Here is a 60948-nt window from a genome sequence, read left to right on the forward strand (position 1 = left end):
TACCTGAAAGCACTCAAATGTATTTTATGAGAAAAATACCTCCAGGATTTAATGAGCCAAATAAATAATGTAATTTCTACAAGGAGGGTGGGTCAGAATCATGCTTTCCTCAACACTTTGCTGTTCACCTCTGCTAGTACAAAACAGCTTTCGAAATGCTTTGACTAAAGCATTGCTAGCGACACCCATCTTGTCCCTGAACTAGGCTGGGGAAAAACAGCAGTCAGGAAAGAACCCAGTGATCTCTGGGTGCCACTGTCCTTGAGAGATGTCAAAAGTCATTTCAGTGTTGAAGGTCTCCAAGCTTCCCAAATGCATCCAGGGAGATGGGAGCTGATTATGAACATCTAGTCCAAAAGTGCACCTGTACACATTTACTTTGCAGGGTGGTGAATCCTATTGGAATAGGAAGAGGATTAATGCAAGGTTCTGGAGAGTTTCCTATCCCTGCCTTATGTCATATCTGCAAGGTCAGAAAATGCACAGACTTATCTAAAGAAGTAAAACTGTGGGAAGGGAGGAATAAGGCTGCACCAACTTTGCATACTGACATTTTCTCCATTATTAAAATTCCAAAGACCTATTTTACATTACTGATCTCAGGATTTCTGGAAACCTGCTGTGACTACATTACATCCATCGTGCCCACTGGTGTGGAAACAGAAAAAGCATTGAGTGAAGAGAGTGTATGGCCCATACCGTTTGTTATCCCAAACACTGATATTATTTATACCTTTCATTCTGAACTTCCCTTTAAGCTTTACAAACACTTCCACGATATATAAAAGCAGTAAACAGGAGGATCAAGGGCTTCAGCATGCAAATGCAGCCACCTGAAACTAAGCAATGATTTAATCAAACCGCAACAGCACACAACAGATGAATCACTGGGTTCTCCAGGGCACATTTTCAAAGGCAGGTGCAATGGGCAGGGCTTGAGAAAAAGATATCTGTTAACTGAAGGGCTAAGCCTATTTAGGCAGAAGCTGATGCAAAACGCAAGGGACTGGTTAACAGGGAGGTTGAGAGGAAATGCTTTGGCAAGAAGCCCAGAACCCCAGCAAAAGGGAACACCTGCAACAAGTCACATGTGGTTTATGGTACCAACACCTACATTTGCACATACAAACTGAAAAATTATTTACATTTTATCATGTTTAATATCTGCAGTGTCCCCAGATAAAGGCAGTTCTCACCTCTCAGATAGAGAGGAAGATAAGTTTTTCAGTCATCTCTACCACTCCTAGATACCAAGGTAACAGCACATTTTTTTAGAGGTCATTAGTGGAAAAGAAGATGCTAAAAACATTCCCTGCAAGAAAGCCATTGAGATGAAACAAAGAAAGTAGAGATGAAAAACTTAATAGGGTGTCCTACAAGAGCAGAGATGGCAAAGCAAGTAAGACAGCAGACCAGATCAGAGAGATAAGCAAGCCTAAAACTCTGATGGGCATCTGAAGCAAGAATGAGACATTTATAGTGATCTGATTGTAAGGATAAGTAAGTGGGAGGAATTTTCAAACAAGGCATGATATAGCCAGAAAGATAAGCTAAGGGGATTATTCCAGCAGTGTGACCTCAGATCTATCCAGAGAACAAGGGTAAGGCAGAGGTACTTGCAATTGTTGAGAAATAGCAGGCAGTTACGAGGTGCACAGACGTACAGTTCCTGTGTGCAAACATGTATGTGGAAATCATAGTTTCTGCTGGCAGGTAGAGCATGAATTCACCACCTGCTACAAAAACATGCCTCTCTTCAGCACCTCATGTGCATTTTATATGAGATAACCAGGTATCGCCTGTGAAAGCAACACTAATGAATCAGAGTCCAAAGGAATCAGAAGCAGTCTCTCTCCTTTGGCATTTTCCAGGGAATCAGCAACAACAGCTTGGGCAAGTACTTAAATATTTATGAAAAGAGAAGGAATCTAAAGGATGACTCATGGAATCTAAAATGATGGTTTATTGGCATAAATCACAGGTTCCACTTTGCTCCAGAAAACTTCAATTTTTCCATCTCTCATGGCACAAACACTACAAGTATTTGCATGTCCTCATCTGTGGTGTTGGTGCATATTTGTCCACTCAATCCTCTCATCACTCTCAAGAAGATACCAGATTTATCTCACCGGTCTTCACCTGACAGGCAACTTTCCTCAAGGACAGACCTAATATGTAAAAACTAGGCTTAGAAAGCTGAACCACTACAATCACTGTGTGAAACAGTGCCCGAGGAAACTGACCTGCAAGATTTAGAGATGGGGAAAAGAAAAAATACACGGGATTGTCTCCTGCTCAACATGCTGTTGCCCCTCTGGTTTATAATGCCTGAAATAATCCAGGTACTTCAACTCCAAGTCATCCACGCAGGATGTCATCTCTGAAAATGAACTTTAAAAACGTCACAATTAAGTTGGAGGTATTTTTGCTATAGCAAACCAGAAACCTTACATTACATGGGCTAAAGTAGTTACTACTCCACTCATTTTCCCTGAGGCAGGCTGGACAATTGCACCAAGTGCTCCACAGCAAGAAGCAATGTACCAGCTGCAGCTTTGCCAGTGCTGCCTGCGCTCCTCACAGCTGGGATCTGCATACTGCAGCTGCTCCCTCATGCTTACGAGGATGCTAAAAATACAGCATCTCCTGCTGAGGCCCAAGAGAGACCTCAAGTCTGATGCCCTGGAAAAACACATTTTCGACTCCAGTTCAGATGTGACTGCAAGTCCACTAGTTAGATCACTCTGCTCTAAAACCTGCCCTTGGCCACAGATGAGTAAGACAGATAAGAAGGCTAAGTGCAAACCAAGCAGTGCGTGAGCAGTGTATGTGCAATGCAGGCAGCCTCAAGAAACTATATCCTTGTGTAACAGACGAGGAAAGCTGATACCTTTTTCCTCTGAAGGCAGAATATAGATCTTCCCCAAACTGACTGTGGGTAAAAAAATCTTATCTTTCATTAAAGCGAAAGGATCCAAGTTATGATTGAAGAGGCTTACGCAGTGTCATTTGTAACACAGCTCAGCCAGTGGCATGTATTGTAAACCAGGAAGTAGCTTCTGAAAATGCAATTAAAAAATTGCACATGTCACATCATACACCATTTTGTAGAAGATAACACATCAGAGAATGCTCTCTCTGAAACAGCTTTTCACAGAGCATTTGTTTCACTGGACTTACGCTTTCCACTTGTCAACCGCATTCCCTTTAAAAATGAACTAATTTTAAATATTTGTAAGTGGATTTTTAAATATTATATTTTAAAGTATAAAAACCTATTCCAGTGAATAGAAAAGAATCCATTTCAAGTAACACAACAAGTGAGCTTGAAAATGCTGACATTTTTGTGAAACAGTTTTGAGCGATGGTGCTAAGAGTATCATATGCTCCGATAAAGTCAACGTCAACTTGTCATTATACCTTTAAAATGAGTCAACAAAGTTAAAAATTAGCTTTCTGCCAACTGAAAAGATAAAAGTTTAAAATGTTAAGAATTTCCCTACAAATTTTCTAGCTGTGTTAGTAGAGAAGTGTCATGCTGCAAAAGCCATGACAAAGCACTCAGTTTAGTCCAGCTCACAGGCTCAATGATGTGGACCTGATCTAGGTGTGGTCTTTTTCTGTTTGCTCCATGTGAGAATGGAGGGGTGTCACACCCATTTTCCCCAAATGCATCTATATATTTGGGATCAGTAAATGTGTACAACTTCCTCATCTTAATATCCTGCTGACTGTAACAACTCCAGCTTAAACGCAACCATCCTGTTTCTTAGCACTACTACACAAGTTTCATTCAGTTGAATTTAGCAGGATTACACTAAGATGAAAGTGACGTGAAAGAGTGAAAATTAGAGCTCTTAACTGTTTTAAATGCTAACTGCATCTTCCACTGGCAGCAAACTGGCAGTCCAAACTATTTGAAGCCAGATTCTTAGGCCACGACTGAGGCCAGTCTCCTCTTTACAATTTACTTCAAGGACTGACTGAGTACTTCAGAACTTGGCACAGCAAACGCAGCACGTGTAAAAGAGGCAGAGATTTCTCCAACAGATTCACTGACTTGTGGTTTAATTGTGGTTGAAACACAGCTTTTATTATCTTATTATGTCAAGCTCTGTGGGATTCAATTAAGACAGCTATTGTACTGCAGAAAATTTAAAACTGCATGCCAGTGCTGTCAAAGGGTCATAACATAATTACAGTTCTCTCCAGCACTGCAGCCACTCCTCACTCCAGTAAAACTCTAAACAAGCTCAATGAGAGATTTGCCAGGCAGCTAGCAAGTCGGTGTGGAACATGGCCTAATTGGTGCTCCCTTTCTCCAAAGGGCACGCTGACATCTAGTGGCAAAGACATTCCAAAAATACCACTTTGCTTTTTCAGAAGAGGAACTTACTTCCTAGGGAAGGAAACCTTCCCACCTTGGTGGTATGTTTCAGATTTTACTAAACAAACAAACAAATCAGCTGCAAAATATTGTACACTGTGTATCACATTCTAAAGACCTATGTACAGAGACACAAAGAAAAAACACACAAAGTAAAAAAATTTATTTCCTCTATCTATATTGCATTGAAATACTTAATATATGAGCAACTTTTATATCTTGTTCTGTAGCATATATTAAACATTAATTTCCTTTTTCTCATTAACTGTTAATGAGAGATTCAGCATCAGAGCTTCAGAGAACAAACCCATCAGATACCTTTTTCTGGACACAGTTTTCTCTAGATGATTGCTCTCAAACTGAAGCAGGAGTTACAGACCACGTGGTGACAGCAGTCGTTTGGAAAGAAATAGGAGGAGGTGGAGAAGATTAATCAGGGGTATATGAGAACGATGAAGTACAACCACAGTATAACAACCACCCAGCGATGTCACAAACTGACACATGTCTACCCCTGAAAAGTCACTTCTGTCCTTTTCCCCAGGCCCAGGCAGACATTCTCAGCCCCCCACCTACATAACAGCTTCAACTGTCTATTGAGGACCTGCTGAAAACTGATTTTTTGAGGCTGCATGTTTGCTGGTGCTGATGTGAGAGGAGATGGGAAACATGATGGGGAGAAGGAGCTCAGAGCTGGCATTGAGTTATCAGGATCCTTATGCCAAGTATGAAACTGTACCCTCAGTTTCCGATCTGCTCTGCATTAGTGTTAAGCAGCTCCGTTGTTCCCAGTCTGGCTGGAACCGAGTTAACTTCATAATGGTCCATATGCTGCCGTGTTTTGAATTTGTGACTAAAACACTGTTGATAACACATCAGTCTTTTGGCTGTTTCTGAACAGTGCTTGTACAGCATCACAGCTTTCTTTTTCTCATGCTGCCCTCCTCTAGTGAATAGGCTGGGGAGAGTGGGAGCAAGAAGATGGGAGCAGACATAGCCAGGACAGCTCACCCAAGCTGGCTGAAGGTTTATCCCATACCATGTAATATCATGCTTAGCAAAAGGCGGGGGTGGGAATGTCTCTCAAGGTAGCCATTGTAGCTGTTGCTCGGAGACTGGTCAGGCAGCAGTCTGCGTGTGGGAGGTGGTGAGTGAATGCCTTTGCATCACTTTGGATTTTTGCCTTCAGTGATTAAACATCTTTATCTCAACACAAGAGTTTTGTCACTTCTGCTCTTTGTATTCTCTCCCCTGTCCTGCTTGCAGGAGAGTGAGCTGTATAGGAACTTCGCTGCTGGCCGGGGCTAACCCATTACATCCATCCAATGAGCTCTTCATAGCAGATACCACAGACATATTTTAGAGCTGACGGTCCAGCTCTAGCCTTTTGCTCTGTTGATAATATAACAATGTACTGAAATGGCACATCCACAATAAGGAGGTCTTTAAATAGACCCAAAGGAAAAGTGAGGTAGAAATAAGCAGTGAAGAATTATAGTTGCTGGTGACAACCAAAATGGCTGACATTTCCTTGTGGAAAGGAGACTGTAGGAGGTACAGCACAGCCTGCTGTTCTCAGCCTGGAATAAGCAATGTAAAAAAGGAATCTGTTCCCAGAGGCAAACACAGAGGAGAGCTCTCTGTGAACACCAGTGGAGAGACTTGGGTTATATCTGTGGGAGCAGGAAGTGGGATCTCTTCCAACCATTGCCTGTAACTTCCCAGCTCAGAGTGACTCCCCTGTATCCAGGACAACACCCATAAATGCCTGCTAGTGAAATAGGTGAAATGGCTAAAAAATCCTGGAAACTCAGCTTAAGCCATCCACAGGTATACCATGGCCAGAAAAAAACCAGAAAGCTGGGGGCACATAGGCTTCCATCTGAAAGGACTAAGAGGGTAAAGATATCTGTTGCTGTGAAAACTGCCAACAGTAAAAGCTCTGTATCTGAAATAAAACTGACCTACATGAAAGTGATGAAGAGGAAGAAAATTTGTACTGAAGCAATACAAGTTGGCATCACAAAGCTGATGCCTCCATGCATTCAGACAGACTGCAATCAAAGCATTATCAGGAGCTGCCAAACTCATTCCTGAACAGTGTTGGGATGTCCCTGTTAAGAGACAGATGGCAGGAAGTGTGCACCAAGGGAGACAGCTCTTGAAGCTTCTGAGATGTCTCTGCCTTGCTTACCTGGTGAACTGCTCTCTGTAACCATTCAAGATGAAGTGCAAATAAAAGCAAGTAATCTTGTAATATTCCCTCTGAAGGTGTAGGATATTTTGTGACGTGTACAATCATTTGAAGTTACGGATACCACACCGCCCTAGACAAAGGACAGGATTCTCCAACATGACTGACTAGGACATGCAAGAGTAATAATTCTAAGAATAATGAAAACTTGTAAGATTTTTAGTCTTCAGAACATCAGTAAGCTGGGGAGAGGCTGGGATGGAGAGGTGGCAGTGGACTGTCCATTTGTGGCTTGAAAATCAAAAATCAACTAGAAAATCCATTACTGCCCTGCTCCTTAAATAATCTAGTTACTTTACATAGTTTCCATTATACAGAAACACAAGATATATGTTCTGAACACAGCTGCAGCCACCGTGAAAAAGGGTGCTTCAGGAAACACTCCTAGAAGGTTAAAATTCTATTTCCCCACAACTAGATGGTTCCGGATAAAGAAAATAATTCTTACCAGCACTCAACTGCTGCCTGAAACTCTTACTGACTGATCATCTTTCTCTCAGTTTTGTCATTTTTTTCTGAGAAAAATCTGAAAAAGACAAAGCAATACTAAGAAAATGTAAGTTCATACAATTGAAAACAAACGAGCCCCAGGTTTGTGAAAAGATTGACCTACTTTAACTAGAGATTCCATCACTCGGAGAAAGGATCCAATTCCATTTCAAATACGTCGCCTACCCAATATGGTAAGTGGAAAATTGCCTCCCTTCCCCCTCCCAGCATCCAGCTCTAACCCACACTGTACAGGAATGGCATAAGACTTACCAGAGTTTACAAAAATAATGCCTTATATAAACAACATATCAGAGATCTCAACCAACCAACTGAGCACAGTAGTGAATTACTTAGGATGCTTTGCTGGCATGTTTCAAACAAAACATTTACTTCTGAACTGTTTCTTTGTGACCAGGACTCCTTCAGAATAAAGGCTACTGGATTGAGAAACACCCCAGTCTTCAGTTAAGATGCATTAGCAAAAAAACCCATATAGCACAAGATCCACACTCACTTTTTGTTAACACTGCCCAACCCCAAGTGCAGGGCAGACACAGCATTCTGCAAAGATGAGAGCAGGTGTCATTCAGGAGTCCAGAGGCTAGCGTCTCTGATGGCTGAGGGGCAGGAGTAGGCAGTGAACGGTGCATGCCAGGCACCCAACAGCTGACAGTTACCCAGATGCCAAGGTTTCTAAGCTATCAAGGATTTTATGCCACAAGGGATATTTCCACTTGGCTCCTTAAACCATTTATCTGTCAGCTCCATATTGCAAGAGGAGTGCAAAGGTGATAAGCAGTGAGGATTTCTCCACTGATCACTGCTTGTGGTTTGTGTGCCTCTGTAAGAGGTTGACAGCACACTGATGGATGAGCCTCTGCAGAGCAATTCACAATAACCCAAAAAACCCCAAACCAGAACAACTCCTCAAAAACCCACAGGAAGATCCATCCTAGTATCCAAACACCTATAAAAGCCACCTGTTGACTGTCTTTGCAAGTGTGTGCAAATGTCCCTTCCTGAAATGAGCTTGATGATGCTGCCACTTTCCACACAATGGAGTCCATGAATTCTCAGCAACTCTCCTTTCACACCTCAGGATTGGTGCAGGCAAGAAACTGGTGTGCAATCCACCCCTCCCAGTGCAGGTATTCAAAACATCCTTATCTACTTGTCAACTTGCTAACTATTATGGAAAGATACTGACAGTTCAAATGCATAATTTTTCACGCATCTAAGAAGGTGTCCATGTGGTAGCATCAAACTGTGGGATCCTGTCCAATGACTACAATCTCTGGGAAGAGATGTCTCTCTTCTATCATAGGTGACTTTTCTGTATTTGGAATTTCACAAACTCCAGCAGTTTACACTCATAAAGGGCTCGCAGACTAAACAAAATGAATGTGACTGGACAGATGCTTATTAGAACATGGCCACAAGTGAAACAAAATCAAACTGAACCAGGTTGGCTTCATTTGCAGTCACATCAGATGCTGGACTGATTCTCTCATCTCCCATTTCTCTGTGAAATCTGTGAAAGAAAAGACACTATCAGATTTTTCCCCTCCTCACTTTTTTTTTTCAACCCATATCCTCAAGTTCTGAGATTACAAGTAAAACTGATCTGCTTTTTATCTTCATTAGAACTGTTTTCTGCTGCAAATGCTGATGTGCTGGAATCAAATGCTAGCCAATCAAAACCATGGGCTACATAGACTGCAGAGCAATAAGATCACTTGTACTCAACCAGGTCCTCCCACCAGCCTGTCTGAGGTGTGAATATTGCATGCCAGATAGGCAATTGTATAGCTTCTCTCCTCTCTCTTCTGCTGTCAGAAGTCTAGGAAATGAAGCCAAATGATCCCAAAACTGAAAAGCAAACCAAGTGGAAAGGAAGGTTAAACAGGCACTTTTACTGGTCTTCCCCTAAATGGGCCTAGAGTTATGGCCTGATTATTTTTCACAACAGAAGCACAGAAGTCCTCACATTTAAAGCTCAGCTTGAGGCTGCAGAAATGTTAGAAACGTTAGAAATGGGTTTCTCCAACAGAACTAAAAATATTCACTCCTGAAGGCAGGGGGAGCCAGTGAACAGCCTCACAGCTCCACTGTGGCAGCCACTTCCCAAAATGAAATCATACTTCTAAAAATCATTAATGAACTCACATATTTTGACAGAAGGATTGATTTATTTTATCATTCGTGTACTGCCTGCATAAGCAAACCACAGCAAACCTCTGCACTCTGTACAACAATTTGCTGAGCTGCTGACAGGATTCATGACTATGGTTGCTTTTATTTATCACTGTACAACATTAGTTGAGTCACAGGGTTATTGATCAGTTCTGCCTTTATTTATCTTTATCTTTTTCTAGTACTATTCAGAAAGTGGTAAGATTCTTTTCTTTGAAAGGGAGCCATCACTTGTGTACTCTACAGCATGCTGACAGCCAAATCAAAAAAGTCGGGGCAGTATGTCTGAGGCACAGAAACTGAAGGCAGAGATTTAAAAATCAGTATATATAAAAAAGTGAAACACGAATATCACATTTAAAGATACAAATATTAAAATGGGAATCTAACATGTCTGCAATGTGAAACTGTAGTTTTTCTGGATCATATATACTGCTAGCCCATTTACTTCAGTAGGGCAATGAAATCAGCCCAGATGTGGTTGTTGAGTTCCAGAACAGAGACCTAAACACAGCTCTTACAGCTGCCAGGGATACCTGCAGACATCCCAGTGTCCAGGGATACACATGCAACAAGTTTAGCAGGGGTATACCACCTTATGGCTGGGAAATATCCCTCAATGACATTTCCCTCTAGTTCTGCTGGAAATACCAGATTACTTTCATCTTGCTTCCACATCAGCTCTCAGATGAGTTATGAAAAAAAAGTCCTAGGCAATTCTATGAGACTCTACTTAAACAAGAGTGATTTGGGATGGCTATAGCTTTCTTTATAACTTTATCCCAAGTTCTTTTACGTAAGGAATTTAATAATTTTATTATAATAAGAAGAAAAGTTAAAAAAAGTTACAAAAATCTAAATTACTGATGGAAATTCCTTCTTTTGCATCTCCCCTGTACATTGAAATACAAACAAGCAAGCAAGAAAGTATGAGTTCTGGGTCACAAGATGCTTTGTACAGTCCCGAGGACACGACCAGAACTATTGGCTATATTCTGTTACAATGAACTGAGCTGCTAGTGAAGATCCGAGGGCACATTTCAACGGGCTGAAGCACTGTGTGAAAAGAGAGGATGAAATAATTCACGTACACACATACTGCTGCTTTACTAGTTACATTTCGTTTTGCTGGATTTTGTCACCGCCTTTTACACTTCTCCCGATTCCCAACAGGAGAGGGCGGCACTACAGCCTGGTTCAGCCTGACACCAGCTGCTGAAAAAGACTCCATAGAGATTTTTCTGCTGTTTATCAGAAAGGTTATTCCAGGACACTTCTCTTGCTCCGGGCAAAGACCCAGCAGTTAGAGGCCCTGTCTACTTGGTAGGTATCACCAGCTTCCCGAGTCACTCCAGCTATGGAAGGCCATGGATCCTGGCTCTGTCCCAGCCTGACCTATTCAGGGGAAAATTAATCCTGCTGCAGAAGGCCAAGGCTAAAATAAACCCACGCTTGCTGGAGAGTGGAGAGGTAACAGGGAAAAGGAACCTTTGTCAATGTGTGTTTCTCATCCCCTGCTATAACCAGCCTCCTCACACCCCCTTTACTACTGCCTAAGGCTAAGCACAGCCTCCCTTGCTGAGCAGTGCCCAGTAGGAGAAAGTGCAAGCTTCAGGGCTGTGTTCCCAAAAGCCATGTCAATGGGATCTCTGAAACTGAGGGTGTTTTAGAAGTGATGGGAAAAAAAAAAAAAAAAAAAAAAGAGGAAGATAAGAAGAAGAGTGTTATGCTTAAGAGTTTTTTGAATCTTGTTTTGCAGAAAGGAAGAGCAGAACAGGAGACATAAGTGTATAATAATGAGGTGCTGTGTACCAGGGATGCTGCTGTTTCACAACTTTTCAATCTTTTAGCTCTTCCTGCCTGTGGATTATTATCAGTGAATGAGAATGTACAACTTCAAAAATGCCTCAAAAAAATGAAGTGTGGCATTGATGGAAATGCATGGAAACCACTGAGACTCTTTTCAGTTACATAAAGATGTATCTATCATAGTGGAACTGTTACTTCTGACCTGAGTCACTGTTCTAGTTGTATGTACAGACATAGCTGGATGGAAGACTGAGAATGTCTCAGTTTCTTCCATTATTATAAATGAGAAGAAATTACATGGAGCAAAAGGACAATTCTTTCTACAGTGTTGACCTGTTAAGGCACTTTTACAGCATATATTAATTCATACCTACATATAGTACAACTGTACATATATATATGAATTTCAAGTAATATAGCAACATTTAAGAATGTATATTAATACAATATCTTTCTTTCTTTCTTATGACTTATAAGAAAAGATCTCTTTTCCCCTGGAATCAGAAACAATACAGATGAGGTTTTTCTCAAACTGAAGTAACAAGTCGCATAATTATTTCCTGACCTGTTTCCATCCCTGTCACTGCTTCCCTTTCCTACCCTCTATATCAGCTCAGCTGGGCAAATTTGAATCCAAAGGAATTTTTGGAACAGGGACCTGAACTGGATCTTTGCCAGAAGGAGTTCTGAGGCAGTAAAATACCCTATCAAAGGACACAACAGATTGGACACCACTTGCTATTTTAAATCAATCCTAGATTTCCTCTTCAATGATACCTATTCTCTAGAAGAACCTCCCTTGACCTGCTGGCCTCACTCTTCTTGATGCATCCCAGGACGCCATTGGCCTTCTTGGCCACGAGGGCACATTGCTGGCTCATATTTAGCTTATTATCAACCAGGACTCCCAGGTCTCTCTCTGCATAGCTGCTTGCCAGCAGGTCAGTCCCCAGCCCGTACTGGTGCATGGGGTTGTTCCTTCCCAGGTACAGGACTCTGCACTTGTCCTTGTTGAACCTCATGAGGTTCCTCTCTGCCCAACTCTCAAGCCGGTCTAGATCCCACTGAATGGCAGCACAGCCTTCTGGGGAATCAGCCAGTCCTCCCATTTTGGTGTCATCAGTGAACTTGCTGAAGGTACACTCTGTCCCCTCATCCAGGTCGTTGATGTTGAACAAGACTGGCCCCAGAACCAATCCCTGTGGAACTCCACTGGCCACAGGCCTCCAACTCAACTCCGCTCTATTAATCACCACTCTCTGGGCTCTGTCATTTAGCCAGCTCTTGATTCACCTCAACATCCACTCATCCAAGCCACACTCCTTGAGCTTTCTGATGAGGATGTTATGGGAGACAGTGTCAAAAGCCTTGCTGAAGTCAAGGTAGATGACATCCACTGCTCTCCTCTCATCTAGCCAGCCACTCATGCCATCATAGAAGGCTATCAGGTTGGTCAAACAGGATTTCCCCTTGGTGAATCCATACTGACTGCCTCTGATAATTATCTTTTCCTTCATATGTTTAGTGACTACATTCAGGATGAGTTGTTCCATCACTTTTCCAGGGATGGAGGTAAGGCTGACCGGCCTGTAGTTTTCCGGATCATCCTTCCTGCCCTTTTTGAAGACTGTATTGACATTGGCCTTTCTCCAGTCCTCAGGCATCTCACCTGCCCTCCATGATTGTTCGAAAACGATGGAGAGCAGCTTAGTAATCACATCAGCCAGCTCCCTCAGCACTCTAAGATGCATCCCATCAGGACCCATTGACTTATGAACGTTAAGATTGACCAACAAGTCTTTAACCTCTTCCTCTTCCACCCAGGGCAAGTCCTCTGCTGTCCTGGCCATCCTGTTATCCTTGCTGGACTGGGCTTCCCGAGGGCCATCCTTGGCTGTAAAGACTGAAGCAAAGAAGGCATTCAGTACTTCAGCCTTCTCTGCATCCTCAGTCATCAGGACACCTTCTGTGTTCAGCAGCGGGTGATCTTCCTTTTGCTGCTGGTCTTCACTTTGTATATTATTTCACTTTGTATATTACTTCATCCCTTTCCAGACCCTTCTCTATTGTCCTGATCGGGTTTTGCCCATGACTAACCATTGAGTGAGGGCACAGTTCAGTGTGGATAAATTAATTTTGTAATAACAATGAAGTAGTGTGTGTAACTTTATGCAGTTGTATAAAAAGTATAAAGTTACACTTATACCTGTGCAGAACGCTTCTGAATTGTAAAAATTCATGCCAGCTAACCTTTTCTGATTGACTGAGAGCATGAGAAACCACCACACATCAAACCAGACTGGAAACAGAACTTATTTTTACCCTCCTCCAACTCCTTGTCTTCACATTACAGACATGCTCTAATAAACATATCTTATGTTGACTCCCACTGCTATTTCCAGCACTAATACTTCCCTCTTCAAGGTGTTCCTTACACTTACTGTCCAGTCTTCCTGTTCTCCAGCTCAATGTAGGCTAAGCCAGACAGCACCAATATCCAGTTAAAAGTACCCTCACTACTATCTGCCCAAGACAAAAACCCCACGCTCTTTCATTCCTCTTGACCATCTTTGTCACTACCAACCGTATTATTTCTCCTCAACTGTCATTCTCATTTAGCTGCTTTGGGCTCTCCTACTCTCCTCCTGTCGACCACAAACACAAACCAACCTTACACAAAGAGAATTTACTACAACCATATAAATCCTTGCTGAAAATAACCTCTCGTATTTCTTCTTGACATCTTACCAGTACACTGTCTACCCATCACTGGGGGCCAAGATGGTCCCTCTTGTGTCTGCTGCCAGACTCCCGACTTTTGAGGAAATGCTTGTTTATTCAAGGCTTAAAAGTTTGCTTTAAATAATTCAGAAAGGAAAGCTTGCATTTAACCACTGGATTTGACAATGTTAAATGTCCTTTCCAACCTAAATGATTCTGTGATTTTCAGAACTGTTTTAATCATTTTTCCATGGAAGTATCAGTAACTATTCTGAATATAGAACACCAAACATCAATTAGCTGTATGAAAATGGAAAGTTCCTGTCACTTTCTTTTAGCAACATTTCCAGCTAATGGAAATGCTTCTTCTCAAGTTTGGTGATACTACTGGAATTAGAAATAAGTTCCTTATGGGATACATTCCAGCTCCTACAGTAAGTAGCATAAAAAGCCTCACTGTCATACATAAGTAAGATCCAAATCAGGCATTTGGAGCAAAAACCTCAAACAACTGAAGAATAACTCTCAGACTTGCAGACACACATCCTAGCCCAGCCCTGCTTTTGTTAAAACTGTTTAGAAGCTGAATAGCTCCTGGAAATAGACATCTGTGCTCAGGGAAGGGAGAGGAGAAGCAGAAAAAGTAGCTATTCACCTCCAGTGCATTGCTTGCTTTAAGTACCAGCAGCCATGGGTAAACAGTAGTACTGCTGCAGAAACACCTATTAAACCAAAGAGCCTCTGTGGGGTGGGATGATGATACATAGCAATAACTTCACAAACTACCTGTAATTCTTATGATACTTCATTAAAATGGTTTTTTTTTAAATGATTAAATGAGCTAAAAAAGTAATTTAAAAAAAAAAAAACAGGAATTAAAATGAGCTGAAACAAAGATGGTGGAAGAGGGACAGGGAAAAGACCTTTTCAGGCTAGACTCCCCCACCATAGTCTCACTCTAGGCACCACACTCCCCTCCCTCCCCACCAGCATCCCACCGCTGCTCTTCCACCTCTCACTCATCACACACCAATCAGTGGGGCACTAGCTGACACCTGAGTGCACACACTGAGAAGCAGTCTGGACAGACAGGCAACAACTGTGAGCACCACCGTCCCACAGGTCTGTACGAAACCAGCAGCAGAAGCTCTGAGACATTTAAAGAAGTATTTACTTTCCAGTGAGAAGCGGACACAGCAGACCTGGCAAGCAAAGAACAAGGAAGAAAAAGGAAAGGTCAAGGGTAACCACATTGAACAATACTCCCCTGAACTCAGAGACTAAATCTAGGGATCCCCTATGCTACCTGCTTGCACCTGCTTTTGGTCCCTGCTCAGGAACAAAGGTCTCTTAAGGGGAGCTCTCTTCCCCATTGTTAGAAGCCAAGGAAAGGCTCCATCTGCTCAGGATGGCCATGCTGCAAAGGGTGCTCCTGGAATTTAAAGCTGTCATCTGCTTCCCAGAGCTGAAGTTCATGAGAAGAGACCTCTGTCTCAACAGACTGAAGAGCAGCAGAGGGCAAGTGAGATGAGGGATCAAATTTACAGTCTCATTGACTTGTATTAATACTCGTGTTAGTGAAAAGAGATTTGCTGTCCCGAAAAGAATGCCTCTATGTGGAATGGCCAATCTTTTAGCATCTACATTAAGATTAATCCTATTTCCTTTACTGATGTTATATTTCCAAACCAAAGTATACCCCATTACCCTACACATTCTTCAGTATAAGATTGTTCTAGGAGCATATCTTAATGACTTTTTAAGATAAACACCTAGGTATGCATCTACAACTTGTCATATTGGCTTTCATGTAACTATTCTACGGAACAAAGTCACCCAATCGTGAATCATAAACTCTTGCTTTCTCATGAGAGTCAGGCAGAAAGAACAGAGAAACAGGGAAACTAGCGAAGGAGTCATGTAATCTTCATCTGAGACTCAAATGTTTCCCTAGGAAGTGGATACTGAATGAAGGCAGGGCTTCGCTACAGCCTTTATTCTTTCACATCAGCTGTGAGTCAAACAACTTACATGTGCCAGGGCATGTGATTCCCTTTGTCGTCCTCCTTCAGAGGAGACTGACTGTGACTCTTGTGAGGGTTTGACCTTGCAGGGTTAAAACTAGGATACAATGCAGGAAGGCAGCTGCCTCCTTTGGGAAAGGCAGGTCCTGGGGCATGCGGCGGTATTTAAAGGCCTCAACACCTGCAAGTTAACACAGTGTATCAAACAGAAACAGTTCTCTTTGTCCTTGACTCGGTGAGGTCTGGCCCATTTCTGGTTACCGGTGCTCATGAACACTGCAGCACCTTCCCGGCCCACTGTACATTCCCGCTGATCTTTGCTGCAGGGCAGGTCCACACACCAGGACACCTGCTGAACATCTCCATCTCTCTCACCCTTCATGGTGTGAAATCATGCCCGTGAAGTCACGGCTTCAAGCCCTCACGCTTCTTCGCGTTGACGTCCATCAAGACCGGTGGCCGCGGCCAGTATTCTCTGTGCAAGCCTTCGGCCCCTAGCCCGTAGGAAACGGTTAATGTCGCCCGCGGTACTGCTGCCAGCTTCCCTAGTCCCCTCCCGTGCCTCCCGGGAGCTATTAATACGGCAGGCACATGCTCTGACATCGCGTTCCCCGGCAGCCACCAGATAACTTTAATTTGCCCTTTAAACGTCCCGGGCCCAGCGTCCCTGGCGGGCCGGGCGCCGGGGAGCATGGCGGCGCTGCCCCGCGCCCCCCGGCGGGGGCGGGCTGCGGGGGCCCCGGCCAATGCCCGCGCCCCGGGGGGACGCCGCCTCCTATCGCGAGAGGCCGAGGGGTATAAGAGGGGCGCCGCGGGGCGCGGGGCCATTTGGCCGGCGGGGTGCGGGGGCGGCTGGGTGGGGAGGTGCGCGGCTCGTTGACTCTCTCCGGGCAGGGGGTGTCGGACCGGCTCCCAGCATGGGTGACCAAGCGCTCAGCTTCCTCAAGGACTTTTTGGCCGGTGGGATCGCCGCCGCCATCTCCAAGACGGCTGTCGCCCCCATCGAAAGAGTGAAGTTGCTGTTGCAGGTGAGGAGGTGCTGGGGGGCGGCGGCGGCGGCAGCCCGGCGGGGCCGCGCCGCAGGTGGGTACCGGGGCGGCGGCAGCCCGGCGGGGCCGCGCCACAGGTAGATGTCGGGGCGGCGGGAGCTCGGCGGGGCAGCAGTGCAGGTGGGTGCCGGGGCCTCGGCCGCCCGCCGGCGTGACTAAATATGGGAAGGAGCTCGGCCGGGTCCGGTTACGCGGGAGCTCTCCGGGCGCTTCAGCACCGCCTGAGGACAGCGGGAGCCGAGCCAGGCGCCGGGGCAGGCCCCGTCCCTGCCCTTCAACGGGTTGACGTGCCGTCGGGGTCACCCCTGCGGCGGCCCTCTCTCTACCCTCCCGTCCCTCCTCCTCTTCCTCCGTACAGGTCCAACATGCCAGCAAGCAGATCACGGCGGAGAAGCAGTACAAGGGCATCATGGACTGCATAGTCCGCATCCCCAAGGAGCAAGGCATTATCTCCTTCTGGAGAGGCAACCTAGCCAATGTCATCCGGTACTTCCCCACCCAGGCCCTCAACTTTGCCTTCAAGGACAAGTACAAGCAGATCTTCCTGGGGGGCGTGGACAGGCACAAGCAGTTTTGGCGCTACTTTGCGGGGAACCTGGCATCTGGAGGTGCTGCGGGAGCCACCTCCCTCTGCTTCGTCTACCCGCTGGATTTTGCCAGGACCCGGCTGGCAGCTGATGTGGGCAAAGGAGCTAGCGAGAGGGAGTTCACTGGGCTGGGCGACTGCATTGTCAAGATCTTCAGGTCTGATGGCTTGAAGGGCCTGTATCAAGGATTCAGTGTGTCTGTCCAGGGCATCATCATCTACAGAGCAGCCTATTTTGGGGTTTATGACACGGCCAAGGGTAAGAACTGCATGGGGAAGTGACTGCAAGGGAAGATCCATCCAGTAAAGACACTCTAGGGTACTCGGTGGTATGAGGACAAGCAGGGCTTTACTCAGCACCAGTTCAGGATGCTAGTGCTAGAATATGCCCAGCTGTTTATGAAATGCATTCCTCCCTCCCTCAACTTGCTCCCCTGAGCACAAGCCTTGGGTTTGTAGTTTTTTTCAGACGCTTTCCAGTTTCTTTCTCTGTCTCTTAACACACGTACGGATGGGCTTGGGTGGTAGGTCACAACTCACTATGTGTCATGACACAAACCTGGGAGGCCTCTACGGGAGGGATCTTTTGGTTGGGGAACATGAAGAGGGCTTACATCAAAATTGTTAGTTCTAGAAATGCATTTCACTCTTAGCACTTATTAATGGGAAAAATGGATCAAGGGAGAGGTTGAAGGATTGATTGAGTTTACTTGAGTGATCTCTGGGGTACCGGTGAGTGATTGTTCTTTCTGCAGCCATCTTTCCCACAGCCTTCTGTATTGACTGCTCATTTGTTCTTGATGACAGGTATGCTGCCTGATCCAAAGAACGTGCATATTGTAGTGAGCTGGATGATTGCCCAGACTGTCACGGCAGTAGCAGGGCTGGTTTCTTATCCTTTTGATACTGTGCGACGTAGGATGATGATGCAGTCTGGCCGAAAGGGAGGTAAGAATAAGTGCTCCTGTGGTTTTCTGGCAGCAGAAAGTATGTCTTCATCAAGATAAAGTGGGAGACGCTGGGTATTTTTTGCCTTATGGAAAACTAATGTACTTCTTATTGCAATCCTTAAAAAAAAAAAAGCTACAGGAAATACATTGCTGGTTGTCATATTCACTTAAGAGGCTGAGAGTTGATTTGTTTTGGTTTCCACGTGGAGAATTACTTTTCATGAATTGGTTTCTTACTTAAATTCCTGGCTATACTATGCCAAAACTTCTGTGTTTTAAATATATGAAAGATGAGAGAAACTTGGTGTCTATCTTCAAGCCTTCTGACCTTTATGTCTGTTTCCACAGCTGATATTATGTACAAGGGCACAATTGATTGCTGGAAGAAGATAGCTAAAGATGAAGGATCCAAAGCGTTCTTCAAAGGTGCCTGGTCAAATGTGTTGAGAGGCATGGGCGGAGCTTTTGTACTAGTACTTTATGATGAAATCAAGAAATATGTCTAAAATGTAACATCATCATGTAGTTCAATTGTTCTCAATCAACTTTTTAAAAGATATGGTATTGTGATGTAATGGACAACAAATTATTTCCTAGGGAAACAGTAAAATCTGAGTAACATATCTATTTGAGATGAGGATGCATTCATTAAAAATGTCTACTACATCACAGTTACATTTTGTATGACAATTCCTCCAATGTTTGTATTGGAACTTGTGTATATATTATACTTCAAATTTCAGATAATACATTTTCTGTAGAGACAAGACTTAGGTGGTCTATACCTAGTGTAAAATCAAATATTGTGAACTCTTAATAGTATGAGATCTTCAGAAATACCTATGGTATTAAGTGATGTCTCTACCTACCCATCAGTGTGATCACATGACAAGCTGAATTTCTTAAGTGTCCTAAGTGAAAAGCATGTCTGAAAAAGCACCAGGCTGAATTCCTAACTGCAGCCTCTTCGCTGACAAATTATACAATTGTATGGTTGAAACCATAATCTATGTTTTCAAACATAGTTTGTAGAATATGGAAATACCTCAAAAACTCCCTGTATTTTCACAAAGCAAAAAGTTGTCTGCTCTGATGTTCAATTGAACTAAAACTGAAACTATGAAATAAATTAATATATTAATGAACTTTTTCCTGTTGTTTTCAGTACAGTCAACACCTTACAAGTACCTGGCCTTCAAGGTGGTGTGCTAGTCAGTACACTACTAGTTTTTGTCTGGCACTGCCTTAAGCCTCTTGAAAGCTTGTTCAACAGAGCTTTCGGTAGGTGGAATGATTATTCACTAGCAAAACCAGGTGGATTCAGCTTGAGGGTACTGTGGCCAGCAGTCTTACAGAAACTACTCTATCAGCTTAGCTGCTTTTGTAATTATTTTACTTTACCCTTAACTTGGAATTTTGTCTTCATTTGCTAGTGAAGTCAGTGCTACTTATTTTACTTGAAAGAAAATCTAGAATGGAATTCTGCTACTGAGATTTTAAGAGTTAAACATTCAACCACATTATTAACAACTGGAGCTATTAATTACCAGCGAGATCAGAACACACTTCATACAGAGTTTTTCAACTTCAGATGCTGCATTGTTGTGGTCACATTAATGAGAAAGCCTGTTCTTCAGAGTGGGGAAAGTGAGTTGGGTCCATTTCACCTGGACACAACTGAATTTCCTTTCTGGAAGTTTAACCTAACATCCAGCTCTCAGCTGTGCAAAGCTGGAAAATAGAGACTATCTGCAAAGTCTTCCCATTGCTACTTGAAATCCAGTCAGATGAACCTCCATTGTCACAGACAATTGATATCACTGCTCCAGTCGTTTTGCACCTTTGCAGACAAGAGCCTGTATCAAAACCATAATTCTCCTCCATCTCACACTTGAACATGAGGAAACCTGCCCTATCCTGGTAATTTATCCCACTGTTAAAGGAAAAAGCCCACTACTACCCAGCTCTGAAATGAGACTACCTGAGGAGGGAACTGAGGTACACTAATCTTTTGGATGAGATGAAATGCAGGCAAGTCTGGAGAGTGGGGGGAGGTGAATTTATGACAGGAGATTGGACCTTCCCTCCACCTTCTGCCCTACAGATGAAAGGAACAGGCATCAGTTCTTTAAAAGCATACAAAAAAGAAAAAGCCTTGCCAAGGTGTTCAAAACCCAGAACCACCCCTCCCCCCCCCCCCCCCCCCAACCTTTGCATGCATGTCACAGTTCCAGCTACTGGGTCATCTGGGCTGGCAACACAGAGTGCCAGAAGCCAGCCTAAGATGTTACAGAAAGAAGTGTCATAGGCCAGGTGGCAAACCTCTCTTCCCCTTGAGAAGTCCCTTTCCATTTAAACCAGCACAATCTCTCACTCACATGTTCTAGTCCTAAAACCCACTGTGTGGAGAGAACAAAGACCTTTCATTCTTGTTCCAAGCTCTGACCACATAGAATACATGAGGAAACAGGTTCAAGTTGTGCCAAGGGAGGTTTAGATTGGAGATTAGGAATAACTTTTTCACCAAGAGCAGTTAAGCATTGGAATGGGCTGCCCATGGAGGTGGTTAAGTCACCATCGCTGGAGATATTTAAAAGGCACATAGATGAGGTGCTGACAGATATGGTTTAGTGATGGGCTTGGCCCTGGGAGGTGAGTTGTTGGACTTAGTGTTAAAGGCCTTTTCCAATCATAATGACTCTCAGTGAAGAGAACTATTATTTTTATATACACAATCAGAGCCTGGAACAAAAATCACGGAGAGTGGCATTCAGGACTCCACAGTAAATAATACAGGTAGTCCTGGAACTAGAAGTGACAGCTACAAGGATGAATGCTGCCAAATTTGGCTTCCTTTTGGCCATGAGGAGATTTACCAGGAGACACAAAGCAGCTTTTTCAACCAAGAACCACACATCCTGAAGACAGGATCCCTATCACAAGAATCTCTCCTGGTATCTGAAACAAAATTACCTCAACATAATTTCAGTCCTGGAAGGTGGCCCCAAATGCAGCCCTTACTGCTTCTCATTCATCAAGTGGAAATGACATGGTTCCTCTACCACTTCGCATAAGACTTTGAATAGGTAAACACTACAAATATTGTAGCTGATGTTCAAGGTATCTGGCTCATAAGATATACAACTTCAACGTAGAAGGAGCCTTTCTCTCCCCTCACCATTTTCTTGCTGAGGTATCACAGTTGAAATATTAATCATTGCCTGCATACAACAGTCATGACTGTGCAGCCAGAAGGCTTGATGTAAGTAACCTCCCTGCCCTCATCTTCACCACACTGATGCACAGACTGTGCTCCAGGGAAAAATGCAAGATCTCACCTACCAGATGACTCAATGAGCTGCCCAAAAGGAGGAGGTTACTTTTGTCTATAGACCATGAAGAACAAGGAAAAGCACCGGGATAAAAATGTTACTATGACCTGTTTGAAGGAAGTGTCTCAGGCTTTTTAAAGGGGTTTATCCTGAAAGTCATTAGATAGAATCAGGACAAATATGGTCCAATGTAAAGTCTACATACATCACAGAAGACACATAAATCCAGCCAGACATTTGATTTAGGACTATCAGACAAATCCTCATCTGAGTAGCAGGATGACTGCAGATGCCTCAGGATCTTCAGTAAAGACTGCAAGTAAACTGACAGAAGACAGGCTGTGGCCCAGGGGAAAGCCTATACATTCCATACGAGAAATGGGTTTGTGTGATTCTTCCAAATTAGCTTGAGTCTTAGGTTCATTTGGATTAATACCAAATTCTAAAGGATTTGGTGGTCTGCTTGCCAAAAATGCACCTCACATCCCAGACAGGGATACATCATCATTCCCTGTTCTTCTCATAGTTACTGATTGGAGCTAGGGCCTTCTTTAAGACCTTCAGTATTGTAGAATGACTACACAGCAGAACCCTATCATGGAAGAAACAGAAGACCACAAAGAGGCAGGAATAATTCCAAATCAAAAATGAGAGAAGCACCACAGTCCATTTCTCATAGTAATGAGATCAATACACCAGTGCTGTCACCCAAACTGGCAATCCTGTCACTTCAGAGAGATTCCTACTTGAAATCATGTGTCAACTCAGTGTCGCAGATCCCTTTAAGAAGGAAGCATAGCAGCCTTCACTTTTCTTTCAAAGAGATCTTCTGTAGGGGGTTAAAAAAATTAAAGTGCTTTGCACTTTATTGACAATTATAAAAATATGGAAGAAGCCACTGCAATGACAAATAATTCATGTTAAATATTTTATTTCTTATGATTTACAAAAATGACATACAAAATTGACAGTCTTTCATACCAAAGGTAAATAAAATAAGATGAAGGGATTAGAAGTAAACCATTTCATGAATTCCTTCACAGAAAAAGAATCATATGAACATTCTGGAGTATTTAAACTGTGCCCCTGATACATTTAAGAACAGAAATCCTTAAATAGTGAATCATTTTAATTAACACAATAGAACAAATAAATACAGCAGCACTATGCAAAAAAAATCCTTACGGTCCTTATCAACAAATAATAATCACAATAAAAATCTGTTTGCCACAATGCTGCTTTAATTTAAAAGTTCAAATATTGCCAAACAGCTAAATTTGATCTGCAGGTCACCAGGTGCAGAAGCTCTGCCAAACTATCACACAGGACCAAGTAAAAAGTTTGTTACAATGCAGAATACCTGAAAGCCTAAGCCCTCATGCAAGCACAAGCAAAGAAGAATAAACTTTTCATAGGGCTAAGAATTACTGAATACAGTTTTTTTTTCTTTTATGCATAATACAAAGAGATTTCCTGTATCTCTCCTGGGAAGAAGCTGGGGAAGCAAGCAGGGTTCCAGCAATACCCATGGATAGTGGCATCACAATTTATGCTCTTTGTAAGACTACAATCCTACAGAACAAGCTCACTGAAAGTTTGCCTTTATGTATAGAAATAAAGCATACCACCTACTACTTGCAACTACCAATTCCATTAAATTTTGCTCCCCTTGTAAATGGATGTTCCTATTGAAGCTTATCCGACACTACAACAAACAATGAACAAACATGTCATTAAAAAACAGGTTAAGTAGCATAACAAGATCTTCTGTTTTCTACTGTCTATTTTGTTTGTTTGTTTTTTAATCCTGGTTAGTAATCTCTCTGAAGATGGTCAAGTTTCCTGCAGCTCAAGTTTCTATATCCCCACTGAGAAGGGCAAGGATCTGTAGAAGCAGGGCCGTGAAATATTTCCCTTGCTTAGTATTCTCTAACTTGAGAAGTAACTGAAACTTATTCATGTTAGGAGTGAATCTGAAACCTTTAATCACTCCTGTCTTTACTTCCATTCAAATAGCATCAGATACTTATTTCCTATACAAAGGTCCCAATAAAACTTTCTAAATTCTTTTCAATCTAGAAAAGACACAGCCCAAGTACAAAACAAATGTTCAATACCTGGAGTGCAAGAGTGGGAGAACAATACCTTCTGCAGCCTTAATATTCTAGTTAGCCATGCAGGAATACACAATCTGCTTTTCACTCCTTCATGCTGCTGTAAAAAGAAGATTCTTTCAGTCTTAAGAACGTGACTGACAAAGTTCAGAAGGCTTACCTAAAGCCAGAATGAAAACAAGGACTATCTAGGAACTCAGCATATGCTTATGAGTTTAATGCAGTATTTCAAAATATTATTAAAGATTTTCTTTACATCTTGCCCCTACAGTGCAGCAGTTCTGGATACAAACTCCACATATGATTTGAGAATAAAATAATAACTAGAAATTTCTATTTGATCTGTCCGTTTAAATACCTCCTTCTCTTTCATAAGTTCTTCCGGTCACAGAAAACACTGACTGAACTGTTCACTTAAAACCATCTTATAAGCAATTATATCATATGCAATGCATTTTAATCACTGAATAATGCAGAAAATCTTTTTGCACATAGAATTTATTAAAGCACTAAAAGTAGAAGTCTGAGGCACATCTCGGAATGCGAGGTGTGGAACACATTTATAACCAAGCAGCACGAGCACTGGTGGGTTTAGGTCTCTGTAATGCCCCACTGGCTGAATCCAACACAGGTTCTTCTTTCCTCTGGTTCATTGGACTTGCTACACCAGATGCTCTTGAAGTGCCTGTTACATACAACACCAAACAGAACGAGAATGCCCACACTCAGAACAAAGGAAAACTTCTTGCCATATTAGTACTGCAAAACTCATGACCATAGGAAAAAAAAACCCCAAACCAAATCACAGTAAGTTGAATACAAACCCAAAATGTTACGAGTTGTTTGTCAGGACAAAGAATTCAAGCCTATGCCATAGTGCTGCAGTTCTTTAACTTGACACATATGGGTCTATGGTGACACACAATCTACTTCCAAATATTAAACACACTATTTCTAAAAGAAACAAGGCTACTATCTGTAGACTTACATATTCTGAATGAGAATTTGAAAGGTTTTTTTGGGCTTTTGTGGTGTTAGGGGTTCTTTTTTAACCCTTCTCTCAATAAAGGGCATTGGCAAAATGAGAATTTCTTTACAACAAGGATTTTTTTACCTTCTTAGAAAAAAGATTATTAACAAGATCATATATTGGAAATTTAGGATGGCAAGCAAACAATCCACACAGTCATCATATTTTGGTATGATGAAAAAAAATATCACTTGAATGATTTGTGTGTGATGAATGATCAATCTAAGGAGGACAGAGAAAGGAACTTATTTGCTATTCTTTGCAGTAAGTGCTTCACAATTCTGAATTCTAAACACATTGAAAGAAATGCAAGTATCTGCAACTTCAAAGTACTTACTTGTAGGACTAAGCTGACTGAAGGCAGATTTTCCTCTTCTTACAGATGGTGAGGAACTTAGATAACTCATCTGGCGCTGATAGTCCATCAGTTGTTCAGAACGCCTCATACCAGGTGTTGGTTTCACTGATTCTAATCTTTTCAGAAAAGCCTTAATACCAAAGCAAAATAGCATCAAGAAAGAGAAGGAATGAACAAGAAGCTACAGAACAAACATGCGTCACTTTTGTTTTGTCTGAACCACAAAAACCACCCAATTTTTTAGCACTGCACAAGGTGAACTCCTCCATTGCTGACCAGCATAGGCTATCCTGCTCACACTCAATTATCACTGTTTGTGTCATCGTACAACACTAACTATTCCTTACATATGATCAGTTCTATGCTGAGTACATCTGTACTTTATGATAACACCAAACACCACATCTGTTTGGTGATAGTAAAGGTGGTAAGAAGATGAGCTGCACTTTTCTAATCCTGTCTTTGGTTACTCCTCTCTCCCAAATTTCCAGAGGGATGAGAAGTTGCCTTTAAAAAAAAAAAATCTTTGTTTTGCAAACATACTTAAACCATTTTATGTTGCTTTACAGGATCCCTAGAGAGAATTACTGACTTCAATTCTGTGAAAGTAATGTCAAAAGGAAAGTACAAACATCCACAAGGCACTATTTGTTTTTATCCATAATATAGTTTTAAGAGATTCTAGTTGAAAATATCATCATAATTTCTTCTTGTTGAAATTAACCCTGGCAATTGTTACATTAGAACAGCTATTTACATAGTATTTGTAAGAACAGTTTCTCATTCTGCATGGCTACTATTACTACTTGAAACAGGAAATTACATAATCTAAAAAAAGAATCTCCCAGTATGACAAATTTGAAATTACTCAAATATATATAACTTCCAATTAAACAACTTCACTTTTTAATATATTTTGCCTCCAGTGCTTGTCTGGCATAGATCTATACATTCCCTCCAGTAACTAATTTCAATTCATTTGATGCTTTACAAACATTTGGCAATGACACAGCCATTGCTATTCAGAGTCATGACATTCATCCTATCAATGAGACACAAAGCAAACCCTAATTACACAAATTTGCAAACTACTAAACCACCTCCATTAATAAGGACATATTCCCTAGATGCATACTTATATGGTAGAAGTCAAGAATCTCTCTGTATAGCTATTAAACTGCATTTTGTCCTAAATGATTGGGCATGAGGAAGAATGTCAGAATGGCCAATTTAGGTTTGTCAGAAGAATGTTAAAAATTACAGTTAGTGCCTTAGGAAATAATATAGTAGCCACAGGATGTCAGTTGTCATTGTCTAGCTGTGACACAAGTCTACAGACTCTCAGTAGCTTATGCATGAGCACTGGAAACCTGCAGAGTGCACGAGAGAGAAAGGACAAGTGATTTTGGCTCAGACATAATATGTCACAAGTGCCAGTCAGTTCATCGACAAGTGGAAATGCCTAAGTAAGCAAAAGTCAAAGGAAGGACTTCAGCTAGAAATAGCTCTTCTCTAAAGCCAGTTGCAGAACATGAAATGGTAGACTTGTCTCTAAATGTTACATCCAATGTTTCACTCACAACTTCATCCACATCACCCAATACAACTATATGCATTTAGACTTGCAGAGATCACTTATTTGCCTTCAATATTCAAAGAAGATGCTTTCAACACATTCAGTTCAATCACAAATGGATCAGGTAAACTGAAGTAACTTCCCTTTGAGAGTTGAGTATGCACTCTAACAGCCTCATAGAATTTGCATACTTTAACACTGTAGTAATTTTAAGCTTCATTCTGAACATAAAATATTTATATATATATAAGTCCTTTATTCTAGTTTAAATACAATTATCTGCTTTTGCTTTTATGCCTGTATTTTGACAAGCATGAAGTCCTCATTCCTAAAGAAAAATACCAACCAAGACCTCTCTCGGTACGAAAACTTTACTTTTTGAATAGGTTAACACTGACTTAATACAGCCCAGAGCTACAAAAAGAGCAGACAGATTCTGTGGCACAGAAGTATTCTAAGAAAAGCTCTCCTACAGAATGAGATAAAGTCCTGTGGTTCTCTTGCCCTCTGCTGCATGTTAACTTCCATGCTATATGCTGCCATGAATTTTGCTGTTTGGAGCACAGCCTGCTGCCTACAGAAATGAACTTGTCACCACCCTGAAATGGCAGTGCCAACCTACGAAACCTAAGAACTAAGCTCATTCTACAGTCTTGAGGTCCTTAACCAAGGAACTCCCTTACACAATGGTACAAATATCTTGAACAAATGTTCTTTTTCAGTTATACACATAAATCCACAAATTCTTCCATTATGTTCTCCTTTTGAGAAACAGACTGAGAATGCTGCCACTTCCCTTGTTCTTTTCAAGTGGTATATCTCTGAAGCCTCAATACTGCACCACTAAAGTAAATAGAAATTTCATCATTGATCTTAATGACCAATGTTTCAGATCACATAGCATAATCCATCTGTTCAGAACCAAATAGATGATCCTGATAAGATTTAAGGAGTAAAAAATAAATCAGTAATAGACGTTAACAGCAAGAATATAATTAGTTGCTCTAAATTGCATTGTAGCTCCTCAGAGCTCTTGATTCAAGCCCTGTACACGTACAATAACATATCACTGATGGCAAAAGCCTCCTGAGCATTCTATTTCCCCCATCTTCTTTTACTTTGTTATAATACTGAGTTTAAAATAAAAACAGAGTAATAAAATAGACCAAAAAAACCCCATTGAAGGTATTCCTACATGATTACCTTCTAGGAGTAAGAGAATCCTTTATAAATCTAGGCATCTGGACACAGATTAGTATCTAGAAAGCCATTAAAATACATATTGTCACTAACAGAAAGGAATGTCAGATAGCCAACAACTGGAGAAAAAAGGAATCTAACACTGTATCAAAAGACTGCTGCTATATAATGTGCCAAGATAAATGCTGTTAATTCAACTTTAGGTATATCAGGAGAGCACTAAAGCTAATTCTAATGCTGTCAGAAAAAGGAAAAATATGGTATGCAGTTTTCTGCAGCTATGTTGAAAAAGAAAGGAGAAAAACCACTGAACGTGCAGCATTCAAGGTGAGTTCAGAAAGAAGGTAAAAAAACTTTACTTTTTTGTTTATTTTGCTTTTTAAGTACATGAAGGCTTCAGTTTCACCTCCTTTGACTCCTAAGCACTTGACTACTGTGCCTTGACAGCTGTTCAAATTTATTTATATTATGCCTCCTCTAATGTCACTGATGTTAGTGACCACACTGACCCTGTGCAGAGTCCAGGTGGGGGAGGGGGAAAAGTAGATATTGGTACATTCAAAGGCAGCTCCCAGTTCTTATCAATAAATGTATTTATAATTACCTTCAATTGCTAATTGCATTAAATAGCTCTCACCACACAAACTCTAGATGTCAGAAAACTCTTAAAGTTCTTCAATCTACATAAAAGTCTTTTAAACTGAAGAGCTATTAAGTTTATGTGTGGCTGGTATCACCACAAAGAAAGTAGGCTAAGTGCATATTTGCACCATATCACAGTATATTTTAGTCAGGCACACCTGCATGCCAGTCTCACATCCTGATAGCTTCCCCAGATGACAAGGCCATGAAAACATCTTTTTTGGGGTTGTTTTTCTTTTTGTAGTGCACTTTGTAATCTCAGGAACTACCAACATTTTGTCTTTAGTCTTGGCATACATGGCTTTGAACCCGGTAACTGAAAATATAAAACCCTGTGTTTCTAAAGAGCCACTAAACCAAGTATTTGTGAGCTCCTAAGAAGATGCAGAGGACTACATTCTTTCAAAACTGCACTTTGTACAGCTTAGTCCTCCAGACCAAGACCAGTAAGGCCAAACAACCTTGGCATTCTTTCTACAATCACATAAGTATGTGGCACCCAAGGCCTGATGCTCTCAAGACTCAAGACAAGAAAAAGAGAAGGCAGAGAGAGGAAAGTACAAGGTGCCCATGCACAGCGTTGATAGACAAATGCCCTGGCTCTCCTGTTCTTTTCCATGCCTAGAAGTTACCTCCCTGATTGTGGCATCACACCAGCAGAAGAACAAGTGCAGTGCAGCACTGGATTGAAGGTTGTGGCTCAAGATAAGCTATATTCTTTGTACGTGGTGGCAGCCAGACAGGGGGATGGCCTTTGCTCTTTTCTCCCCACCCATTTGCCACAATCCATCAGCACCACAAAATCAAGCACAGAGAAACTAATATACTTTCACTTATAGCACTACAGTATTTGCTTTTCTAAAGGAAGTTCAGGTTTTCTGGAAAGACAAAGGCAGCTCTGCAAGACTGCAAGAGAAGGAAAACCATTTCACTGAAGGATCTTTGTGCTGGTAGAGGTGCCAGTCACGATAGCAAGTGTTGAGGAGAAGCATTAATGAAATCTGCAGTACAGACTACTAGGAGAACCAAGCAAGTGAAAAGAGAAAGATAACCCTTGCAGAGGAACACAGTAAGTGAATTTTTTGTTTTTATTTATATGGTAGGGTGACCATACTGGACCTGGGATTAGAGTTGCCTCTTAGGAGGCTTAGGGTACATTTTACAGGAATTGTGAGGTAGGAGAATGAACAACATGGAGTCTTATGTGCAGTGAGTCATAACAGCATGTGGTAGGAAGAATGCACAGGGATGTGTGGAAAGACCAAATATCCACATAAAAGGACAATATCCTCAGCTTCCTGGATCTAAGGTTTAAAAACTGCTGTCCCAGATGTGTTGAGATCTTCCAGTGTGAACTCAAAAGGTTGTTCCCTAGGAACTAGGTTGAACACAGCAGCTTAGCTCACTAAGGTCACCTAACAGCTACACTCTATTCAGAATTAATTAAAAGGATTGAAGAAAAACTCAACAAAAAAACCATTTTACAGATATTAATTACTTCTAAGCTCAGATTAAGTGACTGAAAAAAGATGTGGTAGTCATAAAAGTCTGTATTTCAACGTCCCCAAATACTTACCTATAAATACCAGGCTGGATTTTTGCATCACAGAATAAACAACTAAAAGTTTAAATGGTGTGTAGTGTCTAGCTTATGAACTTACTCACACTGGTAGAAATAATGACTACTATGTCCATACAGACACACATATACAGACACGGGGAAAAAAAGTAACGCATCAGTTATATCCTTTTCCACTGGAGAGAAGCCTGGGTTGGGAGTAGCTTGGAACACCAGGGTAGATCGTTTTCTGAATCAGCAGCGTCCTCTATCGGCAAGAGACACACTCTGCTCCTGGTAGCTCAGAAAAACAATCAAAAGCATGTCCCACTTGCAAAAGCACAGTCAAAAGCAGCAAGTACAAAGTTCTAACATTAATTTTATCTGCTATCTATTTTGCTATTTGTGCTTTTTCCACGAATTGTTAACCACTACCAACCTTTTTATTCCATCACAGCTCGTTCTAGCAGAGTCTATGGGAGCAATATATATTCCTTGTACCTCCTTGCACCCTTTCACAAAGTTAGCAGCAAACTGCAGATTCCTCACTAGTTTCCTAATATTTGAATTACTTTCCCTTCATCGTCCCTGATGCCAAATACCTGCACCACAAATCAAGCTGTCTTTCTGATAATAGTAAAAGTAGACAATTCTCCAACAGTGTTCTAGTGGAACAAGTCAAAGTTTTCTGTTAACACAGTCTTATATATATTGAAGTTTATGTGAAAGAGCAAGTCCTGCTTTAAACATTTTAAATAAATAAAAAACACCCACCCCACCAAACACATGAAGACAGTCCTCCTACCAACCTAAAACCAACAAAGTTATAAACATTTCTTTCCCAGGAAAAAAACAAACAAAAAAACCCCCAACAAAACAGCAAGTACTCCTTCAGCATGTGAAGTATAGTGTTCTTTTGGGCAATTGTAGCCTATTGAAGCTGAAGAGAAAGTTTGCTACTTGGAGAAGTTCTAACAATCTAGACACCTGAAAGCTGGAAGAACTAAAACCTATTGGATTTCCCTCAGTTGGTGAGCTAAATTTTCATCACCTTGAATATGTATCTCTGTCTATTTATATAAAAGGTGGATATATTTATATATATACACTTACAAAGAAGAAAAAAAAAGAATAAGTTATTTCCACTACAAATTTTCCACGTATTTTAACAACATTTTACTTCCTTCTCAAAGACACATATGAACTAGAGAATATGAAAATGTCATTATATATATTACAATTGAAACATTAAAAAGATCTTATTAAAATCAAAATACAATTTTGGTTTTGAAAAATTTGTGAACATCCTTCCAAATAAGTCTGAGTTTCTGTTTTCCACTAAAGTTATTGCAATTGCCATTACACTCAAATATTGTGACAAGCAGAGCACTACAAATATTGGAAGACACTGATAGCTATAAAATAAGCCAAAACCCAAAACTGACATTCACATTGTATCCTCTATATCTCAATAAGGGGTTTGATGCAATCATATATATGGCTCTATATTTTTGCAAGCCTGCTCAACAGACTAGTAATCATGATGCATGAAGCAGGATGAATAGTTAAGACTGCTGTCCAAAGTTATAAGTGTGTTAACAATAATGAGTGATTAATTGAATGATACTGAATGATAATGCAAAATCTATTTTCATCTGAGAAAGTGTAATTCTTCAACCCTCCAAACAAGTGAATAATTATGCAAACAGTATATTAATGGAAATGTCTTTGCAGGTTTACTGCAGTAAAGCTCCAAGTGCTGCCTTATCAGTTTCTAAGTATCTAGCAGTAGTTCATCTGACAGAGTCCTCAATTTACTCATCCAAATCAGTTCTCAAGACTTACCAGGTTTTCTCTTTCAATTCTTTGCTGCTCCTTTTGCCTGTTGAGGGCACTGTGGTACAATTTAGGAGGTGGTACAGAGGACTTCTTCAGTGTGCTGCTTCTTGGTTTGGCACACTGTCCGGTCAGTCTTTTTAGCAACCTTTGGTTTTCCCGATCAATCTTTCTTACTTCTTCATTTGTGAAAGAATAATTTTTCCTTATTCTTCTGGGTGGCTGATACATGGTTAGTTTTGGTTCTTTTTTCTCCAAATCCAGAAATGCTTTAAAGTGACAAAAAGTAAAATACTTAGATTTAAAAAAAAACCAAAAAAACAAACCCACAAATCTTGCATTTTATTATTAGGATTTATTTACAGACCTGAAAAACTAAGGTACATTTCAAACTTCCTCATCTAAATTCCAGATTTGTGCACTTCAGAATTTTTCAGAGATGTTGTTCTCAGTACATTGATCTTAACCAAGTTTCACTACAAAAATCAAGTCTAATTTTAGCCTTAGTTAAAACTCATTTGCTTCCTTCTCACTAGGAATCCATTTCCTCCCCTTTTATGACTGGTAATCCAGAGGAAGTGGACAGATGCACCAAACAGTTGAGCAACACAACAGAATCAGCAATATGCACACACTGTGTATGCATGTGTGTAGAACACATCTGTTATTTAGAAATCAGAATATAAGTCAGCCTTATTTGTATAGTCATTTCTTCTGCATGGTCAGCATTCCTGATCCGCATTTTGACACCCATCACCTCCGACCTATACCTTTACCAGGATGCTTGTCCAACTCCTATATTGACACAACATGCTCAAACCTCCATCCTCAAAATTACTGTAATTACTATGGTACCAGCAATCAGCATAGACAATTTAACATACATATAGTAACAGAGCTAGTGTTATACAGCACTAAAGCAAGATTGAACATAATCATCAAAGTGGTATCAATTGTGGCACCAATATAAGCATCAAAAGTTTTCCGAGCAACAGAAGACACGGCTGAAAGAAATCAGGACTAGAAGTAACTTACAGAACCAAAAGTAAACCTTAAATTAGTGTTTGGATGTTTGCACATGGGAGGAGATTCAAACTTTGCTCTAAAGATATCTCAAATATCTGTCTCAGCTGAGAGGCAGAACTGAAATGACATTTCAGACAGAAAACTGACAGAAAACTGAAGAGACAAGACTCAGAGACAGAAAACGCTGTTCCTGAAGTGATTTTGTTGATCTTTTGTTCCTGAAGTGATCCGACATCATATGTTGGTGCAGGAATTGCATTTGAAAATATTTCCAAGGGTGGTGGCTCAATCACTTCCCAGGACAGTGTGTTCCAATGCTTGACAACACTCTGGGGGAAAATATTTTTCCCGATATCTAATCTAACCTCCCCTGGCACAACTTGAGGCCATAGATAAGGTAATAACTGGAAAACATCACTCTCAGACAGAGCCAACTATGTTTATCGTAGTTCTATTGGAGCTTTGCTATTGACCTACTTCTAAGCCTTTACTTTCTAAAGCTCTGCAGTAGATCTTCTGGCAACTGCTGTAGATCTTCTGGCAACTGTTTTAAGAGCTTTGCTGTGATGGTATTTTCCCATAAAACTACCGCATTATCTATGGTACAGGAAAGGGGGTACCAGGTTAGATCAAACAGATATTTGGAACTGAGAGACAAATGAGGAAGCTTTACTCAAGCCATTTCTCACATTCCTCCAGTATCACAGTGCCTCCAGAAGATACCACTCACTCTTAACCCTCAAAAGCACAAGCAGAACAAGCATCCAAAGCAGAAGCTCTGAGAAAAGCAGAAAGAAAAAGAAATTATTTTTAAAACCAACAGGCATGCAGTAATATTTCCTCAGCATGCACTTCCACATCAGCAGTTTTTTGGCAAAGGATGTCTGCAGCAGTCTGTAAAAGCTTAAAAACCTCAAAGACTGATGAGCATGTTCTTACTTCAAAACAAAGTGAAATTACATCGTTTTTTGCAGTACCTTAAATAAGCCTATCACAGAACTGATGCAAGCATATATTGCCACTGTCTGAGAAATTTTGAAACTGTATCCAGAACGCAAAATCCAATCAGCTCATGAATTTCAAAATCCCTCTGGAAATTAGAAAGCTTGCACCATCAGTAAGCAAACCAATACAGGCAAGAACTCAGGGGACTGGAACATCTTTCATATGAGGAAAGGCTGCGGGAACTAGGGCTGTTTAGTCTGGAGGAGACTGAGAGGAGATCTTATTAACATTTACAAATATCTAAAGGGTGAGTGTCAGGAGGTTGGGACATCCCTTTTTTCTATAGTAGCTAGCAACAGGACAAGGGGTAATGGGATGAAGCTGGAACACAAAAAGTTCCACTTATATTTAAGAAAAAACTATTTCACTGTGTGGGTGACGGAGCAGTGGCACAGGCTGCCCAGAGGGGTTGTGGAGTCTCCTTCCTTGGAGGTCTTCAAGACCCGCCTGGACATATTCCTATGCGATCTGATCTAGGTGAACCTGCTTCTGGAGGGGGGTTGGACTAGATGATCTCTAAAGGTCCCTTCCAATCCCTACCATTCTAAGATAAATACTGCAGACCAAGTGTGCCAACCAACGGGTTAATAGAGCATAGATGTCTTTAAAAGCACATTTACAATTTAGTAAGTTATTCTCAAGGGAATACTAGTACAGTCATCAACACCATTTGGTGAGACAAACCTAGGATGAGACTCATCTGGATACACCTACAAGGGACAAAAAGAAATGCACAGAAAATGAGTAGTCACATATTTCAAAAGGTAACATCAAGCTACAGTATACTTTTCAGTAAAAAATAATTAAATATAACCTCATAGGAACGTGTAAAACCAGCACTGCAGAACACAGTAGAAGAAAGTAATTTGAAGAACCATCTGAAGAAGATTTCTTATATACCACATTACATAATTGATAATTGTATTATTACAAAGCTATGGAAGATTAAGTTATCTTTAGCCTTACATGCACAGCATCTCATAGGCTAAACCAGACTGCACATCATATGCCAGAGTAGAAATCAGGTTGTGGTAAAGAACAGCTGTCCAATGTAAGTCTCGACCTAGATTTGTGGCCCCCATGCCATTGGTGATGCAGTCTCTTACAAGAAACCTTTAAGCTTCTGAGTAACTGTCAGTGCAAATTCCAAAGAGTTGTGGGGTTTTTTTTTCCTATGAAAGGTGTGAATTAGTCAAATCCCACTTAAAGCAATGGCATGTCCTCTGAATGGGGACATTTTAAAAATAGGAATACAGGTTTTATGTCTTTTCATGATTGTTTTAATTCTTTATTTGGTGGACAGTGTAGATTTATGATGCTGCTATGAACTATACCCTGTAAACACAGATTAAAAATGCTTAAATATAAATAAGCATCAAAGTAATTACCTTTTCACTCGATCAGTTTTCTGGAAAACCCCTATCAGCTGTGGTGAAAACAAATAAGAAGAGACCAATGACATGGAACAAACACCTTTTCCTTTCCCCTTGCTTTGTCAGTAAATGCTTTTGGAAAGAATGATTCAAGGAACCCTGCAGTGACTGCTACACACAGGGCTCAAGCAGCACTGTGTTACTTTGTCACTCAGATCTCCTATGGGGCAGTGGTGTGGAGTCCCTGTAGCATCCAACACAGTCAATATTTTACCAGTAGCTCTCAGGCAGTTAATGTGAACACATATCTGTGTACATTTCCATGTGTTGCTCTACAGGATACTACTTCTTACATATGTGAGTAAAGCACGACAAAATTTTTCTAACTTTACTCTCACCTTCCAGATTTCTTGAGTCACATCACCCCAACACAGATTTTTTTCATTCTTTATTTCTCCTTTCCTTAGCCTCCTATAAGTCTCTTTCTTGTGCTTCCCGTAAGTCTTTTTCCTTTATTTTCTTTTTTCAGTGCCTCATTCACAGCTTTTCTCACCTCATCACAAAGACAGACTTTCCCACTGGTGGCAGGCAGAAAAGAGACCCCAGTCCACTTTTTTCAGTATGCTGTTCATTCTTAGCCTCATTATTATTTATCATTTATACTTAGTGTAGGAACCAACTTTACTACTGCCAACGGCTTTCTGACAACTCTTGAGGTTAAGGGACTGTTTACAGTGATAATATCAAATTAATCACAACTCAAAATAAACATATTTAGAAAGTAAAAGAATTGTTAAGAGAGCCGTGAAGGTTCTGAAGTTATTCAGTGAAACCTGGGCAGAACACTGCCAAAACCCAGTACCTGAAGACTGTAATTTTGCACTGAAAGTTCAGACCCAATACAATATGTGAAGCAGCAAGTTTTCTTCAAGAAGATGGGGTGAAAAGATCAATCTAAAATCCTCTAGTTCCTCACTACTTTCTTCAGTTCCTCAACTGATCTTTTTATAGCCCTCTGTATGACCTAAGGAAGAAATTTCACAAGTAGCTCTTTGCAGCAACAGTGCTGCAATACACCAAGGCACCAGATCAGGTAACACATTAAAAAGAGGTTTGCTGTTCTACTTTAAATTCTTCCTTAACATTAGATATTAAGATGAAAACACCAGTTCAAAACAAACCGTAACTGACTGAAATCTACCTCTTCTAAATGACAGCCAAAGCCCTTGATAGGAACTGTGAGATAGGAGAGTTTGAGGTTTGGCAGAACAGAGGCAAGCAAGGGGATGCATACTGTATCATTTACTGAAAGATTACTAATACCACAGGACAAGTAAAGCAGGAGACAGTCATGAAATTGTTACTCCCTAAACAATGCCCAAATAAACTGCGGTAGCAATATAAGAAAGCAGCGAGCAAAAAGTTCTGCAGGTCTTCCTGAAGCACGGATGACATCATTTCCATGGCCCAGAATGAGGCTTCTGACCCCAGAACTTCAAATCAGCACCAACAGTTGCCACTACTTGCAAAGGTATGTGGCTGAAAATCCGTTCAGCCTGTACTCTGCAAAGCACCGCAGCATCATATTCCTATTCCCTGCACACTTACTATGACAGAAAACTAACTAATCCACCGTAGGTATGTATGTCCAACATGCACTGAATGCACTTCAGCATTCACTGGCAACAATACTGCTTTCATGGCAAAGGCTGTAGATGTCTAAATGAGGTCTGCACAAGCCTACAAAAACCAGAGACAATTCAGCCTCAATAAAGCAAAATAGCCCATATAAGAGGCAAATGCACTTATTCGAATACTATCAAATATTCCCAGTACAGTCAGTGTTATAGAACTCAAATCTTTGAGTTTCAAAGTTATTTCAACTATTTATTCAACAATGCACCCAGACTACTCTTTAATCACAATGCATAGGTGTTTGAATGATTTATCTGACTATTTTTGCAGTGGACAATGACAACATGAGGCAACACTACAGTCTGAAGTTACGATTTAAGGTTCTAAAGAGTTTGTAAGTCTAGGAACAATTAAATATTATTTATCTGTAGCTTCATACTCTAGCAGTGGGTAGGTAGTAATTTAACTAAATCCCTACTTACCACTTCCTTGTCAGACAGACCATAAATCAGTAATTTGGGGGAGAGATATAAACAAGCCACAGCATTTGCATAAAGACTTGCACAGTCTACTTGTCATTTACTGGTAAACAGGAAATGAAAATTCTCTGGTATTCTTATATTTCATACAAGATCTGTATGAAAGCTGGTTTCTGTGGAGACACTTGACTTTCTTTTAAGCAATAAGCAACCTGGCTGTTGCTTTCAATTTGTAAGCACTGAAGTGACCTTGTATAGTAAGAAAGGCCAAACCTTATGTAAAATACAAATGATAATTAGCAAGTCAAATACATTAAGACATGATGATACAGCTGTTCTAATGGCATTAAGGCTAAAATTAAAACCATATATGTTTCAGTCTCTTATAATCCCAGGAGAGGAAAATGCATTAAGTTGCTGCAAGGGCTTACACTTTCAAATTTGCCTGGTGTTTTGTTTTATACTGTTCCACTATCATTTCTATTGAAAGAACTAAAAGGATTAAGTCAGTTTTTCATCAATACGTAATAGTGTCAATCTAAATCTATTTTCCTACAGTATCTCTGAACAAAGTATTTCCTAGAACATCCCTTATTTCACATGACAGAACTCTTTAAAAAAGGATTTTGGAGAATCTGTGATTTGATGGGTTTAAGAAAAGGAGATGACACCTCTGAAGCATTAATTTTCCCTATTAAATATGCTTAAATAGGACTGCCAGTTATTTCATGGGAAAGACAGACATCTTACAAGTGCACAATCTTTTTTTTCCTCAAAAGTTAATCATTTTCTTATGGATGTTCAGACAGTCTGCACCTCTTTATAATCTTAAAGATTTGTAATCTGCTTTCAAACTCTAAATATAAGACTAAGTTGACTGGCTCTTCTACTTCAACCTGAGTTATAGATCTGTGAAAAAACCCGCATATGTGTATATATACAATTAGCTCAAAGTATGAACAAACAAACTAAACAGAACTCTGAAAAAGCTATACATGTTTAGTTCAACTGTAGATTTTGGGTGTTAGGTAAGAGTACTTTAAATGTAGATGTTGTTTAAACAGTTATTCTACAAATATACCAGTTTAGCATAAACGAGCACACAGGTAACACATCCCTAAGACGAGAAAATTTCAGTTATAAAAAACTTACTCTGCTTCCTGAGTAACAAATTATAACCTAAAAAAGTTTATGAAATTGCTACATGTTCAGTTGAAGCTGTTACTAATTTTCTGCAATAGCTTTTATTCAGAAACATGGAGCTTTTACTTTTATAATGATATTTGTATCAGTGTTTTTTACCAAGACAGCTCTGACCATTTCACAGTAGAAAATCCAAGGCATAGACAAGGCAAAAAGATTGATCAGAGAGCATATAAACCAGTGAGGGCTTCAAGGATATAATTCAGGTCTTCAGCCTATGGCCCGTTGTCCTACTTACCCCATCACACCACTTCCTCAAGTTAATAATAGCTAATGCCATGGATTTACAGACTAATTCTCACAGACACTTGTGTAAAATAAGCAGGTATCAACCTCATTTTACAGAGAAGAAAACCATGAAGTGCTGAATTCCTTAGCACTCTATACACCTTGCACAATCTCATTACTACAGTATTGATACAGAAATTCAGATAAAGAGACAACACAGCATTTTTAGCCTACAAGTCTATTCTGAACTACAGAAATCACAAGACTTATTTAAAGACAGAGAGCAAGTCAGCAGCATAATGAGAAGGACATGAACAAGCAGTTCACACTCATAGACTTAATCCATCTCTTTATCTGCATAACCTCAATTCCTTAAAATTACATAGGATACTGGATCAAGACTTAGGATCAAGTAAAACAGCATCAGGAAAAAAACTCATGCAATTATTTTTTTATTCCCAGTTTTCTAACATGGAGCTTTATGAAAGCACTTCCAAAACCATTTTTCACCCAATCTGTTTCTTCACATTGGCACATTTCATTCTCTTTTTGTGTTCAGATTACTCAAGAGTACAGCAAAGGAGATAGATCTGACATTTATTATTATGAGTTTTGAATATTGCTCTGAGTTATTCTTTTAATTTTGTGAAAGATCTTTAAGGTTTACAGTAAAGTAGAAATAGAGTAATGGATCACATTGAAATCTCATTGAGCTTGGAAAACTAAACTCACATAATCACTGTAAATGCTTAGGCCAGCAATACTACAAGCTTAGTTGACAAAAACTTTAAACTAAATCCATCATCAGTATAGATTACTGGAACAATATTATACTTGAAAACCAAATCTGAGACATCCTGATGATTATTTAAACACACTCAGGCATTTATTTCTGGGGTTACACTGTTCTCAGTTGAAGCTATGTTCATGCCTATGTAGTTCTCACGAACATGTAATGCAAACTAAGGGAAGAATGATTTGCACTTTTTTTTAATGAGTATGGAAAAATCTGAAAACAGCAACTCAGCATAGGATTAGCTTGTATTTTCCCAGACCAGTTACTTTCCACCATTAATAATCCTGCCCCATTTAAACATCAAAATACCCAAAGTAATTAAGTTATGCTATGCTTGCCAACTTAAGAGAGGCACTTGGGAGTAATATGCACGTTAATCAGGAATGCTAGCTGCCAGACGATATGAATTCTATTTCTTATTACTCAATCTTTATTCTTAGAATTCAGAATTAATTTTGGTTTTGGGTAAAAACTACTCCCTCTCCAAACAGAGATTCACCTCTGAGAATATTTCCTCTAAGCTATAATACCCATTTGTTTCAGGCATGAGATGAATCCTTCCATAATCACGAGTTATTAAATAGCTTCTCGCTATTAGGGAACAAATAAATATGTAGGACACCATAATTTCAATTGTCTAGCAACTACACTTCTAACATCATGCTTTGGCAAGTGGTTGGAGCCTTTTGAAGTACCAAAGACTTGCTGGAACACAAAGACTGTCTTTCTACCTTTCTCTACCTTTCTTGATGGATAGCTCTGCTTTTCTTACCATCAGAAGAACTTCCATACAAGTAAAATCCTCATTTCCACTCATAAGAAAGTCTAACAACACATTCAATGTATTTTGAATCCTTACGCACTAGAGGCTCAGTCTAGCAAGGTGCAAAGTGAAGACAGACACACCATTTTCCTCATGCCAAACCTACTACAATACAACAAACTTGGGTTGAAATGTACTAGACTTGGACTATAAAATGCTTTCCTCATTTGAGAACAGCAGATTTCTTGAGACAAGCCTCTTTCATTCTATCGAATTCTATAGAATTCTATGAGAACTCACCCATGAAAAAAACTACAAAACCATGAAACCATGCACTGCTTTCTTATCCCATATAATGAAGGTTTTCAAGGCATGGACTAAAAAAGATGAGTTCTCTCTCTATTATGAAGATTTATCATTCTATTGGCAAGAAGCAACCACTGAAGTTTTAGTAAAGACTACCTGTTTTTTTAATCTTTAAAATGCCTTTACTCAACTTCACGGTATTTTAGAAAGCAGACGATTCAGAAAAAGAATTTCAAGTAATTCCATTTCACTATCAAAAAGGTACTAGAAGTTTAATATATTATATAAATACTGTTCACCATGCAATGTAGTTTTGGACTGCCTTTGAATTTTGAAGGTTGATAACCCTTCAGAACCAGAAAGGTTGGGGGTTTAATTTAGATGGTAAGTTGTGGCATTGTCCAGTAAACCCTGATTTCTCAAAAGACCAGGTTTTGGTAGTGGGAGAGCTACAGGAGTGGCTTCTGCAAACAAAGATCTGCCAGAACCTTCCCCTGTGGCTCAATGGACTAATGCCAGTCAATTCTAAGATGGACCCACAGCTGACCCAGGCCTGGCCGATTGGTGACTGAGGTAACGCCTCTGTGAATAACGTATTTGAGATGGGGAAGTTGCTGTGCAGTTGATAAACTGCAGCAGCAGATGAAGGGAGTGAGAATGTGAGAAAGTCATCTCTTCAGACAGCAAGGTCAGTGAAGGAGGAGGGAGAGGAGGCAGAAGACAGATTCCCCTGTGACCTGTGGTGAAGACCATGGTGAGGCAGCTGTCCCTCTGCAGCCCATGGAGGACCACCAGGAAGCAGAGATCCACTTGCAGCCCATAGAGGACCCCATGCCGGAGCAGGTGGATGCCTGAAGGAAGCTGTGATTTTGTGGGAAGCCCATGTTGGAACAAACTGTTGGCAAGACCTGAGAGTTTGTGGGGAAAGAGGAGCCCACGCCAGAGAGCAGGTTTGCTGTCACGACTTGTGATCCTGTGAGAAGCCCACGCTGGACAGTCTCTTCCTGAAGGACTGTTTTTCCCATGGATGACCCATGTTGGGGCAGTATGTGAAGAGCTGCCCCTGTGGGAGGCCCCATGCTGGAGCAGTTTGTGAGGGACTCTTCCCCCGTGGGGAGGGACCCCACAGTGTGGCAGTGGGAAGTGTGAGGAAGCCTCCCCCTGAGAAGCAGCAGCAGCAGCAAAGTCCACCTCTAACCCCATGGGAGCCAATGGGAGGAAAGGAAGGAGAGTCCTGCGAAGAGGAAGGTGTTTTAAGATTTGATTTTATTTCTCATTTCCCTGCTCTGTTCTGATTGTTTATTAATAAATCAAACCATTTAGTTGAGTCTGTTTTGCCCATGATGCTAAATGCTGAGCAATCTCCCTGTCCTTATTTCGACTCTGTGGCCTGGAAATAAAAACTTACATTAAAACTTATATGAGAAATCAACATTGTTCACCAATTAAGGAAAGGTATAAAATCAAGACGGCTTACAGGGTGGATACAGCTGCAGCTGGTATGTGAGGAATCCACAACACAGCACTTCCCTGCAAATACCACGGAGTGTGGAGCAGAGTGGAGACTCTGCAGTCAGACTCTGTGATGATACACAGGAAGCAGATGGTCCTCTAGAACTGATAAGCAGCACTTTCAGTACCCTGAGCCAACGGTCTGTCAAATCTTGACAAAATGCTGTCCTTTGTGCAAACTTTGCCCATTATAATGTCCATTTAATACCAAAACACACCTCTATCCCAAAGGCTACCCAGCTCTGAGGTACGATCACTCCTCCTCAAGTCTGTGCCCTGAATTGTTTGTAAGCTATACCTTTAAATGCGAGGCAAGAGAATTTTACACAAATCATAAGAAAGGTATTTATGACTAAAGTCACTCAAACTCCACCTTGAAGGTAAAAAAGGGTATAAAAATGGTTAAAGAAAAGGGGATATTGGGGGAAGACACCATCATGAATAAGTCAAGGGAAACTGACCCTGGGATCAGTTGACAAGCTGAGTTTTTCCTCCTCCCCTCTTGAGATGCTTTGGGTGAGACAAACTCCTTTGGAAAACTTAGAAATCTGTCTATAGAGTTACTTTATAACTTTCTATAGCCAAGCTTGTATTGTCTATAACTTTTCAGGCTGTATCACTTCTATATGTATTTTTGCATGTGTTTTTTGCAGAAAGCCACTAATCAACAGCAATCCATAAGAACTTGTATATCTGTTGCCTGAATAAAACTGCACTAAGTAGCCAGTCATCAGTTTCCCACTGAACGTGACCAAACCCTGGAGTGTGGCCATGCTAGTTCATGAGCATGACTAGACTGAAGGTGCAGTCCACTATCAGTGAATCCAGAGTCATGATAGGTCACAGAAGGTGAACACGTCTGGAATGATTGTGGTGAATTGGGCATCACTCAGAATTTAAACTGAACTGCACCTAAACTCCAACCTTGGTGAGAAGAGTTAGAATGCAAGGGGGTTTATTTTCTGCCAAACCACTCTGTCCCCTTTTAATGCAGCTGACTCACAAACCTCTTGTATTTCTCTCTCCCCCGTCCAGTTTAGGAGGGAGAGTGACAGAATGAGTGGTGGGCATCTGGCACACAGTCAGGGCTAAATCATCACAATATATCACGTCTTACTGAAGAGATTCACCCCATCTGTGTATCTTACTTCTGGGTATACGCATGCCAGTACATGCTCACACACGTTTCTTCTTTCCACTGTAGAATTAGAGTTACATACATAAGAATTCCAAGAATTAGATCAACACAGCTTAATCACAAAACAGTTTTAAAAGGACATGTGTCACATTAAAACATCATTCTCTTCTATTAGACATCAATTGTTCTTAACAGTGTTCAAAGTCATACTTTGTAAAAAGAAAATTTAAAAGTCACCTTTCAAAAGCTGATTCAGGTCCATGGCATCATGCAAGACTTTTCGACTGTATCTGCGATCAAACTCAGAATCTAATGAAAAAAAAAAAACACAGACATAAGATCAGATTTCCCAGCCTCATAGGTTTTACAAATTTTGTATTGTACTTAAATTCTTCAAAATTACCATATAATTCTTGGTTCACGTTATCTTGTCTTTTTACTTTCAGTTTCTTATCATTTGATGCTGCAAGTTCAAAAGACTGGATAGGACTGATGTCTGGAGTTGACAAAGGTGTTACATCAGTCACTGTGTCTTCAGACTCCTCCAAATAGTCACCAAGTTTTGGTTTTCCTTCTGTTGATTTCATTGTTGACTTCAATTTTTGTTTTGGAGGCAGAAGAGCATTCCTACAAGCATTCCTCTTTGAGGAAGAATGAGATGAATTTGATAAACAGCTATCAGAATCTGTATCAGAACAATCAGTTTCTGAGCTTGAGGATGAAGATGAGGAAGATGAGGAGGAGGACGAAGAAGAAGAGGAGGAGCTGATAGTAGTGTATTTTTTGCTAACCTTTTTTGTGTTGTTTGACTGCTTAGATGACTTTAGTCTAACCTTCTGGGTTTTGCCATCGTCACTACTATCTTCTTCATCTGTATAATAATCTTCTTCACCTTCTTTAACTATTTTGGGGATTCCAGCAGGAACATTTTCCTGTGTTCCTCTACTTGTTGCAGGTGTCACTCCAGATGTACCTGCATTCTCTGCAACTGGAGAAACTGACAAAGATGAAGCATTACCAAAATGATCTATGCTCTTTTCTAAAGACTGATCCTTCTGGAAATCTTTCTGCTTTTCTTCACTTTTCCTCTCACAACACTTTGCACCCTTTGAATTAGAAACTAAATCAGAGTCTGCAAGAGCTGCTTTTGTACTTTCTTTCTCTATACATTTACCATTTTCTTCAGCAAGAGCTGCTTTTGTACTTTCTTTCTCTACACATTTACCATTTTCTTCAGCAAGAGCTGCTTTTGTACTTTCTTTCTCTACACATTTACCATTTTCTTCAGCAAGAGCTGCTTTTGTTCTTCCTTTCTCTTTACATTCACTGTTTTCTTCAGCCTTCTTTTTCTCCTCTTCAACATCACTGTCAAAGAAAGCATGATCCACTTCACTGTCTGATATACCTTCAAATCGATTCATACTGAAATATGAAGTGCCACCTGTAACCATCAGAAAAGGTTTCCAAATGTTAGCATGAAACCAAATCCAAGAACACTTTTAGTGTAACAGTATATAGTTTTGTTCTTTAGTGTTTTATAGTACAGTTAAAACTCTGCTATTAATTATGTTATGTTGCTAGGAACAACTCTGTAGTGAGTTCTATAAAGAAAGTTATGTCTACCTTATTGTACAAAGCTTATATGCTAAGCCAAAAAGCTTCACTTTAAGCCAACAAAAGCCATCACAACTTCAAAACCTCTACTGCAAAGAAAATTAGTCAAATACTGTTATCAGCTAAAAAGTCTTAACTCTTCAGCAATTAAGTATCTTAATTTGTCCCTTTAAGTTTGAATCACTTTAAGCTAGAACTACTAATGAGCTATCATTAGTTTGGAGTTCATATTAAAAACTTTGTATACCAGTGGTCATCATTGGACACAGCCATAAAAACTGCAGACTTTTAGCACCCAAAAGCAGGAGTAATTTACATCGAAGTATCTATGGTTCTATACTTTAAACTGTAATTTATGTGGGGTGTGTTCAGCATTACTGTTTTAATTTGGATCAGAACCCTGCTTTTCTTGACAGTCCTCTGTAACTCACACTGCACAGTAGTCATCAAACTCAAATCTTTGAGATGAAACTAACCTTTGAAGTCTGCCCCAGGCACAAAACTAGTGCACTTAAACCAGCAGCCACCATTTAGACCATGGGACCAGATTATGGCTAGCCCAAATACACTGTTGCCATCAGGTCCTCAGTGCTGTTATGCTCTACAAATCTACCGTGTCAGACTTCTTGCAGAAATATTTGGTGTTAGATCTTGTGCATATGTCAGGGGGAATATGAAAGTTTTCACTCATTGGTAGGACATACACAGTTAAAATTACAAAAAAAAAAAAAAAAATCCAAACACTCCACAACCAAATAAAATTAGCCAGTATCAAAGACTACTGTTCTCACCTAGCCAGCAGTATTTTTCTCCTAATACTTACAATAGATTTAATATAAAGTCTGTAAACTGCAATCAGAAAGTATGTAACATTCCTTAGAGCCAAGGAAACAAAAAGATCAAAGACAGTGGAATCAACCACACAAAGCAGGAAAACCAGAATACCAGTTTGTTGCCATGGCAGACAAAGGTTAAAAAGGAATTCCTAAACTTGTTTTGAAATTGCAAGACTATTCTCAAGAAAGCTTGTAACTAAAATTACTTCACAACACAGACTTTTTAAAGGTCCATGCCACTCAGTTATCTTGCCACTTCTCAAATAAAACTTAGTTTTAGAGGAATTTGAAATATGTTTCCCAAATACAGAAAGCACAACTTAAAACTTAAAAGCAGAACATGGTTTTAAGAGTCAGAGTAAGAACTGAAAAGAGACTTAAAACAGCAACATAAATCTGAAAATGTTATTAAAGAGTAGAAGCAGAGATCAACCTCGTTACTGCAAAGAGAAACTCTTTAAAGCACTTGGCTCCTCCAAAAACAACAGAACAAAGGAGTAAAACACCTGGGAATTCTTATTTTGAAATGCTACAAGGAATTTGGATATTTTTCATATTCATGTCACTTCTTGTGATCCCTGGCTTCAGGCAGCTTGCACAGTCTGTAATGCCCAACTACCATGTCAATTCCTGGAAGTTTTCCTTGATTAGCTTTGTAAAAGCATAATGCACTTTAATATACCAAAACATGCACAACAGAAAAGAGAGCTAGAGAAGTAACACATTATTTGCATTTAATTTTCTACCTCATGTAACCTAAACCAAAAGGGAACCAAGCAGAATTATTTGGCATTACCTGCAGACTATAGGCCATGAATTATTTAATTAGCAAGTACAACTTGGGCAAAGTCAATACCATGAAGAAAATTAATATAGAAAGTACAATGTTAAAATTAAAACAAAACCCTTCCTTCTTCATAATACAAGGTTTTTATTAATTAAGGCACTAGCATCACCAGTAGGCATGTGGTATACCGCACTTGTCTAAAACACATAGGTTTGATATACTGATAGCATTGCTGTACGTGTAAGAGCATAAGGGGTTAAGGCAAAAATCAAAGACTAGACCAACGAGTACTGTTTGAACTAAAAAAAAAAATATATTAAGTGGTTACACCACAACTTCTCAGATGTCTCCTTTCTGAACACAATCTCTTATGTAAGGATGGGATCTAACTCAGGAGAGTGGCAAAAGAGCAACATAAAGATGAGAAAAAGGTGATAAAAGATGGCAAGCAGCCTCTACATTCCTTTCTACCATTAGCACCAGTCAAGAAGCACACATCTTCCCACTCCGCATGACTCAGGAATAGTTGACCTGCCAGTGGGCTATTCTCCATGAAGACCCAGCTGTAACTGATTCATGGACAGCAACCACCATGAGCAGAAGAAATGTAGTTTAGCAGTCTGACTCTGCCCAAGGAACAGCAGTTGTTACATTGGTCATTTCACTGTCAAATGCTGTTTTCACTTTCCTGGCACAAGCCCCTAAGGACTTTAGCGTTCATCTTAATGGAAAACAGACACACTAACACTCTTAACTACCCACAAACTAAACAGTAATTAATTTTGCAGTTTCCATTACAAACAAGAGGAAATGGATCAAGAAATAGTATTTTTGGTTCCTATTGCCTTCATGCATCCAGAATGTCTTAAAGAGAGCTGGCATTTGCCAAGAAGCAGCAAAACAGAAAGATCAATTTTGCTGATAAACCATGCCTTAATTCATGAATGCGCTGTGCACGCACACACATCCCTCTTTACATACAGGGCAGAGTAATTTTATTTCTGTGAGAAGTACAGAGTTCTGCTATGTTATCAATTCTTAAAATACAGAATCAACAAGTGATATTCTGAAATCCTACAAACATTCTTATCAGAGCCAAATACTTATCATTAACTGATAATCTGAATGACTACCATACACATTTATGAAAAAATATGTGTGGCTTTCTGTCATGAAACCCTCTAACACAAATATCATCAACCCAATGATCACGTTAGCCATCAATTATTTGTCAGATCTTTTTTCAGTGTGGTATTTCCTGTCCCTCTGTAATTCTCTATTCCTCTTCCCATTATTCGAGTAACTGTAACACCTATCCAGTACTCCAACCAAGCACACTCATTCCTCCTCCTTCCTGCGGCTCCTCCTAGTTTATGCCACTTTTTAATCCCTTCACCTGTAAACAACATGCTTGACCCATTTAAGATCAGAAAGCAACGGCCAAGCAGCCAAGGAGAACATACAGTCTGTCTGTAAAGGCATTAGGGATTCACAGTTTCTTGTCAAGAGGGTGATGCACTGGGCATTTGGCTACCTACCGAGACTGCATTCATGTTCTCACCAGTATTTTTACATTGTCCTCCACGTTAAAGATCAAGACCTTATTCATGCTAAATGTATCAAGTGCTTTATCCCTGAGAACTGCAAACCTGCCAACTACAGCACCAGCCTTTAAGTATGGCTGCCACATAAAGTAGGATAGTATGTAAGTGAGGACAGAGATTTAGACGTGGTTTTGTCTTTCAAAAATGTTATCAAAAGGAAGCATATGTTCAATGTTAGAAACTAACACTTAGGAAGTACATTAAGTACCCAGCGAAAGATTCAAGGTATGTTAACCTTGGTGAAACCTTAAAGTTATCTAATCAACCTCTCACTTTTTTAGATACAGATCATCAGAAATGAAGGCATTAAAGAGTGCAGAAATAAATCACAGAACAGAAGAAAAATCCAACATTAAAGTACAGGTAGTGATCAACTTTCAAGCATTCTACTTTCATAACTGAAGGATGGTTCATAGAGAGGTAAGATTTTTTTTTGCCTGTCTAGTAACATATAAATTCCTGGCACACAGAATCACTCTGTGAATTTGTATGCTACACATCCTCTGAAGGCCCTAGGTGCTTTCAGGGCATCTTAAGATTCTGGTGTTTAATAAAAGTGGAAAATCACATAATCACAGAATGGTAGGAGTTGGAAGGGACCTTTAGAGATCATCTAGTCCCTGCAGAAGCAGCTCAACCTAGATCAGGTCACATAGGAACATGTCCAGGCGGGTCTGAAGACCTCCAGAGACACGATCTCCCTGGGCAGCCTGTTCCAGGGCTCCCTTGACCTGCTGGACACATTTCTTGATGCATCCCAAGATGCCATTGACCTTCTTGGCCTCGAGGGCACATTGCTGGATCGTGTTGAGTTTATTATCAATCAGGACTCCCAGGTCTCTCTGTGCAGAGCTGCTCTCCAGAAGGCTGACCCCCAGCCTGTGCATGGGGTTGTTCCTCCCATTTGCAGGACTCTGCACTTGTCCGTGTTGAACCTCATGAGTTTCCTCTCTGCCCAACTCTCCAGCTGGTTGAGATCCTCCTGAATGGCAGCACAGCCTTCTAGGGAATCAGCCAGTCCTCCCAATTTAGTGTCATCAGCCAACTTGCTGAGGGTACACTCAGTCCCCTCATCTAGGTCGTTGATGAAGATGTTGAACAAGACTGGCCCCAGAACCGATCCCTGTAGAACTCCACTGGCCACAGGCCTCCAACTCGACTCTGTGTCATTGACTCTGTCAACACCACCCTCTGGGCTCTGTCATTCAGCCAGCTCTCGATCTACCTCACTGTCCACTCATCCAAGCCACACTGTCTGAGCTTTCTGATGACGATGTTATGGGAGACAGTGTCAGGTAAGGCTGGCCAGCCTCTAGTTTCCTGGGTCCTTCTTCTTGCCCTTTTCAAGACTGGAGTGACATTGGCCTTTCTCCAGTCCTCAGACACCTTGCCTGTCCTCTGTGATTGTTCAGAAATGATGGAGAGCAGCTTAGCAATCACATCAGCCAGCTCCCTCAGCACTCTAAGATACATCCCATCGGGACCCATTGACTCATGAGCCTTAAGCTTGGCCAACTAGTCTTTAACCTCTTCCACCCAGGGCAAGTCCTTTGCTCTTCAGGCCATCCTATTATCCTTGCCGGAATGGGCTTCCCAAGGGCCAGTCTTGGCCGTAAAGACTGAAGAAAAGAAGGCATTCAGTAGTTTAACCTTCTCTGCATCCTCTGTCACCAAGGCACTCTCTGTGTTTAGCAGTGGGCCCACATTCCCCCAGTCTTTTTTTTGCTGTTGATGTACGTGAAAAATGCCTTATTACTTTCTGTAACTTCCCTGGCTAAATTTAATTCTAGAAGGGCTTTAGCCTTCCTAGTTGCACCCCTGCACACTCTGGCAATGTTCCTATACTCTTCCCAAGAGGTTGGGCCCCGTTTCCACCTCTCATAGATGGCTGCTTTCTGCCTTAGTTGTCCCAGCAGATCCTTGTTCATTCATGGAGGCCTCCTGCCTCCTTTTTCTGCTTTCATACACATTAGGACACACTGAACCTGGGCTTGGAGGAAGTCGTACTAGAAGATCAACCAGCTCTCTTGGGCACTTCCACCTTCTAGAATCATATCCCATGAGATCCATCCAAGCAGGTCTTTGAAGAGGTCAAAGTCGGCTTGCCTGAAATCCAAGGTCACGATCCTGCTTTGTGTCCTGCCTCTTCCACACAGGATCTTGAACTATCATCTCACGGTTGCTGCAACCGAGATTGCCTCCAACCTTCACATCTCCAACCAGACCGTCTTTATTTGTCAGCACCAGGTCCAGTAGCATATCCTTCCTTGTTGGTTCCTCAATCACTTGTGACAAGAAGTTGTCATCAACAATCTGTAGGAACTTCCTGGACTGCATGTGCTTGGCTGCGTGGCTTTGCCAGCAAATATCAGGGAGGTTGAAGTCCCCCATGAGGACCAGTGGTTGCGACTGTGAGGCAGCTCTCAACTGTTTGTAGAAGCCTCATCCACTTTCTCCTCCAGATCAAGTGTCCTGTAGCAAACTCCTACAACAGTATCACCTACTGAGCCCTTTAAGTATGCTGTGGGCTGAACCAGAAATTTCTGATGTTATCGCATGCATACTGTGCATCACCACAAAGGCAAAAATACAGCACAGGTATAGTACATTCAGGATAAGTCAACAACATATTTCCTGCAACAAAGAGAAACAGATATAATCTTAGGATGTATCTAACATACATGTAAAGTATCAGAAGTAATAATAACAATGTACTCAGCTCCAATAAGGCACCTTCTGGTTTAGGGTTATTAGTTTTGCTTAGCAAGTATAAACAATACTGAAATAAGTAGCCAGGCAGGCAGCCTTTTCACAATCTGTACTTTTAGTGCTCCTACAGATGGTACTTCTCCTTTCAGCTGGAAATTTCTGGCTCCTCAGAACAGAGATCCAGCCGACTGATCTCAGAACAGGGATACAGCCTTCTGATCTCAGAAAGCAGAAAGAAGTGTTCTGAGAGCTAAGGAGGAGTTAGAACATTAAAGTGTTTTAATTGAAAGATTTATACTACCAGCAGTAGATGTTCTTCGCGACGTCCCCAAATCCTCTGCCTCTATTTACTCATTATTGCCCCTCTGTCAGGGATCCTTCCCCCTTAAACCTCCTGACTGCCAAATCACCCGAGGAACTTGGGAGAGAGAGAGAGAGAAAATGATAAACATATCAGCCAACTACCATTTAAAAAAAAAAATACCAATCATTAAACAAGTTATCATGTAAAAACATCCTATTCTGCCCTCTGCCAATTTTTGGTTGAGGCATTAAAAGACAAATTTGAAAATCTCCAGAAGACAATTAGAAAAATCCAATTTCCAAGGGATTGTTTAGTTTAAAAGAAAGGAAATACTGAAATTTAAGTCTTAAAACCTGTAGAGCAACCTAACCCACAACTTATTTTGTGCTCAGATACAGTCAACAGAGGTGAAAATCAACTACTGCAGCTGCTCTCAGACATGTGACGAACCACACATATACCCAGCCCTACCTACCTCCTCTTTAATTAAAACTTTAATTTTGGTTTTAGTGAAGCAACAAAACAAGCAAAGGAGGAAACATGCCTCTCAGGAAACTATTTCCCTTAAGGGAAACTCCCAGTGAATGAAACAGTCAGCCTGTTTAGTACATACTCTAATTTTCCAAGCTCAGAACACAATACCTGCTACAGCTGTTCTACACAACATATGCTCTCCAAAGCTGGGTACCAATTTCCCCAATGCAAACCATCATTGGTTTATAACCAACCTACAAAGCACAAAGTCTCAATTCCAGCTCAGAATAAAATCCAACATTATATATCTCTCCAAGCTCTGCTCCTCCACACAGTTATATATTCTGCACTGGACCTGAGATAAAGGGCTGGTTGAAGCCCAGGCAAGTTACTCTGCAAAAATCACAAAGCAGACAGGAGCTAGAATTAGAATGATGGAAAAATTCAGGTTGGAAAGGATACTCTAGACATTATTCAGTCCTGTCTGCTGCTCAAAAGCAAGGTCAGCTTCAAACTTGGATCTGCTTTTTGCTCAGGGCCTTGTCCAAGGATGAACACTTCACATTCCATGTGACTCCAGTGCTTAACAACCCTCACTTTGAGGGGTTTTTTTTTCCCTTTAATCAGAATTCCCCCACGTCACATCTTGTGACTATTAGCTTCTATCCTTTTATGGTGCACCTCCAAGAAAAAACCTGCTTCTGTTCAGTTACAAGTAGTCATGTTGCTGTTGGTGAACCACCTAGACGTAACTACATGGAGGTGACTACTTTGCTCAGATTACAACCTATAAGTATTTACTGCTGATTAATGATGAATGTCTTGTTGTTGGCTCCTGACACACTTGTGCCTCACTGAGTAATCCAAACAGGCCACAGAACCACCATTTATCCCTTACTGATCAGATCTGACAAGAATTAATTTAAGCTCTGGTTAGAACTACCATTCATTGTTTCCACCATCTGAAACCACTTGTCCAGATGAGTCTCAGCTGGCTCTGTAATCCCTTTCACTGTATTTTTCTCTCTCCTACCTAGATACCAGGAAGGAAGACCTTCTACTGCAAATCTATGCAGCCAATATAACCCACCATTGCTGCCCTTTTTCCTGGTTTTTTTTTTCCTTTTTATTTGGTTTGGGGTTTTTTTTTTTGCCTTGGTTCTCTCTCTGCTGGATACTAAGAAAAAGATTTTTCCCCATATGCTGCAAAAAGTAGTTTAGTATGACAGGTGAGCCCTCAGTACAGCAGTTCTGTCTCCAAACATAGGTAAGCACACTGGAGATATTCCAAAGTACTTTGGAGACCCTTTAAAAGGATCCAAACAGAAAGCCTTGAGTCTCCTGGCTATTTCAAGCAAGGCTTCAGCTCAGCAAATGGGCACTACAAAGTCTTGGAACACATTCCATCGCCATCATGTGTTACAGCAAAGGAAACCACATGACCACCAGAGAGTCCCATATGACTGCCAGGTCAAAGTCTTTCAAGTTAATGTACAAGGCAAGAAAAAAGGACAAAAAAAGGGGAAGGGGAAAAAACACTGAACAACAGACCTCTGAGCCAAAAATAAGATGTTCCCCTACTATGAAAATCTGCAATATGTTATGCTGAGAGTATCCCTAGTTCTCGGACTTCACTTACACATCAAATGTTTGTTCTTCAGCACAGGCCACTGTGTGACATCATGAGCAGAAAGGTTGGGTCAGAGACTACTGAGGTTAAATTATGAGTGACACCCATCAAGCCTGTCTCAACTGACCATGGCTACTCCCTCACTGCCAAAAATCCCAAGAAAATGACCAGTAAACCCTTGAAACTCATAGAGATCAGAAGCAGCTTACAATCAAAAAAATCCATTGTCTTTATGTTGTTTGATAGAAGTATCATCAGCTTCCAGAAGGATTTCCATAAGGCACTCCATCTCTACAAGCATAACTGTCAGCACCTATATCAAAGTTCCATGGGTCTGCTGCCATATACCATTTCTCACTACCTGAAAGGGTCTTACCTCCAGCTACTTCAGGCAGCAAGATCCTAGGGGAAACTGGGTCACTGGCATTGATGCTTCCCAGAAGCATCAATGCTTCTTTGCTTTCTTTGATAGCATAGAAAGAAGATGAACAGTTCCTGACAGTAAAGTTATTCGTATACAAATATAAAAAGTCCATAAAATAAAGAGATGCTACTGCCAGATATTGAGGCTGAAGAACAAGGTAAAAGGAAGCTGAGTTTTCTCACTTCTGCTTTACTGGTGTATATCTACAAAAAGTATTTCTGCCCAATACTGAAATTTAAATATTGAGGCAACAAGCATCCACCCAAGCTATCCACAACTCAGAGTCAGGAATCTGGCACAGTAGTCTACAATGGCATGCAAGAAAAAAGAAAACAAAACTTCAGCATATCTGCCCTGTAAAGGCTGGAGTTATGAGTGCCATCATCCTGGTGCACCATGAACAACACTCAAACATCAGATCCCTTGGGATTTGCTGAGACTAATCCACACAGCTGCTGCAGACTGCTGGGAGTCACTTCGTGTAAGCATCAACAGCAGAAAAGTGGTTCAAATCTCAAAGGTCTCTGAGCACATCTTCATGCTCTCAAACCATCATTGATCATACCCCATTCAAAACTACTTGGAGGCATAAACCTCTTTCATCACTGTTCAAAAATAAGTGAGAAACAACAATTCTTTCACCACTAATTTGTACAGTAACTTTCACCCTACTCTTACCTTGTAACAGGCCAATTGCATTCAATCTGTGCTCCTGCCTCACTCATCACAAGCAGCAGAGGTATGGCCCATAAACACTTATAATGTACAGATGCCCATTTGCTACTGTTGACAAGCCAGACCTCAAACAAAGTCATAACAGTTCAAGAACATTGAAACTTTCATCCAAGAATTGATCACCTGTACTTGCACATGCTGCTTAGCCTTGACATATTCTGAATATGACCCTGTGCCTGAAGTAGATTGCAGGACCCCAGAGAAGGCAACTATACCATTTCACAAACTACTGACAGAGTCCAGCAGCAGCTAAATACAACATGTTCCAGAATACCAGGCCACTCTTAGCAAGCAGCACAGCACATGAACTCTCTCCAACAACAGAACTGCTCACCAAACTAGACATTTGTTCATGCTTCCAATGTTATGGATTTAGTGTGCTTAGTGACTTCACTGCACAAATAGGCATGTCATCAGCACATCCCTCAACATTTTGCATAGATGTGCTTCCAAACAGACCAAATAGACATGAGTTTTGTAACCGCAAGATGATACTTTTTACCACAGTTTGGAAAATACAGTTTGAGGGAGATAGCAGTCACATTGTCCACAGCCACTGAAAATAAAATGCAATTGTTTTCATTTTTAATGAATATATTTTTGTTTAAGAGGAACAAGTACTCTCTGGTACAGATGAGCAGAGTGAAGCACAGAAATTCAGTCACTAAATCAGTACACAAAGAACAGCTTAAGTATCACCTAGGAATAGTCTGTGTATATTTATGTTTCCTTCAAATGTGTGTTGAGAGCAAATGAGGTACAGGCCTCAAGATCCTCTCCTGCATAGAATCACAGAACGGTAGGTGTTGGAAGAGACCTTTAGAGATCATCTAGTCCAGCTCCCCTGCAGAAGTAGGTCAACCTAGATCAGGTCGCGTAGGAACACATCTAGGCAGGTTTTGGAAACCTCCAGAGAAGGAGACTCCACAACCTCCCTGGGCAGCCTGTGCCAGGGCTCCATCATCCTCACACTAAAATATTTTTTCTTATATTTAAATGGAAATTTTTGCGTTCCAGCTTCATCCCATCACCCCTTGTCCTGTTGCTAGATACAAGAGAAAAAAAGGACGTCCCAAACTCCTGACACCCGGCATTTAGATATTTGTAAATATTAATAAGATCCCCCCTCAGTCTTCTCTTTTTTAGACTGAACAGCCCCAGTTGCCGCAGCCTTTCCTTGTATGAAAGATGTTCCAGTACCCTGATCATCTTGGTGGCCCTGCACTGGACTCCAGAAGTTCTCTGTCCCTCTTGAGCTGAGGAGCCCAAAACTGGACATAGGACTCCAGATGAGGCCTCACCAGGGCAGAGTAGAGGGGAAGAAGAACGTCCCTCAACCTCCTGGCCACACTCTTCTTGATGCATCCCAGGATGCCACTGACCTTCTTGGCCACGAGGGCACATTGCTGGATCATGTTGAGTTTATTATTAATCAGGAATCCCAGGTCTCTCTCTGCAGAGCTGCTCTCCAGCAGTTCAACCCCCAGCTTGTACTGGTGCATGGGGTTGTTCCTCCCAGATGCAGGACTCCGTACTTGTCCTTGTTGAACCTCATGAGTTCCTCTACACCCAGCTCTCAAGCTTGATGTTGTTATGGCTTGCTCATTTCTTTAGAATGAAATATCAGTATGGAAAATAGGTAAAATGCTGGCAGGTAAAATGCTGGCAGGTAAAATGCTGGCAGGTAAAATGCTGGCAGGTAAAATGCTCTTAATTTCAACGTAACATGGGTTGCCTGGAGTTCCAGTGTTTATTGTGTTATTAAAATGAAACATGTAAAAAATGACAAATATCCATCACCAAATTGTGACTTAAATATCAGCTGAGATTGGTGGGTAGGAAAAACCTTAGCCAAGGAACATTGGTTATGTCTTACACCATTCCATCATCAGTTTTTGAGCATAAAACCAGGAAGCAAAGAAGTAAAAAAAAAAAAAAACTTTTAAAAGTGGCTCTGGTAAAAGCACTAAGGTACCTCCATCATAATAAAGGTCTGCTTATCTCCCCTGACTTTAATACACCTAATAGCTGGCTTACTTTGCTGCTCTTACCTCTAAGCTCCCAGGTATATTCTCCTCTGACCCCTGACTAGGTAGATTTAAAAGGCTTGTAGATGCTCCTGTCACCTTTGCCATAGAAGATCATATGCCACCTATCCCATCAATCTTGCAGTAGTCCTTAGAGAAGCATACGTATGTGCTGCTGGGTCAAGTCTCTAAAGGGTTTGGCATATTGCACTTTTTAAGCCACAAGAGGCTTTGCAGTCCTGATGGCCCTCTGAGCTCATGTCAATCTTATGCAGAAATACTGGATCCACTGAATGCCCTTTTAACCTTGAGCAAGAACAAAACCAAACCAAAAAAAGGAAAAAGTGTATCATAAAAGTCCCAAGAAAATGTCCCCAAATCACTTAGTCTCTCCTTTTCTCTGGTCTCTATTCCATATCATTACAAGGATTATCTTGGCTGAAAAAATATTAAGTAACAACTGCACTATGAAAACAAAACCACCGCAAAACAAACAGGAAAAAAAGTGGTGGGAGAGCTTGAGGCACTCCAAAACCCAAGTCTAAACTTTTAGAAATTATATTTTTAAATTACAATTATTTTACAAACCCATTCTTAAGCTAATATTCAGTGACTGGAACAGGCTGCCCAGAGGGGTTGTGGAGTCTCCTTCCTTGGAGGTCTTCAAGACCCGCCTGGACATGTTCCTATGCGATCTGATCTAGGTGAACCTGCTTCTGCAGGGGGGTTGGACTAGGTGATCTCTAAAGGTCCCTTCCAACCCCTACCATTCTATGATTCTATGACTGATTTTGTAGTAATGGTGACTCCATTTTAGTCTTCAAATTGCTCCCCTGAAGAGCTTAACTTTTTGTGGAACTTTATTCTCGCTCCATTGACAACTCCAGCAATTGCTTTCTACCCAAGAAAAAGAATAACTATTTTTTTTCACAAGAGCAAAACAGTGCACAATTCATTCAATGCTCTATTATTGAGCACTTCATAACAGACAAAAGCAGTGATGTAAAAGAAATTTGTATTGTAGCATTGTATCATATAAATATCACTTGTTATTAATTCCATCTCATCTGGCTTTCATGTTGTTTCTATGAATGTTAAATAGAAATTTTAACCACACAATTTAAAAATATGTGTCCAAATGCAAACGCTGGATGCATTTTATATGTTTTACAGTAAGAATGAACAAGTAGAAGCTTTTGTATACTATAATAAAACTAGATTCTGAAAATTGCATTTAACAGTGCCACAAGAGAAAAAACTTCAGCAAGGCACAGAAGTTGCACGACCTTAAATTAGGCTGTGCCAGAAGGCATGCTAAACTATATTTTAACATGCCAATTTTCCTAATATGCTGTGAAAACACCAGGAAATAAAAACAAAACCAAAACCCAAAACTGAGCTTCATGAGCATGACATATGTTGCTGTTGTATCATCTCATTGAGATGCTCTGGAATGAATTTGGTACTTTGTTCTGCTGCAGGGGTTGCACAAATGACAGCCAAGGCTGGCCCAGGAGTTACAGTTAACTCTTTTGTGATTTCCAGACAAATGCAAAGGGACCAAGGGATTTGGTAGTTATTTTTTCCAAAGTCCAGTCCAACCTTGCAAACTGTTAGTGCAGAACATAGCCCTGTGCAAGACAGGAGGAATTACAATACCATTGTCCTGAGAAAACTGCAGGGACATGGCTACTGCAATGATTTAACATGCCAGAGGCAAGCTGTTTACAATGACCATGTCAGGTAACTTAATTCCCACTAATTACACCCAACCAAAACACTTCACTAAACTGCATTCGAGTGCTCTTGGTCCAGTAACTTTACGTATGGTGGACACAACACAGTAACTCACTTCCAAAGCCAACGACTATAATGCCAGCAACAGCCAGAAGAGCATCTCCCACCTCCTTCCCAGTCCCCCAAGAAGCAGAGGGCAGGCACAGCACTGAAGCAGGGCATAAAATATGTCTCATGGCAGCATGACTAAACTCCGATGGCTCAATGCCAGATGAAGCCCTCCAAATATAGTGAGTGCGACATGCTTGGGAGACACCTACATGCGTGTCGCTCAGGCAGGGACCCAAATAGAAAGACAGCAAATTCAAAAAGCAGTAAAAAATATAAATTATATAATAGTAAAAAAATTACATACATTAAAACACAAAACACGTCCCCCACCTCGTTTCATTTGGCAAAAATGATCACAGGCGAGGGAGGAAATTGCCTATGGCCCCCTCCCGCCGCCCCCAACCGCCACACACCCGCTCTGCGGGTACCTTCGGCGGGGAGGAGGCATCGGCAATCCCCGAGACGGAGCACCGGAGGCCCCGCCACCACTAGGCCGAGCCAGCAGCCCCCGGGAAGCAGAAGCCGCCGTCTCTCGACCCCCGCTCCCCTGGCTTAGTTATGGTAACGGCGCAAGCAGCCGGGGCGGATACTCACACACACTACAGGAGACAGAGGAGGGGAAACGACACCCAGGCAGCACTGCAGCCGCCCTCTACACGTCACGCTTCTACGCAGCCGGGGCCGGCCCCTCGCGTCGTCGGGCGGGGAGAGGCGGTCCCTGAGGGGGGCGGGAAAGAAGCCGAGGGACAGGACCTCCCAGTGCCGGCACTTCCCAGTCCGGCCCCCGGCTCCCTTCCCACTGTGCTCAGGCATGGGTTTTCCACCTCTCTCTCGCCTTTCTCGGCTCCGCAGGAAACGGAGGAGAAAGCTCACACTCTCCCTGAAGCCGTAGTGCCCCAAGTTGAGGTGGTGTGGCTCCAGGATGAAGGATGGGGCTCCAGGTTGAGGTGATAGTGCGTACTTTTGATGTAGTGGTGCTACAGGTTGAGGTGGTGGCATGCTGAATTCACGGTCCCCACATTGAGGTGACAGGGCTCTAGGTTAAGGTGATGATGTCATAAGCTGAGGTGATGGTGCCTCAGGTTGAGGTGCTAAGGCTGCATGATGTCCCTAGTTGAGGTGATGAAGGTTGAGATGGTGCCCCAGGCTGAGGCAACCAGGCCCCATACAGAGGTTATGTTGCCCCTAGTTGAGGTGATGTCTCCAGACTGATGCACCAGGGCTCCATTTTGAGATGATAAGGCCACACGTTGAGGTGGTGGTGTCTCAGGTTGAGATGATAATGTCCCAGGCAGAGGCAATGAGGTCCATGCTGAGATTATGGTTTTCCCTCTTGGGGTAGCAGTGCCGCAGATTGAAGTGATGGTGCTCCATATTGAAATGATAGTGCCAGAAGAGGTGTTGCCAGTTCATGCAGGGGATGGCAAGTCAGGTTGAGGGGATGGTGCCTCAGGCTGAGGTGACAGTGACCCACCTTGAGGTGATGGTGCGCCACGTCACAGCAACAGGACTTCCGGTCAAGGTGATGGCCACCACATTATAGTGGCAGGGCTGCAGTACTGGGCAACATATCCTGAGAAAATGGATGGGGGAAACTGATCTGGAGGTCTTCTAGGGCCATTCAACCCAAATCTTTGAGGTTGGATCAGGACCTTTCCCTAACAGGGAAAGCATTCTTGAATGTCACTGTAATCATTGTAGAAACATGGACGAAGCCTTCAGGTAGAATTTCATTACTTCTAGCACTGACTAGGGTGACAACCTACTAGTTCCTTCCAGCAGGAAGTGGTGGTGTCCTGTGTAAGGATGGGAAAGGTTCCTGCTCTTTTGAAGGGGTCATTTGCAATATCAGATCTTTGCATTTCTTTAATAACAGTAATGTTACTTCTTACCAAAAATGAAAGAATTATCTATCTGAAAAGAAAGACTTCCAGATTACTGATGCACACACTCAAAAACTAAAAATTCACCTTTACTTTGGCCCCATTGTTCACATTCCTGCTGAAAAATACTTAATGACCCCATCATACTTTCTGAGAATACTTAAATTTGAGTTGATTTGAGGCTGTGCAACGAAGACAACTGTGGTGTACATGGTTGTATTTCACTTGGCATATGAACAGACACACACACAGAGGCACACATGTATCTGTGTATATATTTTAAATACATACAGCGCATATGTCAGAACATGACAAGAAAAAAAATATTTTAAGGCAACTGAATGTATCAAAAGGTCCCTTCCAACCCTACCATTCTATGATTCTATGATTCTATCTACATTGACAACAGTCTAGTCCTACTTTTGCCACACAGTTTTTCATGGAGGTTTTGCAAACTATGTAGGCTAATTTTCTATACTTGGTTGTGTGTTTCATTCT

At 41.1% G+C, this 60948-nt stretch overlaps 2 protein-coding genes across 11 annotated transcripts; one reads left to right on the forward strand and one right to left on the reverse strand.

The window, feature by feature from the left end:
• Positions 1-16740: 16740 nt before the first annotated feature.
• On the forward strand, positions 16741-19571 carry SLC25A4 (solute carrier family 25 member 4). The gene is made up of 4 exons (XM_061993137.1): positions 16741-16908; positions 17288-17774; positions 18323-18463; positions 18814-19571. Exons 1-4 carry the CDS (start codon positions 16798-16800, stop codon positions 18969-18971), a joined length of 897 nt encoding a protein of 298 aa, XP_061849121.1. The 5' UTR covers positions 16741-16797; the 3' UTR covers positions 18972-19571.
• Positions 19572-22769: 3198 nt separating this feature from the next.
• CFAP97 (cilia and flagella associated protein 97) lies at positions 22770-59248 on the reverse strand. 10 transcript variants are annotated; one of them, XM_061992324.1, is made up of 7 exons: positions 58898-59154; positions 44852-45016; positions 43979-44572; positions 43813-43884; positions 32121-32380; positions 25279-25429; positions 22770-24596 (listed from the first exon to the last, which is right to left on the reverse strand). In XM_061992324.1, the coding sequence occupies exons 1-7, from the start codon at positions 58905-58907 to the stop codon at positions 24472-24474; spliced, it is 1377 nt and encodes a 458-aa protein (XP_061848308.1). In that variant the 5' UTR covers positions 58908-59154; the 3' UTR covers positions 22770-24471. The 10 variants fall into 10 exon arrangements, with proteins under 10 accessions (XP_061848308.1, XP_061848306.1, XP_061848305.1 ...); XM_061992322.1 differs by having other exon boundaries at positions 44750-45016; XM_061992321.1 differs by having other exon boundaries at positions 43979-44216; positions 44367-45016.
• Positions 59249-60948: the final 1700 nt, after the last annotated feature.

This window comes from Colius striatus, chromosome 3, assembly GCF_028858725.1.
Source record: "Colius striatus isolate bColStr4 chromosome 3, bColStr4.1.hap1, whole genome shotgun sequence".
Taxonomy (NCBI): domain Eukaryota; kingdom Metazoa; phylum Chordata; class Aves; order Coliiformes; family Coliidae; genus Colius; species Colius striatus.

Coding starts and splice junctions, on each gene's coding strand:
- CFAP97 (XM_061992314.1), bottom strand. Junction 43,885..43,978: donor CGTGAACCAAGAATTATATG/GTAATTTTGAAG, acceptor TTTTTTCATTAG/ATTCTGAGTTTGATCGCAGA. Junction 25,430..32,120: donor GAATTGAAAGAGAAAACCTG/GTAAGTCTTGAG, acceptor TTTGGTATTAAG/GCTTTTCTGAAAAGATTAGA.
- SLC25A4 (XM_061993137.1), top strand. CDS start 16,798: ATGGGTGACCAAGCGCTCAGCTTCCTCAAGGACTTTTTGGCCGGTGGG. Junction 17,775..18,322: donor GGTTTATGACACGGCCAAGG/GTAAGAACTGCA, acceptor TCTTGATGACAG/GTATGCTGCCTGATCCAAAG. Junction 18,464..18,813: donor GCAGTCTGGCCGAAAGGGAG/GTAAGAATAAGT, acceptor CTGTTTCCACAG/CTGATATTATGTACAAGGGC.